The sequence below is a fragment of the Tasmannia lanceolata genome, unplaced genomic scaffold, assembly GCF_043159265.1.
Source record: "Tasmannia lanceolata isolate RefF3 unplaced genomic scaffold, GAP_Taslan_0.1 ptg000012l, whole genome shotgun sequence".
Taxonomy (NCBI): domain Eukaryota; kingdom Viridiplantae; phylum Streptophyta; class Magnoliopsida; order Canellales; family Winteraceae; genus Tasmannia; species Tasmannia lanceolata.
In genome coordinates this window covers 27791407-27863495 of record NW_027518689.1, presented here as the reverse complement: position 1 = coordinate 27863495, position 72089 = coordinate 27791407, and the positions used below count along the sequence as shown (strand labels likewise).

Genomic DNA, 72089 nt, shown 5'->3' with positions numbered 1-72089 from the left:
ATGCCTTTATTATTGTTCTGTGTCGAATAAGGTTGCGATTATTTGCTTGTATGTAGACGATATGTTGATTCTTGGTTCCGATTTCTCTGTAGTGAGTGACGTGAAATTCACTTTGGCTTAAGAATTCGACATGAAAGATCTTGGTGTGGTTGACACCATTCTTGGTATGAAAGTAAGTTTTGAAAGGCAAGGGATTACTCTTAGCCAAGCCCATTATATTGAAAAACTACTTTCTACTTGGGGATAGAGTGAGTGTAAACCGATTGAGACACCATTTGATTATACCAAGAAGCTGATCTCTAATGAAGGAGACAGTATGAATCAGTTAGATTATTCTAAACTGATTGGTAGTCTCATGTATGCTATGAGTTGCACTAGACCAGACATAGTCTTTACAGTTGACATGCTGAGTCGTTATACTAGTAATCCTGGCCATGAGCACTGGGATGCCCTTATGAGGCTGATGAGATACCTTAAGGGTACTCAAGGATATGCTCTATATTATAATGGCCATCCTCCTATCCTGGAAGGGTATTCTGATGCATCATGGGGCTCAGAATTAGGAGACAGTAAATGTAACGCCCCGGTTTTTCTTGAAAATACAAACTCGGTGCGTATAAAAATATGACATCATCTTTCTCAAAAACTTTCATTATTCTCAAACACTTTCATTATTCCCAAGATCTCAAATACATTTAGAGGATTTACAGAAATTAGGTCTAACTTATTACATTGTAATTCAAAACATAGTTGATACACACTTAAAACATAAATGTCCGTTAGAACAGTTCTGCATTCAACTCTAGCATTCCTCATCTTCCATCTATACTTCACCTGGGGTTTGGAATCATAAAACAAGGGAAAGAAGGGGGTGAGCTCAAATAGCCCAGTAGGGTATAAACAACAAGGTAAATCTCACATGGAAAGAAAGAAACATGCTTTTCAAACGTATAGAGAAACTTATAGAACTTGATATTAAGAACTATATATAGACTTCATGATGTTTTCATTCATAGCCATATCTCGGCCCATTCATAGCCATATCTCGGCTCATAATCCTCTAGATTTACACTCTCTAGAGTCGTCATTACCCACGTGCACATGGAGGACTATAACGCGTCCATCCGTCATCATATCATAACTCAGTCCATATTCAGAATTAGGGTATCACAAGATAAACCCTAAACATAAACATATCTCATTGAAACAAGTTTCGGAGAAGAAAAACCTTTATATCAGCAAAAGAGAATCAATAGATAGGCAACCCTTACCTCAAAAACATAAGGCAACCCTTACCTCAAAAACATGAAAGGAACACTCCTTACTTCAAATATAGCAAAAGAGAATCAATGAGAGAATCAATGATAGGGGACCCTTACCTATAGTTTTCTGGTTACAGGTTTGTTTGAGCTTACACCTTGGAGTGAATAACCTGTAAATATTCTAATTTGTATCAAAGTCATGTTTTAAGATCATGTGGACCCCACATGCACTATTCATGTGGACCCCTCATGTTACTATTCATGTGGACCCCACATGTTACTATTTATGTGGACCCCACATTTTACATTCATGTGGACCCCACATGTAAATTCATGTGGACCCCACATGTTACTATTCATGTGGACCCCACATGTTACTATGCTCAGCAGGTTTACCATTCTTTGATTTCGTTTATTTCTTGGCTACTATGCTTAGCAGTTCGCCTATGCTTAGCAGTTTGCCTTTCTGTTCTGAAAGTTTACTTACGGTTACTATGCTTGCATTTCACCGTTCAAATAAGAGGGTAAAACTTGCATAATCTATAGCGAGTTATCGCCTCTTATGCATGTTTTATCCTGATTTACATAGATGGATATTTACATAGGTGGTAGAACCAACCATTTACTTTACGGTTACTATGCTAGCATTTCACCGTTCAAATAAGAGGGTAAAACTTGCATAATCTATAGCGAGTTATCGCCTCTTATGCATGTTTTATCCTGATTTACATAGATGGATATTTACATAGGTGGTAGAACCAACCATTTACTTTATTTTACGGTTACTATGCTTGCATTTCACCGTTCAAATAAGACTTGCATATAAAAGAAATACTTTAACTATTGAAAGATTTACCTTCTCCTCTCTCAGATTTCCTTTTCCTTCTCCTCTCTCAGATTTTCTTTTCCTTCTTCTCTCTGATTTCCTTTTCCTTCTTCTCTCTCAGATTTCCTTTTCCTTCTCCTCTCTCAGATTTCTTTTTTTTTTTTTCCTTCTCCTCGTCTGCGAGCCTCTATTTATAGCCTTAACCTGAATTATTATATTATTATTTTATTTATTATTTTATTTGCATGAACAGTAACTTGAATTATTATATTATTAGTTTATTTGCTTGAATAGTAACTTGAATTATTGTGTGGGACCTACTTGTTGTGGGACCTACTGTTGGTAGGACCCGCTTGTGTGGGGCCCGCTGATGTGGGACCCGCTTGTGTGGGGCCCGCTGATGTGGGACCCGCTTGTGTGGGGCCCGCTGATGTGGGACCCGCTTATGTGGGACCCGCTTGTGAATAGTACTCGGTGGGTCCTACTGTGAATAGTAGTTTTACATAGTACATCTCAATAGTAAACTTGCATAGTATTTCTGCATAGTGACTGTTGTGAATAGTAATTACGCATAGTGACTATTGGTAAGTTTTAATATATGTAAATATCTAAGCCTTTTTAGTTGACATCTGGGGCGGTGGCTTAGTGGTAGGAAGCCGTTCAATCCTAGCTCAGGATTGGGTTCGAATCGCGTATGCCCCATTATGCCAGATGTCCTCATGCCCGATTAACTCGGGGAAAAATGAGTAATGGCCGATGATTACCCACCTATGAGGCCATTTTTTTTATATTTGTATGTAACATATATATATATATATATCTATATATATATTTTACCGGTTCTTACAGTAAATCTACCAGTGGTTATGTTTTTACACTGGGTGGAGCCGCTGTTGCATGGAAGTCAAAGAGACAGACTTGTATTGCTCTGTCATCTATGGAATAAGAACTTTATGCTTTAGCTTCTACAGGAGATGAAGCAGAGCGGATAAGAGATCTGATCCTGGACATTCCATTGACCCATTTAAAGATTAACTCTTTAAGTTTGTTCTGTGATAATCAAGCTACAATTATGATTGTGAAAAACTCACTCTTTAATGGTAAGAGGAGACATGTCAGGCTGAAACATGCCAAGCTGAATTATCTTCTAGAACAAGGTATTATCACTTTGGTTGATGTGAGATCGAAGGATAATATGGCCGATGCTCTTACGAAGGGATTGAACAAAGATCGAATATTCAAAACTGTGGGGGAGATGGGGTTAAAGACTATGTAGACGTGTCTTAACCTACATTCATATTATTTTGATTTTTTTGAATCTCCTCTCCCTATCTTGGCCAAGATAAGCACTTGATATGTTTCAATGTTGTTTACAGTTATCTTTATGTCATTCCACATTTGATGACATGTCATTCTTGGGAAATGTTGTTTCATTCCAAACTTGATGATACAGCTTAACTCAATTTGGATATGATGCCTGTAACATTCCAAATGGAAACATGGAATAGTTCTTTGTAAAAGAAACTATTTCGGTCTTGTTCTTGATTGAAACTTGACATTGATACTTATTGATATTAATATTTATTTCTCAGCCATTATGAAATTGTACTAAGTTCTTCTGGTAGAACTAGATACTTTTAGTAAAATACACAAATGATTGGATTCATTTTTTTTAATGAAATTCATATTTGATAATTTACAGGAATTGGCGAAAATGGAGGAGATTGCCTCAATTTGGATCTTGATGAGGATGACTTACTTGATGAGTGAATCCTTATAGCGCAGTAGGAACTATTATTTTCTTTTCCGTTGATTAAATAGTTCACCTACATATGAAACTACTTATGTTTGAGTTTAGATTATTTCTAAAACTTTTGGTTATTCTTTAAAGTATTTTGTTCTCAGTTGGATTACAAATCTTTATTGATATAGTGATATGGATGCTTCAATAATTTTGTTTGGACATCACATTATCTATCTATTGGATTGTGCTATATGTAGAACATATGAGGAGATTGTTGGGTATATATAATATAACCCATGTATGCTCTAATATAAGCCCAATAGGTAATGGACCAGGTGTAGTGGGCCCATTTGGGCTAGAGCCCGTTAACCTCTTATAACCCTAGTGTATCTCTATATATAGGGGCTGGAGGCAACAAACTTGGTATTCCAAACTAGATACCTTGGGTGTAATGCTTTAAGCATCGTTGCTTAAACCCTAATACAGTAACAGGATCTTGGTGAAGCTTCCTATGTTATAGGAATAGAGATTTACCGAGATAGGGCTCAAGGATTACTGGGATTATCTCAGAATGCCTATAATGAGAAAGTCCTGAAGAGGTTCAACATGGATAAGTGCACAGCTGGTATTGCTCCTGTGATAAAGGGAGATATGTTTAGTGGTTCACAGACTCCCAGGAACGATTTGGAACGGGAAGAAATGAGGAGAATTCCTTATGCATCGGCAGTAGGAAGTCTCATGTATGCTTAAGTTTGTACCCATCCAGATTTAGCCTACGTGGTGGGCATGCTTGGAAGGTATCAAAGTGATCCTGGAATGGATCATTGGAAAGCTGTTAAGAAAGCTATGCGTTATTTGCAAAGAACAAAATATTATATGCTCACATTTAGAAAAACAAATAGCTTTGAGGTGAATGACTATTCTGACTCCAACTTTGCTGGTTGTCGGGACACCATGATATCCACATCAGGTTATATCTTTCTGCTTTCAGCAGGACCAATATCCTGGAGAAGCGTAAAGCAAGGAATGAGAACTTCATCCACAATGGAAGTGGAGTTTATAGCATCATGGGAAGCTTCGGCACAGGCCTTATGGCCGCGGAACTTTATCTCCAGGCTTCAGGTTGTTGATAACATTAGGAAGTCATTGAAGATATATTGTGACAGTTCCGCTGTGGTTTTCTTTTCCAAAAACAACAAGTTACCAGATGGTTCGAAGCATATTAGATTGAAGTATCTTGTTGTTAGAGAAAGGATTCAAGATCAGTTAGTGTCTATTGAGTACATAAGTGCCGCATTTATGTTGGCAGATCCGATGACAAAAGGCTTACCACCTAAGGTAGGTCTTTAATGACCATGTAGCGCGCATGGGATTGGTGAGTAAGTCTGGTTGTGTTGATTAGTGGGAGTCTTCATAAAGTTTATAGACATTGTATTGTGATCACTTTTGAGTTTTTGATCCTGATAAAATAAAGTTTTCTGCTTTTCCAATATTTGTATTGTGCACATTGAATGGATGTTTTTGAAAGCAGAATGTCGATAATGACATAAAGTGGACCTTATTCATGTTGATAAGTTTGCTAATTTTGTAACCATTGGGAGGTTATTGGATAATGAATCCAATGATTACATGATCCGTTGTTAGTATAACTTATTGAACAGAATGTAAAGTTGGTTAATAAGAAAGGTGTAAAGCCCATGCAAGCCAAGTGAGAGACTGTTGGACGTTTCCTCATATTTGGGTTTCCAAATATGAAGTTTCTATTTAAGATTGGAATTCTGGAATATCATTGAAAGTTCTAGAGTTGCCAAACTAAGGTTGTGGCTTTGCATTCAAGCAACCTTTCATCATGTTTTGGCAACCCTTCATGTTTAGCAATGTTTGGAAAGGAAAGTAACTCAAAATACACTTTCTATATTCATGGGAAAGAGCCAAAACAAATTGGGTAAATTTAGGAAGTTCTATGGGAACTTTTTTCCTATATAAGGAGACCCTTGGTCCCTCTTACTACACACCTCGATCTTGAGAACTCATTCAGAGAGAGAGAGAGAGAGAGAGAGAGAGAGAGAGAGAGAGAGAGAGAGAGAGAGAGAGAAGCGTCTTCGGATCGTCATATTACACACGTTCTAGCATAGCCATGGCACAAGGTACTACAAACCCATCTCATTTAACATTGATTTTTCTTTGTTTTCAATGCCAGAGATCCAAAGGGATCACTTAAGCAATGTTTTAAATTAACATGACTACCCAACGCTGCATACCACTATTTTCCAAGGTAAGTTCCAGGTATTTCCCATGCTTGTCCTCCATGTTGATTGCTTATACCACTACTTTCCAAGGTAAATGCCCGCAACCAAACATGTATGGAAATAAAGGTTGAGTATCATCCAGGCATGTGTAGTCTATAAATTTTTGGCCATTAGTATATGAGGAATTTGCTAGGGGCCATCCCAGAAGGTATTTTGAGGACCCGCTGTTGCATGAGAGAGCAGCCACATACACTCCCGCAAATAATGTCGGGTTTCGCTCAGGCTGAGTAAATGGTTCTTGCAAATAACTTATTATTATTATTATATAGAATTTGCTAGGGTCCATCACAGAAGGTATTTTGCGGACCGGCTGCTGCATGAGAGAGAAGCCACATACGCTCACTTTTCAACTCATTTTGTCTTATTCATTGAGGGGGTGCATGGGTTGCTAAGCATTACATCTAGGGGAAACCTCTGAGAGTCCGTTTTACGAGTGCAACTCGGGGCGGGTACAACCTGAAAAATAGTCGGGTCGGGTCGGGTTTTCCTAACCGAAGTTGACTTCAGGTCAGGTTCGAGTTGAGGGCTTAGGCACCCTGACCCAAGTGAAACCCAACAATTTTTTTTTTTTTTTTTATCTTTTTTTTTTAAGTAAGCTTAAAAACTGGGGTGGGGTTGGGTTAGGTCCGAGTTGGAAAAAAGGGTTTCTTGGGTTGGTTCTGGTTGAACCTCATCGGGTTGGAACTCGGGTCGGGTTAGGTTCAGGTTGAGTAAATGGTTCCTCATGTTGGCCTCAACCCGACCCGAGTTGCACCCCTAGTCGGTTTGGCTGCAAAACATAGCGAGTGGAGTAGGTAGGATGAAGCATCCTGAAGAGATTGAGCCTGGACGGCGATTGGTCGTGCGAAGGTGCTCTTGGTGGCAAAACATAGCGAGTGTAGTAAATAGGATGAGGCGGCCTGAAGAGATTGAGCCCGGCCGGAGATTGATCATGCAAAGGTGCTCCAGACGGAAGATCAATTCATGGAGAGACAAAGACCCATTTCCGCCAAAGTTTAGGCCACATAGGCTCACTTTTCAATTGATTTTGTCTTATTCAATTAATGCATTTGAGGTCTGATATTCCAAGGGTGGTCCCTAGTACGGCAACTATGAGGAGTGAGAATTAATTAGGTTTCTAACAAGTTTTAATCTTTTGAAAACTCAAACCTAAATTGGAAATTAAGAGATCAAAATAAAATTCAAGCACACAAGTTAAATCTAGAAGTGCAATGCAAAATAAAGAGCTAGAGTTCAAGAGAGAGTGCACCCGAGATTTAAAGTGGTTCGGTCCTCAAAACGCGAGGCCTACTCCACTCCACCAACAAAGACCCGTTGATGGCTTCACTATGTGATCTTCTTAACTTCGGCGAAGATCGGTGCCGATTACAAATTCTGATTACCTTTAACCTTGGTGGCAATCTTCACCACGGAGAGTGGGCTACGCTTCTCCGAACACTCGCCCGATACAAGTTCTTGACTAAGAAAGAAAGAACAAAAAATCCCTCACAAGGGTTTACAAATTGTAGAAGATGTACAAATATAGCCTATAGATCTGAATCCTAATCTTAGATGATGAGAGGCATAAACAAGTTTGATTCACTCTAAGGATGTTCAAGTATGTTTTTAGAGTGTTAGGATTGATCATTTGGAAGTTTAGAATGCCCATATATATAGGAAAACCAAAATATGACCGTTCAATGGCATTGTGGTAATTCCAGCAAAATTCCCAACGGCTCAAAATATGACCGTTATAGTGTTCTCGGAGTTCCGGGAATACTATCAGAAGATGAAAAAAAGTCTACTGGACCATTTCTCGGAGTTCCGAGAATTTCTCTCGGAGTTCCGAGAAGCCTATGAAGAGCAGATTTTCACTTCATGTTTTTGGGCTTCCAACTTAACACCAAGTTGGGATTGCTATGAGGGTTCCAATGTGTTGGAACACCACAAAGACAATCACATATAAATTTAGGGTGTGTGTTTATTTCCTTAATTATGCCTTTCAAAATCCTAAACTAGGATTGGATCTTAATATAATCTAATATAACTTGATCTTCAATGGATTCTTCAAGTCTTCATTTGTCTTGGACTTCGTTGTCTTTGGCCTTCATGATGTGGTCCAATGAGTGCTTCTTGGCCTCAATCCAAGTAATGTTATCTTAGCACCAATGTGATCTACAACTTAGACAATCAAACACATTAGTGATCATTAATCACTTGTGTATTGGAATCATCAAAATAAGATGGGAATGCCAAGGTGGAAACCATTGGGCTTACAATCTCCCCCTTTTTGATGATGACAAGCACAAGAGATTTTCAAATAAAAGCACATATATTTTTCCTAATACTAAATTCTCTCCCCCTTTGGCATCAATCAAAAAGATTGGGGTAAAAGAGAAACAAATGGATGAATTATTCAACTTAAGGCTCCCCCTTTTTCAAGGAAAAAGACAAATAGAACTCCCCCTATTTAGAATTTTTATTCAACATAAGAGGGGGTATTTTAATTATCAATAGAAAGATATTCAATTTTAGAGCAAGCCCCTAATCTAAGCATATATGATGAAAATCATATGGGGGCTTTGGGAACCCAAGATTTCTTGGTTCCAACATTATCCCTAATCTTAGATGCACATTGGAATTGGTAATGACCATTTATTCCACAATAATGGCATCTAACATGAGGGTTAGATACGCTAGTCCTATCATATGTATGTTTAGGCCTTTGACTAGTCTTCTTTAAGATTATGTCAATAATTTTGTCACCATTTAAGAATCCATGGAGACATAATCTTAACCTTTCATTTTCATTATGAAGATGGGTTATTTGATTTAGAAAATCGTTAAATTCATCTTCATAAGATTTGGAAGAGCTTGCCACATCTTGGAGTTTTACAATTTGGCAAGATTTCTCATCCAAACAACCCTTAAGGGTTTTAATCTCAAGTTTAAAATTTTCAAGTTGTATTTGAGATTTTGAAGAAAATTCATTTTTCAAAAAATTAAGTTCATTTTCTAATTTTGAAATGGATTTCTTTTGAACTTTATTTTTGGAAATTTGAGAGTGCAAGGTTGAGCACAATTCATCATATGATATTTTTTCACTATCACTACTAGATGAATAACATGAAGGGTTAGAGTTTACCTCATCTTCATGGGTGAGTGCCATGAAGCAAAGATCGTCTTTCTTTTCTTCCCCTTCGCTTGAACTCTTTTCCGAGGTGCTAGTAGCATCCCATCCGGCGGCAAGAGCTTTATGTTTCTTCCATTCCTTCTTCCCCTTGTATTTTGAGGAAGATGACTTGAGAAGTGGACAATCCGGTCTTTTGTGTCCGGCCTTCTTGCAATTATAGTACCTTATTCCTCCTTCTACTTCACTTTCTTCTTTGTTTTATCCTTTTTATGTTTCTTTCTCCATAAGCTTTTAAATTTCCTTAAAGCTTCTTCTTCATCGCTATCCGCCTCGCTAGAGGATGATGAGTTTGCTTTGAAGGCTTTTAGAGCTAGAGATCAACTCTCTTTCTCTTTCGGCTTCTTCTCCTCTTGTCGGCTAGTGAGGAGCATCTCATGGGTGATGAGAGATCCTACAAGCTCCTCCATGGTTAGCGTCTTGAGATTCTTTGATTCTTGTATGGCGGTTACCTTTGGATCCTAATATGGAGGAAGAGACCTAAACAACTTACTCACAAGCTCATCAGTAGGATAAGATTTACCAAGATTTGCTAATTCATTAGAAATTTTAGAAAAACGGGTATACATTTCGGAAATGCTTTCGTTTTTATCCATTCTAAACATTTCATATTTGCTCTTTAACAAGTTTATTTTGGAATCCTTAACTTGAGATGTTCCCTCATGGGTAACGGCAAGTGTATCCCAAATAACCTTGGCGGAATAAAAAAGAGCAACTCGATTAAACTCCTCCGTAGATAGGGCGCAAAACAAAGAATTTATGGCTTTGTAATTTAAATTTGCATGCCTTTTTTCTACGACATTCCATTCTTCAAATGGTTTGGAATGCAACATGTATCCATTTTCAACAATGTGCCAAAGTTCCACATCTATCGAAAGAAGATAGATGCGCATCCTTGTCTTCCAATGTCCATAGTTGGACCCATTAAAGAAGGGAGGTCTAGTTGTGGAATGGCCTTCCGGAAGTCCGGTTCCATTTCTATCCGCCATTTCACAATTAGAAAGTTGCCAAAGATCTTATGATCTTTCCCTTGTTGAAATTTTTAAAGAAAAATTTTCCAAAGATTTATAGAAAAGAAAATCTTTTAAGAGCCTTTGCTCTGATACCAAGTGATATTCCAAGGGTGGTCCCTAGTACGACAACTATGAGGAGTGAGAATTAATTAGGTTTCTAACAAGTTTTAATCTTTTGAAAACTCAAACCTAAATTGGAAATTAAGAGATCAAAATGAAATTCAAGCACACAAGTTAAATCTAGAGGTGCAATGCAAAATAAAGAGCTAGAGTTCAAGAGAGAGTGCACCCGAGATTTAAAGTGGTTCGGTCCTCAAAACGCGAGGCCTACTCCACTCCACCAACAAAGACCCGTTGATGGCTTCACTATGTGATCTTCTTAACTTCGGCGAAGATCGGTGCCGATTACAAATTCTGATTACCTTTAACCTTGGTGGCAATCTTCACCACGGAGAGTGGGCTACGCTTCTCCGAACACTCGCCCGATACAATTTCTTGACTAAGAAAGAAAGAACAAAAAATCCCTCATAAGGGTTTACAAATTGTAGAAGATGTACAAATATAGCCTATAGATCCGAATCTTAATCTTAGATGATGAGAGGCATAAACAAGTTTGTCACTCGAAGGATGTTCAAGTAGGTTTTTAGAGTGTTAGGATTGATCATTTGGAAGTTTAGAATGCCCATATATATAGGAAAACCAAAATATGACCGTTCAATGGCATTGTGGTAATTCCAGCAAAATTCCCAACGGCTCAAAATATGACCGTTATAGTGTTCTCGGAGTTCCGAGAAAAAATCTCGGAGTTCTGGGAATACTAACAGAAGATGAAAAAAAGTCTACTGGACCATTTCTCGGAGTTCCGAGAAGCCTATGAAGAGCAGATTTTCACTTCATGTTTTTGGGCTTCCAACATAACACCAAGTTGGGATTGCTATGAGGGTTCCAAGGTGTTGGAACACCACAAAGACAATCACATATAAATTTAGGGTGTGTGTTTATTTCCTTAATTATGCCTTTCAAAATCCTAAACTAGGATTGTATCTTAATACAATCTAATATAACTTGATCTTCAATGGATTCTTCAAGTCTTCATTTGTCTTGGACTTCGTTGTCTTTGGCCTTCATGATGTGGTCCAATGAGTGCTTCTTGGCCTCAATCCAAGTAATGTTGTCTTAGCACCAATGCGATCTACAACTTAGACAATCAAACACATTAGTGATCATTAATCACTTGTGTATTGGAATCATCAAAATAAGATGGGAATGCCAAGGTGGAAACCATTGGGCTTACAAGGTCGCTGCTCTCTCATGCAACAGCCGGTCTGCGAAATACCTTATGCTATGGTCCCTAGCAAATCCCTTATTATAATGTAAGTGGGCCCTGCCTTTTTTCCATGGTTGAACTCTTTATCATAGCCTCACTAGTAGATCACTAATTTGTAATTACTATGCGTTCGGGGTCCATTGTTTGTGGCTATCAGTCCCTTCATGTGGGATCTACTACTACATAACTCATCGCTATAGATGGTCGCCATTGTTTATGGCTGTTGAGCCCTCCAAATCCCACTAGTACATTACATATTAATGTACATAGTTTTTTGCCATTGTGCCCTCTATGTATCACTTGTACATAACTAATTACTTTTTGGCTGTTAGGCCTTCTATTTGGCCATGAGCTCGATATCCATTAGCCCCTCTATGTACTAGTACATAACTGATTACTATACACCTGAACCCCGGTCATTTTTGGACCTTGGGGCCTACATCTTAGTCCAACTAGTATATCACAAATTATTAGTCTAACTATTAGATCACATCCTATCATTTATTAGCATATATGTAGGACATTGTCCTTTTTGCCATTAGACCCTCTACAAAGCACCTACTAATATACAAAGGGAAGTGATGTATATATGCCCACTTTTCTTCCCCAGGACACCCACCCTCTGGTGCATTTGTAAACTTTCTTTTTACACTGATGGGGGTGAGTGACTCACGGAAGAAAAGGGGGCGAATAAATCATTTCCCTATAAAAATTATTATTTTATATGTGGCCTCATTGGCCATTGGCACTGTATATCTTATCCTTACTAATAGTCGTTGAATAGTATAAAGGGATTTGCTAGGGACCATTGGGAAAGGCATTTCGCTGGCTGGGCTGTTGCATGTGAGAGCAGCCACACAGGCTCAGATTTTGTCTTATTCACTTAATTCATTTGAGGTGGCTGCTCTCACATACATCTGCCCAGCCGCAAATGCCTTCTGCGATGGTCCCTAGCAAATCCCCAAATATGGACTCCACTGCTTTTTTACCATTAGATCCCACTAATATATATCTCATTAGTATATATGACTTCTAGTCATAATATATCACTGAGCATAATTCTTTTGAATGGTAATATATCACTGAGTATAATTAAAAATGTTCATTTGCTTTTTTCAAGATAAAAAGCATTTAAACAGCATAAATACTTTGCTTTTTTCGTCTTAGATTTAGGGGCCGTTTGGATACCCGGATTTTACAACTCAGGTTTTTAGTTGTAAAAGAGGGTTCATGATAAAGCAACTGTATGCTGCCCTGACAGTGTTTCTTGGATTTTAAGTGAGAAATTCAGGTTTTAAAAATCTCTCCTGCATCCTGAGATTTCTAAAAACTAGAAATATGGGAGGATCTGCTACTCTCTTGCTATTGAAACAAGGGCAAGAAGTAAAAAACGAGGCAAAAACAACGGCTGGTCCGCTTCTTCTCTTGTCTCTTAGCTACAATTTTGAAGAAATCACAGATTCTAAAATCTGAGTATCCAAACGGCCCCTTAGGGTTTGTTTGGCAGCCATGAACCCAAGGTGAGAGAAAGGGTAGAGGGCTGTTGAGAGAGATTTGGGAGGGTGGTCGCGAGTCAGGAAAGCATGTGATGGGGTTGGTAAACAAAGAAAAAAAAAATCCCTACTTAAAATAGGATTTTTGTTTCCCCTGTTTTCCAACCAACCCATCTCATGCTCTCCTCACTCACCACCTCCTCTAATCTCTCTTCTCTTCCACCTCTTTGCCCTTCTCTTACATGTAAACAAATATTCCATGAAGGTTTTTTCATGGTTGCCAAACATGAACTTATTGAACTAAGCAGTTTAAAAGATTTTCTAATTAATGTAAAGGAAAAGGCTTTCTTGGTAAAGCCCTTTCTATGTGAAAGGCCTTTCTGCCACCCAAAAGGCCCAAAGGACACTATGGATAATAGCCTGTCTGCAAGTTGAGAGATTTGCTCTTAACTAGTATCATTTCTAAGACTATTACAACCATTGAAAATATAGCTTCAAAACCATTTGCAAATAATTTCTTAAAGCTATCCAAAGAGGCCCTCAAACCACATCCTACTAATTACTCATATAAACTAAATATTTCTATTTGCAAACTTAGCAAAACAATGTCACATAATGAATGAACAAACTGAACCCCGCAAATTGAGTTCACTACACATCCTAATAACTTTAAACAGTAACCCAACTGTTAACCTGATAACCCTGATATAATAGCTATTATTGCTAGTAAACAGTACAAACCGAGCATTTTAATTACTCTTCACATATCTCCTGCTGGTAAAAACACACATATATATGAGAGAGAACCGAAAAAAGCAAGCATGAAACAATAAATACCAGCGCATGAAGATTTGGCAAGACGAGAGAGGTGCTGGAATAAGCAATTGATGTCCTGGATTAGATGGTCCAGATAAACCATAAATCACCCTTTGAAGGTATTTAGAGCTTGGATTTTGGTAAAAGGCTATATAGAGATTATTGGAGATGTGATGAGAGAAGAATGAAAGGGTTGTTTTACTGTAATGGATGCTTTCGAGCGTAGGCAAGAACCATCACAAATTCCTTAGCTGAAGTACCTACAGATGTTGCCACCTTGTGCAATGTTGATTGCGTTTGTAGCCACTTATCTACCAAATTATGCATTTGTAAGGTGGGGATCAATGGCTGACCCTGACAGGTGAGCTCCACCTATCAAAACAATTAGCAGATCATTCAGTTCAAATCATTCACAAAGAGACGTTAAATAGTAACCACCCATAATAGCCAAATACATTTATGCAGACTTAAATATTTCCATTATATAGGAAAATGATATCCTCACATATTTGAAGATGGCTCCCCTCTTCAATTTACACTTTTCTAATCAAGATTAAGAAGGCAATGTATAATCATATTTACTCCACATAATTAAAAAACAGAAAAAATCTTGAATGTCTACTGTCCCATGTTAAACTTTAAAAAATCCCAAATAATTCAAGAATCCTCACATTTCAGATAAAAAGCAAATTTCCTGAATTAAGTGTGAATTCGAAGAAAAATTCGTCAATTTCTAATATCTTGTCAGTAAATTTCGTGAGAAATTCAAAATTATTGAAAATAACATTGTGAAAACTGAACTCATATGTTCTTTCATTCCTTCTTGCTGTCTTATTTACAAAAATGAGTGACTGTGTGTGTGTACGCATCTATAAAGAAATGATATTTTCACATCATTTTGTTTCTTTCTGTTATATCTTTATGTTATAAAGTATAAAAGATTAAATAACGCCTTCTCCAACAGCTTAATCTTTTGGAGTAACTGGTTGTTTCACATGGTATCAGAGCCAACGGTCCTGAGTTCAAACCTCCATGATAGTAAAAAAAAACCACTTGCAATGGCCAACCTAAAAAGAAGGGCCACGTGTAGGCCAACCCTAGGGCCACACGTGAGGGGGAGTGTTATAAAGTATAAAAGATTAAATAACGCCTTCCCCAACAGCTTAAGCCTTTGGAATAACGTTGTTTCACACTTTTCATAGTAATGGCTGCATGTCGACTACTTGCCTCTTTCTTCATTTCAGGAAAAGACAAGTAAAAAGGGTGGAAATGCTGAGAAAGTGCGTGGAAAGATCATTCCCCATATTTTTTTGAAATGATAATATCCTTCCCCACATATACACATTTAAAAGAAAAAAAAAGCACATTTTTTCCATTTCCCCCTAACACTTCCTAAGCAATTCCTAAATTTTTTGAATATTTGCCTTCATGATTTATTGGTAAATCCAAACTTTGAAGTACGGTTAAAATTACCAAAAAGCTATCAACATCCAACATAAACTAGTTGACTTAGTAGCATGGCAGACTATGTTTGAGGAGGAAGGCTTGCTAGCCTTATGGGGCTGGATTTGTTCAAGCCACATGAGCACGTCAGTACATGTGGGTACCACACATGATGATCAGGGCAAATGATCACATGGACCACTAAGTGTACATGCTGGACTCATGCGGCAGGAAGGAGTAAGACAATCTTAACTGTCTGGTTGCAACTTGATAATCAACAATGGTCAGCATTCAACACGAAAAACCCCAAAAAGCTCCTAATCAAGCTCTTAGATTATCAAGTTGAAGCCAACCCTGTGAGTCCTGCATGTAAATGCAGTGCCCCCACCAAAGCAACAACATGACCATCAAATTCTTGCCCCACATGTCAAATGGGAAAATGCAAGTTTCAAGCATTTTCTGTGTATATTGTAGGAAGTGTCTGAACATGAGTAAAAGAAACTGCAGGTGCATTTGGAATTTTATTGGAAAATAAAAAATAGGCAGCCATTTCTAATGAGGAGGGTCTAAGCTCCGTGGTGACTTTGTGAATGGCTAATTTTGGTGAAACATAGCTCCTAAGTGATGGAGTTTAGACTACCAGTTTCCAAGAACAGTTGAGTATGACTTCAGTTTAAAATGAGATGAATCCTTGACTTCCCATGACCATTGAGGACACTAAAAAGGAAATAAATAAAAAAGAGGCCAACCTATGTAGGCATCTCTTCTTGATGAAGGACGGTCTATGGGGAGAGGGAAGACGGTGATCTAAGAATTAGGGGGTGTTTTCTCAAAATAAATAAATAAATAAAAAGAATAAGGGGGTGTTCGAATAGGGTGCAGATCTGGATTAGATCTATAAACAGAGGAGTTTAGGATGAACCGACTGTTGGATCAAGTAGATATTTGGATTTAGTTTAGGACATGTATCTAGAATGGACCTACTAAAGTTGGATGACAATTGATCGCAGGATCATTGATCTGGGAAGAAATAACAGGATCTGCAGTTTTTGAGAAATGGATGGTTCAGATCTAATATAGGATTATAACCGTTGGATCGGATTGATTTTCGGGTATGTTATGGAACCCCCAAAATTTGATCCAAATCGGACAGTTGGATTGAAAGCTATTCGGATTCTAAGTAGACTGGTTTTCAAGGACAGTTATTAGGTTGCAGGCTTCAAGAACTAAAGAAAATAAAAATGATGGAGAAGGGGAGAAGAAGAAAAAAGAAAGGAAAAAAGGTTTAGGGACTATGGGTCTCCCAGGCATCACATTATAGGATCTAAGGCATCGCACCCTGAGGCAAGAAGGCATCATACCAACTCATCCCAAAAACCGATAATGCCACAGATACCCCTGACTAGTAAGATAACTAACACTGAATGGTGGGTAGTTGGATTGATATTCTTCATATCCAAAAAATACAATCCATTATCCTCACGATCACTACCAATCATCTTTCTTGTTTCCTAGTCCGGAAAGATGCAATAAGAATGATAAAAACCAAGGTTGCCAAGGCGGGAATCGAAAGCGGGATTCAATTCGAGATTCGAAAGCGGGAATCGAAGGCTCCTGGGATGGTTGGAAGCGGGAATCGTGGGTTTGCCAGAGATTCGTCGGGGATTCGTCAGGGATTCGCTGAGAGTCGTGGGGAGTTGGGATTCACTGGGGATTCGCAGGGAATTGCCTGGGAATCGGGGTTCCTATAAAGTGGGAATCGGGGTTTTCATAAATTGGGAATCGGGGTTCCCCAGAATCGGGGATTCGAATCGAATCACGGTTCGGATTCGCGATTCGGGGATTCACGAATCCCCAACTCCAGGAACGAATCCTGCTTCTCTGATAAAAACCCACTTCAATTTAGTTGTTATTGGAGACTGCAAATTGATATAAAATCAGAAGGAATAATTGGAACATGAATAATAGAGAGAAAGTTTATAGATCCCTTTCACAAAGAAGGATCCAAATGAGAATTTGACCCCACCAGAAAGAGGAGAAAAGGACATCATTGTGCTTACCCATCAGGTAAGGTGCTCAATGAAGCTTTGAGGGTAGCAAGTTGTTGACTAAGATCCTTAATAGCCTGATCATTTGAGTCTCTTGTTGAGCTCTTGTAGCATGTTGATTGGTAACTACCTCCCTGATCCCCCTCAATGGAAACGATGTTTGCACTAGTCGATCTCATCTTAGGGCTAATATGTGGGTGGAGAATTTATATGATGGGTGGCCGTGAAAACACGTAAGTCTAAAAAAGTAGGTACGGCCCACTTTTTTTTATGATCCAAACCGTTCATCTGTTTGGGCACAGCGTAAATAGGTTGTGCCCCAAAAATCAGTTCCATAGGATGATCCTACCCCTCCGATCTGTAGAAGATTCCATAAATGATTTTTGGAAATCTCCATATTCAGATCAGTTCAGATCGGACGGTTAGGATCATCCTATGGAACTGATTTTTGGGGCACAACCTATTTACGTTGTGCCCAAACAGATGAACGGTTTGGATCATCGAAAAAAGTGGGCCATACCTACTTCTTTTAGACTTCACATGTTTTCACGGCCACCCATCATATAAATTCTCTGTGGGTGAATATTCTAGCATGTATATTTGGTGTGCCTTCTTTCTTGCAACGCAGGCCTTTTTTCCCTTTTAGTCCATTGCTATGAATGAATGTTCCACACTAGTTGCTCAACCAGCACCCATTTTTATTTTTTTTTGAATGGTTGCAATTTCATGCAATGAGAAAAGGGAGACCAAGATGATCCCCAATGAGTTACAAGCAGAATAGAAGAAACACAAAAAGCAAAAAAAATGCAAAAGAAGAATAAAGTAAAGGGGGAAGAAAGTCGAACAACTCTAGCTCAAGCCTTCCCACCCCTTCCCTTGCCAACCTATCTGCGCTACACTATTAGCAGATCTACGAATGTGATTGAAAATAATCGACGACCCAAGCAACCTATCTGGAATCTCATCAAAGAAATGTGCAAATCTCCACGGAGGGACAGCCGAGCCACGAAGCCACCGAATAACATTTTTGGAATCTCCCTCCAAAATAACTTTATCCAATAATGCATTGTCCAAGCATTTAATGCCCTAATAGACCGCTCTAACCTCCGCCTCGCTAGCGTCTGCCACACCTAGGGGACCAGAAAGGCCCAAATAACAGAGCCCTCAAAGTCACTAAGGACGCCACCAACTCTTGCAGGGCCTCGGTTGCCAAGACTTGACCAGTCAAAGTTCAATGTGAATAGCCCACACGGAGGAGCCTCCCAATGTTATACAATCAGAGGGCGCCTCTCCGCACTAAAATAAATCTCTTTCCACCCCTCCCATAGGTCATAAGCCGAAACAAAACAGAATGATGGTAATGATCTCACCCATGCTATAGATAAAGCAACCGGCACCCATAGTTGTATCTTTTCTGCTATCCTCACCTCTAATATGTTGTAAATTGATTTAAGAGAGAGAGGGTAACTCATCTTTCACGACGACTTGAACACATTAGAGTTGTATACCTAGATTTAAACCAGCAAATAGCTCAAAAAATCTATGTTCAGTTCTGATTCTTTGTGTCTTTGATAGTGGGGACCATGGCCTGGTAGTAATCAAGTTCCTCCGTCTTCTTTGTATGAAGGCCATTGCACTATTCAATCGATAAAGTATCTCTCTGGATTCGCATGTCAGGATCCGACACGGATTCGAGGTGTCAGATTCGGCAAACCCCCCAAAGTAGGATTCGTGGATTCGTTTATCTTTATCAAATAAAATAAAAATTAAAAAATTATATATATATATATATATAGGGGAAAGTGATTGTGAGCGGCCCCTCATATAAGCTTATATGAGGTGACCGCTAAAAACATGGTGGGCCCATTGTTTTGAAAATCTTACGATTTACGGTTCAATTTACGATTCGATCTACGATTCTTAGGCAAAACGATTTGAATCCCATGATGAATCTTAATTTGTATGAATCTTACAATTTTTTATTGAATCTTACGATTCGATCGTAAATTGTACGATTCATACGATTTATGCGATTTATCCAAATTAAGTTTTGTATAAAAGAAAATCTATCTTTCTTTCAAAAGACCTCATTTCCTTTCTACATTACAAGAAGCCTTTGAAATCCCTCTCATTAGAAGGAAGAAGACAGAGGAGGATTAGGACATCAAACAAATCGAACCAATCGAGAACAGTGCATTTGTTGAGGGCATTACTCACATCGAGGTGGGAGTCGACGTGGGAGACTACCATAATAAGGACAACATCGATTCCCGTCTTTTATGATTGATATTTCTCATTTGATGTTTGAGACTTTGAGAATTGATATGATCATGTGCCTTTTTTAAAAGATTATTAACCAAGATTCATGGTTTTGGATGAGAATTAGATGATTAGTATGTGTCAAGTTTGTCAACAAACAATTTGTATTATGATATTGAATGCTTATCATGGTAGTTTCTGTTTGAATTAATGAATTTGGATGAAAAATGAATAATTGGCTATTTTTATTCTTTAATTTATTTATAATTTTTTATTATACATATTTTTTTATATTTTTGAATGAATCTTATGATTTACATACGATTTACAATCCGATACGATTCGACCCCAATTACGATTTACGATTCGATTCCGATTTTCAAAACATAGGGTGGGCCCACATTTTTGGGGTGATCCGAACCGGTCATTTGATAGGCCCTGACATAGATTGGGGGTGCCCAAAAAATCAGCTCCATAGGATCATCTCAACCCTTCGTACTGTGGAGGTGCAAGAGGGGAAATTGGACGGCTAAGTGGGCAAATTTATACCCGCCCATTTTCCCCTCTTTCACCTCCATAGTTCTAAGGGTTGGGATGATCCTATGGAGCTGATTTTTTGGGCACCCCCTATCTATATCAGGGCCTATCAAATGACCAGTTCGGATCACCCCAAAAATCTGGGCCCACCATGTTTTTAGCGGTCACCTCATATAAGCTTATATGAGGGGCCGCTCACAATCACTTTCCCCAAACAATGTGGGCCCACTGTATTTAAGCCGTCAGTGTAGCTAAGTTAGCTACACGTATGTGTAGCTAAGTTAGCTACACGTATGTGTAGCTTCACTTAACTCATATATATATATATATATATATATATATAGAGAGAGAGAGAGAGAGGTGTTTCTAGTCGGCTGACTAGATAAATTTATCTAGTCCGCTGACCAGAAATAGCGTGGGCCCACGGTGTTTGGGTGATGTAATCCTTTCATTTGATGGGCCCTAAAATAGATAGGGTGTGATAAAAAAATCAGCTCCTTAGGATCATCCTAACCCTTTGATTTGTGGAGGTTAAAAATGGACGGGCATAAACCTCCATGAATCTGTCCATTTTTAACATCCACAAATCGAAGGGTTAGGATGATCCTATGGAGCTGATTTTTTGGGCACAACCTATCTATGTCAAGGCCTATCAGATCATCCAAAAATGTGGGCCCACTATTGTGTTTGGGCGACCGAGCAGATAAGGTTATATGCTCGACCCTCCACAATCACTTTTCCGTATATATAGATACACACACAAACACACATGAGAAAAGAGTTCCTACACCCTAGTGTAGATAAGTTACCTACACCCTAGGCTTAAAATACAGTGGGGGCCACATTGTTTGGGTGATCCAAAGCATTCATTTGATGGGCCCTCACATAGATAGGGTGTGCCCAAAAAGGTTTATAAACGTCCATTTTTACCTCCACAAATCGTAGGGTTGGGATGATCCTATGGAGCTGATTTTTTGGGCACACCCTTTCTATGTGTGGGCCTATCAAATGAATGCTTTGGATCACCCAAACAATGTGGCCCCCATTGTATTTTAAGCCTAGGGTGTAGGTAACTAATCTACACTAGGGTGTAAGAACTCTTTTCTTGTGTGTGTGTGTGTGTGAAAATTTTGAGTGGAGGGTCGAGGTGTTGGAGTTTTTATTTAAGAGAGTTGAAGAAGAAAGAGGAGGAAGGAGGATCGATGTTTGAGGGTGGAGGGTCGAGGCACTAAGGTTTTTATTAAGGGAGGTCGGGTTGTGCTTTTATATAAAAAAAATTAAGAAGAAAATGCGTTTAAAGGAAAATGTGTTTAAAAAAATTAAGAAGTATCGGATTCGGACGAAAAAACAGGATTTGTGCAAGACACGGCCGCGACAAGAATCCAGGTATCCCACGTGAAACCATGTCTGATTCTCTTGTCAAAATGGAATCGGCATAGGGGGCAAAGAATTCATGCAACAAAGCTTGCATCCCTTAATCTTGTCCAAAACCCTTCATCCCTTATCTTGTCCAAATCCCTTGTTTGCAAGCTGCATCTTCTGAGCATACGTCTGCGCTTTCCGCCATACCTCTGCACTTTCCTCTAAACCTACCCTAAACCTAGTAGAAATATATTTCCAATCTAATCACATTTTAGGATCCAAAATCCTAATTTTCACCCATCCTTTTCACCCTTAACATCCCTTGTATAGAATCGTTCTATATCAGTTTGGTATTAGAGTGAAGTATAAGTCCTTCATTCGATTGTTCTGCATCAAATTTGGTATCAGAACTACATCGGTCCTACGTCAAATTTTAGTATCATAGCTAAGGTTGAAAAGGTGTTGTCCAGATGTAGTGTCAATCAAATAGTTGAGTTATGTTAAGATTTAAATGCCAAATTTGAAGGGTTGCTATCCCACTTGGATCACGTGGATCATACTCACCGAGATTTCCATGCATCTTCTTTTCTAGCCTTGGAGACTCCATAGGTTGCAAAGAGTAAAAAGTTTGTGTCGGAATAATCATTGTTGACACTTTCTATGGAATATGAAATTAGAGTAACACACCGGAGCCACTATTGTCATGCTGACTCTGACGATACTTAGCTTATACATGTTACACGAAGATAAAGTCATAAAGATGGTGACAATCTTTGTTCGGCACACATGGAAAAGACTTATTCGACAGTCTGCGATAGCTTCAGTTAGTGTCAACGGATGCGGATGATGTTGACAAAGCAAACACGATGTCATTTATTCCACCAATGGTCACAAAGCTTAAAGAATATATTGAAATTGTGCCCGTCAGAGGATACGACCGTCAAACATACTTACTGTGTTGGAAATAATTGGTCTGTTGGAAGGGCCAACTGTTTGCAGAGACGACAAACTCCCACCCATAATACAAATCATTATATTCGACGGGATCGAACCATTTCAAGTGGGGGAAAATGATGGGTGACCATTCAAGATACCATGAAGAATCAAGGAGTTAAGAAGGTGATGCTCATTGTTTAAGTTAAGAGTTTTATTTAGTTTTTAGAGTGTTATATACGTCTTTTAAGTCATAGGGGGTAGTAGAGTCGTTTTTTCATCAAAATTACTTATGTTTTTTGAGTTGTGAGAGCTTTAAATAGGCCCCCCCACACATGTATTATGAAAATTTTAAGTAGGGAGGGATGCAATGGATGAATGAATGGAAGATCAGTTTTTCTTTTGCTTGCAAATCATGGATGTAAAGTCTGCTTTTCCAAGGTGTGAGGCCTTGACTCCCTTGATGTGATGCCTAGGGTTCCCTTAGTGTGAAGCCTTGGGAATGCTAGTGTGATTCTAGCATAATTTTCTTCTTCTTTGGTGAAATGCCAAAGAAAAGTCTTGGTGGGATGCCTTGAGATAAATATATTGTTTCTTTATTACTTGCCATCTATATTTCTTCTATTTTATTTCTTTTTACGTCCTCTACAAAACAATATGCCGGGAACCGAAAACATTCTTTCTCTTTAGGCATTACCTAAAACCTCAAAACTCCATTTTTTCTTCTTTTTCTCATCTCATCTCACCCTAAACCATGCATCCCTTAATCATGTCCAAACCCTTGCCCGCACCTTCCCGGCATACGTCTGTAGGTTCCGTTGATACCTCTACACTCCTCCGAACCTACCGTAAACCTAGTATAAATATTTTTCCAATCTAATCACATATTTTAAGATCCAAAATCCTAATTTTCACCCTAATGTCCCTTGTATAGATCCATTCTACGTCAGCTTGGTATCAAAGTGAAGTATTAGTCCTTCCTTTGATTGTCCCACATTACCTATCCCAAGTGAATAGTGTAAGTCACTATGTTTATATGGGAGAGTGGGCCCTATCTAATTCCACAGCATTATGGGAAAGAATCATATAAAACCATTTAAATTAAAAAAGTCAATCATAACCATTCAAAGAACAGAATGATGAAAGGTATTATCCAACAAACCATTCAAATACCATAATCATTTAAATAAGTAAAACCTATAGTACTAAGCATTGTTCTAGTACGCGTTTTGGCAGGTAAGCCATAAAACTATGTACATTTGTCTTTTAAGTATCGAAATTGTAAGGTCAACTAAACATAGCATCCATCCTATTCAACATTTGAGTTAGCTTTTTGGTATGTAAATAAAATATCATATTTAATTATCATATTAAAATTCTCAATATATTACTTACCATATTATATAAAAGAATTGATTAAAATATATTGTTGAATCCTCGAAATCTTTTTTACGGTTTGCCGAATTCTCACTCGATACACGATTGGGATTCCGGCTCGTACCCACACCAATGCAATATAGCCACATCACAGTATATATATACCATGTTAGAAGGAAAGCACATGGGAGATCATTTCCGAGGCAGTAGGCACTTGCCTTCTCAATTCTGCCTACCAAAATGATGCCCCTCTCTCTCTCTCTCACTCTCTCTCTCTCTCTCTCTCCTACTCAACGAAGGCTTGGGATACGTTTGATGACACTACAGTTTAAAAGACCATTCTAAAGGAAGACTTTTAACTCCCTGGAGTATTATATATATATAAAATATATGAGAAAAGTGTTTCTGCACACGTGCGCAGGGAGCTCCCTGCGCACAAGTGGCTTAAAAAGCCACCGATTGGTCGTTTTTTGTGGACCCCGCAGAGGTGGACCTGCCATACGAACCAATTGGTGGCTTTTTAAGCCACTTGTGCGCAGGAGCTACTTGTGCACAGGGAGCTCCTGCGCACGTGCGCAGAAACACACACTCTCTCTCTCTCTATATATTATTATTATTATTATTATTATTTTTTTTTTTTTGAAACATATGAAACCCAAGATCATGAGCCATTATATACGCATCTTAATAAGCAGAGAAAACATCACTTTTATATAATTGATCATTAAATCCAAATGGGCAACATATATTAAGAAGTGTTTCCTTGTCATTTCCACTCACCAAAAAGGATCCTTAGGGAAGCCCCCTACCCCTACCCCCTAAACAGCTTAGGTAATCAATCGGGGCATAAGACATATTTGACGACACTAAAGCTTACCACATCATTATGAGGGAAGACTTTTAATTAGCTAAACTATTATTTGTATAAAAAAAATGTTGGAAATTCAAATAGGCAACATATATTAATGTGTGTCATTGATTTATTTTTCAGGAACGAGATTGAGAACTCACCTCATCCTCACTCGCAAGATCTAGTTTCCTTACAAGGTACTTTTGGATAAAAGAAACAGGCAAATTACCATCTCTATAACAAGAAAAGGAAAAAAAAAACATCAGTATGAAATAAGACATTTTTCTGATAGACAAATGAATGAAAGATTGAATGAAGAAAGTGTATAAAATATCTTAAGCAAGTAATTTCCTATCTTCAAATACTTGTACAGACAAAGATTAAAGAAAAATCAACAGAAACACCTTGTAACATTGATATAAACAAGTAATTTCACATGATGATCGCATTAGTATGCATTGTTAACATCATCCAAGGCAAGATTCTAAGCTTTAAAAAATAACGAGACAATAAGATAAGCGATGGTGAAAACCAAATCTAAAAAAGATTAATAAAATGAATGAATAACCAAAATACACCACACCAAAAACTACTTAACCTGAAGAAGCTTGATCTATTTTTTGTTTTTGTTTTTTTGGTAGGTAAGCTGGGATTGAACCTCTGACCACAAGGTTGGAGAACAAAGCCTCAACCAATTGAGCTAGAGGCTCAACCCCGGCTTGATTTAATTGTGTGTAGGAATTTCTAGGACTGTCCTACATAGGTTAGAAGGACTATTACTCCTAATTTCACATAAAAGGAACCATTTGCATATGCTTAACATGCCAGGACTGTACACTGCCTAGGAGGCATAGGGAGAGCTTGCCTCTAACTAGTAATTGGTGGGAAACTATCCCTGGGTGCAAAGAAGCTTCGATGACCATTCAAAATTCACACACATAATAACAATCTAACCTAAGAAAATAAAATAAAAAGGTACTCTTTTAACTAGTTCATGGATATATATATATATATATATATATATATATATATATATATATATAAGAATAACAAAACAATTATGTTATATGAAATACATGTTGAGAAAAATCTGCAGGGCAGATCTGAACCGATCGTGCACAAATTAACGGAAAAGTAAATAAACAAACACAAGCCAGAAGATGAACACCGAGAGTTTACATGGTTCAGCGTTCAGCCAAGCCTACATCCACGGGTGAGAAACACGATCTTCACTGTGAGAAAACAATATACGAGGACTACAATGGATTAACCCAAAACTCACAAACCCGCAACCCTTGCTTCTCTCACCCAAGACCATACACCGAGAGACAACAAACCCAAGAGAATGCCCAAGAGAAAAAACCCAAGAGAAAACCCCAGAAAGAAACCCTCTTCTTTCTCCCTTTTCTCTTTCCCTCTTTCTCTCTCTTCTTTATCTTCTCTCTTATCTCTTCTCTCTAGCCCTTGAGGCAGCCAAAACACCCCAAAGAGCCTCCTGCCTCTCTCTTGCTGCAATGCTGCCTCCCACACACACTCGTATGAAGAGGGTATTAAATACATTAGGTTTTTCCCAAATCCTAAAAAAACAGTGCTTTTAATTTTGCTTACTTGCCTTCCCACCCAAGCAACCCATGTGGGTGGGAAATAAGGCAACTTTCCCAACAATACAAAACAACTGGCAACACCTACTAACAAAATCCAGTCACTGAATGGTGCATCAATATGGAGATTTGTACCCTCAGATCAAGGTACACCCAAATTTCTGAAATCTGAGATTTGCAAGGGAGCATCTAGAATCTCGATGCAGAAAAACACAAAGAAACTCACAGACTTACAGTCCTACAGCTATGAAATATTAAAGAATCAGGAATCCTTGGTTGCGGCTGAGACTATGTGTGCCTAATACATTCACAAGAAGCATCACAAAATAGTCACTCACCCACCAAGTCACAACTGTAATGAGAGTGAGCAATACACATCGTACAAGGATTCACCCATGAATCACAAACAAAAGAAACAATCAATTACATAAAGACAAAATCATATGAAGCTATCAAATAGATTCCCGGGACGACCTTACACGTGCACCAAAGTATCACATTGATAATAAACCAAGGATAAAAGGGTGGCCCAGTGCACGAGGCTCCCGCCATTGCGGGGTCTGGGGAGGGCTAGATGTACGCAGCCTTACCCCTGCTTTGCAGAGAGGCTGTTTCCGTGACTCAAACCAAGGATGTCACCAAAGTATCACACTAGTAATAAACCAAGGATGTCACCAAAAAAAATGGCCCATATGACCTATATGGACAGAGCAAACAGAAACACCAGAAAAATGCCTATAGACCATAATTTCCCACAGAAAAGGTTACCGACTACCATATGAAATTGGAATACCATTAGAGAATAAGTTTAGCATAAGAAAACCCTCAAAGAAAATATCAAACAATTAAAGAGTGGCACATGAATAAATACCCGACAGTGAAATTGTACATGAAACATCATTCTTGTTTTTTTTTTTTTTTTTTTGAAAACATTCGGAGAAGTTAAAATAAAATCCATGGAACTTACCTTAACAAAGGAACGATAAATTAATTTCAACAATCCATGCAGACAATAAAAGGAGGACAGCTAACACTTAGGGGAATCCATAAAACACAATCCTGACACAAAACAGGGGCGTTCAGCACTGCCATAACAAATCTTATATGCATTACAAAACCAATTTACCAAAGGGGTTCTATGGCAGTCTAGAAGGTAAACCACTATACTTTTTCTACTAGCACTATGATGTGTAGGGCCACTAGTCAAAAAATGCAAGCCCTACCAAAGTTGATGCAAGTAATTAGAAAAGAAAATGAAGAAGATCATGTGTTATTTGATTTTAGCGCTGAATTCAGAAAACTCTACCACATGAGTTACCCAGCCTTTAAGGATCATGTAAGCTCGTCCATATTCTCATGATGTATATTAATATTAGGTTCAGTCACTAACCAATTTTTTGATTGTCATTCGAACACAATGCTTGTTCATTTTTTTCTGTCCTCTTTGATACTACATCTTACCATTATTTTCTTTTTATTTTATCTCAATTTATTTGAATTCTGTCCTTTCTCATAAAATGAGTGACCTTGTGACCTACAGGTGTTTTTTACATTCTCCCTCTTTGGTAAAAGTTTTAGCTAAAAAACTTCTTTCAAAGGCAAGTTTGATGTGTTCCAAGAATGCCTAATTTGGAAATACTGGTGGACTGTGTTTGAAGGCTTCTGGAAGTTTTCCTTTAATGATGTTTCTAATAATGGATCTAATGAAACTTTGATGTGATAAGGCTATTTGGAGTTTGAGGTGGGTTCAAGTGTATCTCTAAGTTTAGTGGTTCCTACTTGAGATAAGATAGACCGAGAGGTTTTAGTTTTTTTCATAGAAAGTCTTTCAAGTTAATCTTTTGTGACCTGGTAGGACAGAATCTCGAATCTTTTCAAATTTTTAATGTTTTCAAATTGAAATATTCTTATTTTTTGGCTGGTTTTAGCATGGAGTCTAATTTGGAAGTTATATGGTTTTAGAAGTTTGTTTTATGGATTTTGCTGGGCATCAACATATAGCTGTTTCTTATTTGGCCTATCTAAAGTTGGGGGCTGTGTTTAGAACAGTGTGTCAAAACTCGGATGAGATCTCGGCCAAGGTAAAAGATAGTTGATTCAGGTGAATCGGCTATCTTTTAGGGGAGTATTTAAACAGTGGATTAAAAATCTGGTGTGCGCGCGCACACACACAGATATATATATATATATATATATATATATATATAAGAGGTATATGATTGTACGCTCGACCGTACCTAAAGTTAGGTACGGTAGAGTGCCAAATCACATGGGTCCCACATTTTTGGTGGGCATCTAAACCATTCATTTGCAAGGCCCCATCATAGATAGGGTGCATACCAAAAATCAGCTCCATAGGATCATCCTAACCCATCCATTTGTGGAGGCCAAAATGGACAGACAGTGTTTGTCCACAAATCTGCCCATTTTGGCCTCCAGTTTTGGAGGGGTTAGGATGATTCAATGGTGCTGATTTTTGGTATGCACCCTATCTATGATGGGGCCTTGCAAATGAATGGTTTAGATGCCCACCAAAAATGGGGGACCCATGTGATTTGGCACTCTACCGTACCTAACTTTAGGTACGGTCGAGCGTACAATCCTTTTCCTCATATATATATATATATATATATATATATATATATATATATATATATATATATATATATATATGAGGAAACTGTTGGTGAGCTTAAGCTCACCAAACTTATGGTGAGCTAGCTTGCCCAATCACATGGGGGCCCACTTTGTTAGGATGATCCAAACCATTCATTTGAAAGTCCCTTACATAGATGGGGGGTGTACCAAAAATCAGCTCCATAGGATCATCCTAACCCCTCCATTTGTGGAGGACAAAAATGGACAGACACAAATTTGCCCCATTTTTGTCCTCCACAAATGGAGGGGTTAGGATGATCCTATGGAGCTGATTTTTGGTACACCCCCTATCTATGATAAGGCCTTGCAAATGAATGGTTTGGATCACTCCCCAAAATGTGGGACCCATGTGATTGGGCAAGCTAGCTCACCATAAGTTTGGTGAGCTTAAGCTCACCAACAGTTTCCTCTATATATATATATATATATATATATATATATATATATATATATATATATATAAGCGCTGAAATCAATGAGAACAGTTCACAGTTCATTTTTGGTTTCTTAATAACTGCACTGGCACTAAACACACTTTTTTTAATCTTTAGGATGTAATTTGTTTTTTTTTTTTAAAGCTATCTTTGGGATGTAATAGTTTTCAAGCTATGTTTTCTCCCTAGTTCTATTTGCAATTTGTGCAGTGTGGAGTAGTCCCTTTGACTCAATTACAAGGCAGAATTCAACAACTAGTTGTTATCCAGCAAATTAGTTCCCATTGGAAGATTAAGCACAGAAAGTATTCTTACCAAAGAGGCTTGATGTAATTTGACATCATTAGAATGGACTTTGCATTCCTGACACCTCTTTATATAGAGGATCTACGGGCTGAGGTCTATATGTATTTATAATCACTCATACATTGGCTTAAAGCTCTCTGCTGAAAGCAACCTAGTACTTTGTGAATTATCCAAAGTGGGTGTATTAATGATGGATTTCAGTCTAACAGAGATCTCTAGCATCTTTATACAAACAAAGAGGCAGGGGTCAAAAAGCATTCCTTATTTATGGAGCCCAATAAGCAGAACATTAAAATATAGACACAAAAACAAAAATGGTCAAATATCAATATACAAGTATGCATGCATTTCAACAACCATCCATTTCCATGATATTACTCTCAGTTATATGTATAGAATAATAATTTAAGATGTCAAAAACAAAATAAAAAAAACACAGAGAGCATAAAGAATAGTAAAAGAAAGTCAACTGTGATTATTGCATACTCAAGACCAGCTAGGTGGACAAAAGAAGCTTACTTTATCCGTAAGTAACACGCAGAAATCGGTGGTAAGGGTGCATCTCCTTCCCTGAAATAAAAGAAAAACCATTTACCATCACATCATATAAAAGAAAAGCAGTGGCAAAATTTTCAATTTATCCAGTCTCTGCATAAAACCATTGCCTAAATTCAAGAGTGGCTCCTTACTGGTCATGAGAAGCAACCAAGGAAAACCAAATCGGACTAAATCTTCGTTCACGGTTAGCACCACAAGCATCAAGCAGGGCTTGGGCTGAAGTGCCCACTTCCCTAGCTGCTCTTTTACGGCCATTTCCATGTAATTTTCTAGCTTTTACCAACCCAGAAGGGGCAGGAATGTTGCCATTTTTGTCATCCTTGACTTTTGATTTATGCCCATGTTGCTTAACTTTGGTTTTATGAGGCTTAACTTCACCGTCAGGACCACTTGGCTGCTCTGACTTCACAACAGAACCCATTAAATTGTACTTAAGAGTCTTTGTTCTATTTGCAGCTTCAACCAAACAATTTAAAGGTTTCCAAAGGTCGACCTTCCCCTGCCAGGGTTCTTCACCATTCTCTGATTCTTTATTAGTTGTATGGTTTGATAGGTCTGCATTGGATGAATTCTGCACCAATTAAAGTAGGCAATCCAACAAAAAGCCAGTTAAAGCAACGAAAATGGTATCCAGTGGCCAAACCTATGTCACAAATATCCTTCTCGGGGATTTATCAGCAAGGAAAAATCTCGGGATATATTAAATTTTTTATTTATTTTTCAGGTTTATTTTGGGGAAAACAGTAAAAATAAAATTATTTAAGAAATATATAAAAAATTTAAAAATATATAAATAAACATATCGGGATAATTTCTTGATATTATCGCGATATTTCAATGATAAAAATGAAAATATCACCATATTTTTAAAATCTCGGGATTATTTCGGGATTTTGTCGTTTTATTAAAATATCGTGATTAAAGCGCGATATTTTGAAAATATCTGAGATATTTGTGACATAGGGCCCAACATGCGGCAAAGAAAAAATTTGAGCTTAAAACTTGAATGTCACGGAACTAACAAATCAAAGACTACCGTTTCCTTACCTGCCTTTTATTTTGTGCGATCTTGCTCAGGAACTCAGGAGAACTTGCGCTCTCTGGGTGATCTCCAACAGCATTTTCCTCTCTTTTAATGGATTCATCAACAGAAAAAAGTGATCCACGCAAGGCGGCAGCCTTTCTTGCAACGGCTTTTGTTCTCCGTCCAGTCAAGCCAGTCTGTGTTGATACTCGGGGAGTACTAACCACCAATGAAGACAGTGATCTTTCCTTCCTTCTAACAGGCAATGAAACGGAAGGCATGGCTTCAGGTGCCTTAACCTTTCTCCTTTTAAAAGGAAAAATTTTCGCCCTTACATCTTGTAAATTATGATCTGGCCTGGAAGTGATCAACATCAAATTATGTGATTTAACAAAAAGACATGCCAACATAAACCTCGGTTTCAGAGAAAAAAGAGACGTACATTAGAACTAAATAATACAACAGTTTTAAAAGTATTCTACTTCCAGCAGAGAAATAAGAATGCAGATTGCTAATTTGAATTTCGCAGGTGAAGGGATATTAGAATTTCCTTAAATGGCTAAACTATACCACAAGTGTTTTCGGCGCACACAATACAATTAGGCCAATATGGACCTGTCCAAGTAAAACCCGCAAGAACTTTTAATGGCAGATAACTATCTGCCCTTTGCAGTCTTACAATTTTACCAACCTGATATTTATTACAAACTTAGTGGAGAGATTAACCACCATAGGTAAGTTGTGTAGAACCCTATGTCTCAACAATTGGATATTGAACTAAAAACCAAGATTTCCATACCAGGCCAGTCCAATTCTATGGTACTCGCTATATGTAAAGCTTTTTTACAATCAAAGAAAGGCTGGTTTTTCTTTGAAAAAAAAAGGCTGGTTTCAAACTTGTGATTTTTTAATTTTTCCCTAAACAGGTGAAACATTTTTATGAAAATTTAAAACAACAATTAAAAGAGGGATTACAAGCCCAAGGAAACAGACCCAAAAAACAAAAAACCTAAAGATTAGGCACATATGCGAAGCAAGAAATTATGCACAAGGTACACCAAAATTTTCCAGTTGATCGGCCAGCAGATTTCCTTCACGATAAATACAGTGTATGAGAAATGGAAGTGCTCAAAAGCCCTTTCCAAAACATTTAGAGAATAACTGGATAAGGGCAAAGGAGAGAAGAAACTTTATTTAGCTAGTTGATGACTAACGAAGAATCCCCTTCAGTCCAAACTTCACTAGTTCTGAATTCCTACAGGAATTTCATACCATGTCAAACTGCTCCAACCTCTGCATTGATCATCAAACCACTCTAACCTCTGCATTGATAGCTGGGGAGCCAATAGCACAACACGCGATGACAGAACCAAAAGAATCAAATATCACTCCACCAAAAAATAACACACCCAGGCTCGTCATCGGGATAAAGAACAACTATGCTGCTGCCATTGATGTTAAACTCTAAAGTCTAAACAACATGACGAGGGGGCACCAGTTTTCCAGCTTTCTTGAAATTTCCAAATCATCCCTATAAACTCCAATACAATCGTACACTAGAAGGTTGAAAGTAATTCCTAAGGCTCCGTTTGGTTGCTGGAATTTTTTTGATTCTTGGGACTTTTGTGGGATTTCCTCAGGAAACCCTTGGTGGGTCCAAAATAATCCCAGGAACCAAAATAACCCCGCACGAAACGACAGGAAGGAAAAAAAAAATACTCACAGGAACCAAAATAATCCCAGGAAGCAAAAATAAGCTTGAGAAGAATTTTTTTCTTCCCAACAGTTCAAGCAACCAAACAAAGCATTTTTTTTCCCCACTATAGTCCGGTCAACCAAACATGGGATTTTTATTTTACCGGGATACTTCTAGGACTTTTTTTTTCCCACCAATCTCCTTGGATTTTTTTTCTCCCACATAAATCCCAGGAAAAAAAAAACCCGGCAACCAAACAGAGCATTAGGGTCTGTTTCAGTGGGGTTAAGAAAGAGGGGGTAAGCCATGCGAACATTTTTCCAGCTTTCTTGAAATTTTGAAATCATTCCCTACAAACTCCAATACAATCATACATTAGAAGGTTGAAAGGAATTCCTTAGGGCCCGTTTGGATGCAGAGAAGATTTTGATTTGGATTTCTCACATTTGCAGCCCCTTTTGCATTGTAATTTGGATCGGATCAAATTCTTGGATTTCTAATTCAACAGCTGACAGTGGAAAAAATCAGATTTCTAATTTTGCTGTGGAAATAAGAAATTGGAAATCCACAGATCTGGCAGTTTCCTTCACCCTCTTTGCTCCTCAACCTCTCCCCTCCACTAGGAAGTACCCCCTTCCCTCTCTCTCTCCCTCTACATGAGCTGCGGGATCTATTCATTTTGTATTCAAAACTCAATTCCAAATCCAAATACAAAATGGGAGGTATCCAAACGGGCCCTTAGGGTCTGTTCCAGTGTGGGGGTAAGCCATTTTGGGGTGAACTACTTTGGTGGGGGTACTTCCCTTCAAAATGGTTTACCCCAAGTGATTTCCTTTGTTCCAATGTATAGAGAAAATTAAAGCTCGTATCCCGTTTCCAGTATTTCAGTGACCACATATTGTAGAGCGTAAACGTATAACTTTTTTTAAACGTCGATATCTCACCAAATATATTAGAGGGCTAGGATCATCATCCCGATGAGATTTTTTATTTCATGGCCTATCTAGTGTTAGGAACGCTAAATGAAAGGTTTGGATCATACAAATAAGTTGGTCCCCCTGCGTGATCCATTTTATAGTAGTATTTATAACAACAATAAATGGTTTTTTTATCAAAATAAAAAATGATAAAATCCTAAAAATAGAGAAATCCTAGAAAAATGGTTTGTCAATGGAAAATGACAAAAATGACCTTATCTCATAAAAAAATACCAAAATATTTATATTTCATAAACCAAAAGGTTAGAAACGGGGACACGGCTAAAATAGAAAGTACATATAATCATGATTTGTGGACATGGATTTATGTGCTGAGTTTTGACACGGATATGAGGTATCTGACATGGCAACCCCTAAAAATCTAGAAATAGTGTAAAACTCATACACATACATACATATAAAGTTACAGACACTTCTAGCAATACATTTAAAAGTGTCTAAAGGAGTGTCAACACGTGTAGACACAGGTGTCGTGTCGGACAAGGCATGACACGTGTGTCAGCAATAAACTCGAAGTACCGGCCAAATCATAGGTTCTAGATCATAGATTTAGCTTTCTGACATTCTTTGATTTAGACCTATCCTAAAAATGTTATTGCTCTATTTTTTAGGCTACTAATATTTGCATTACCATGTTTTGATATAGACACAAACTCACCTTGTCTTTTCCTATTTAATTGGCTGCTGAGAGCATTATGAGAATTGTAATAGCTTTTGACATCTAGTTAAATAATAAAAGACAAGGTAGTTAGAAAGCCTAATCCCATATTTTCATGAAGCCCTAAATCTGTCCAATATCCTAGCCACCTTCAATCCTTCTCAATCCATCAATACCTAACCCTAATTTCTGGATTTATCCCATCCAACCCTCAATTCCTCAATACCAAACCTTACCTACCTTTTTGAAACAGATTTTTGCTAGGATTCCTTTTAAGATCGTGTTTTTGGTTGGCCATCCTACATCAAAGAGAAGCTAAAGGAAGAAAAGAAAGAAAGTTCAGAATGATTCTATGGGAGTTGTGGAGTTTCACAATCCCAATCCCTCGACGACATGTATACTTAGAATAAAATTCCTGTAATTACATAAGCTGTCGCTAAGGGCCATTGATGATGGGCCCCATCCTAATGATTTGAATAAAGATAAATGACAGAATTACACCAATTATAGATATAAATTAACCTAAACTAATTAAACTCTTAACAGTTATAAACATTCCTTGATTCAGAGATATCTTAAAAATGGTATTGTTCTTTTTTTTTTATTGAATCAATAATACTTCCTGCATATTTCAAATTGTTAGAAACCCTAATCCCATATTTTCGTGAAGCCCTAAATCTGTCCAATTTTCCAACCACCTTAAATCTTTTTTAATCCATCAATACCTAACCCTAATTTCCAGATTTATCGCATGCGACCCTCAATTCCTCAATACCAAACCCTACCTACTTTCTTGAGACATCAATACCCAACCCTAATTTCCAGATTTATCTCATCCAACCCTCAATTCCTCAATACCAAACCCTAACTAGCTTCTTGAGTCATATTTTTGCTAGGACTCCTTTTAAGATCGTGTTTTGGTTGGCCATCCTACATCAAAGAGAAGATGTATGAAGAAAATAAAGAAAGATAAGAATGCTTCCGTGGGAGTTGTGGAGATTTGTAAATCCAATCCTGTAACGACTTGTATAGTTAGATAAAAAATTCTTGTAATTACATAAGCTGTCACCAAGGGCCATTGACGACGGGCCCCATCCTAATAATTTAAATAATGACAGAATTACACCAATATATAGATATAAATCAACATAATCTAACCAGACTCTTAAGGGTTAGAACATCAATTTGCGCATAGAAGTACATAAGAGAGATAAACTTTTCCTAATTATAATCAATCAGAAACAAAAGAAAAAATAGAAGGGAAAAGAAGAAAAAAAAATAGAAGTGGTGTAGAATAACAAGTATGAAAGATAAGATGACCTGAGCTTCTCCACTGGGGCACAACCAAGGTCAATATTGCATATTGGACAGCAATCTACCTCCTCATCAGAGAGTTTCTCATATATGCATTTCCTGCAAACTGGTTCAAAATTTTAGAGATAAATTATCAGATATTGCATCTTAACAGCTAAGAATTTACATCTGAATCATAGACAAAAACACATCATGCTAACTCGCCAAAAAGAGAAAGCAAACCCAAAATAATTGATGCATAGGACAAATTGATCGGCAACAATTCTAAAAAATTTCATACAAAGAAATATCAAATGTTGCAGATTTGGATTGTTAATAATCATTTGATATTCCACTGTGTGTATATATGTATATTAGGTGATCCTTTCAACAGTTATGATAGAAAGATTCCTCTACCAATGCAGTCAACATTATTTGTTAGAAGAGCGTCTAATGAGTCTCAGCGCCTATCATTTTCCTTATTCTTGTTTTCTAAACCCTTGATTTTTTAAAAGAGGATTTGGTTCAGGATCATACTTTTAATTCCATAGTTTCTCTGAATTTGGAAGTTATAATTTAGTAGATTTCCCAAATCGAAAACTGATTAGAGACTTACTTTGAACCGGACTGAAAAACACAGGTAAAGTACATTCCAGCATGGCATTGCCCAAATAAAGCATTGAACAAAATCTAATAGTAAATAATCCAAGTTAACAATAACGTTTGGGAGACTTGTAATGGAATTTTTGCTTCAATTTGTTTAAACTCAGGCTCCAAAAATGAGAAGAAAAATCCATCAAAAAGCCAAAGACCCTCAGTCCTTAGATTATTGGCAACTAACAAATTCAAGACAAAAACTTCATAATTAGCCAATAAATCCACCAGCGAGACTAGTAGCCTTCCATGACCATCCAAAAGCCTAAAAAGGCAGCAGTGACTAAAAAAGTCCAAAACCCTCAGCAAAGATGTCACAAACCCTCTACACTCTACAGAGAGACTCCCCCCATCCCCCACAACAAACACACATACACACGCACATTAAAAGATATAAATGTATATAATCACACACACACGTGCGCGCGCACATTCAACTCAACAACTCAACTAAGCCTTTGTCTCAAACTAGTTGGGGTCGGCTAATGAATCCTTTAGAAAATTTTATACACACGCACGCTAAAAGAAATAAATGTATATAATATACATGAGGAAGCTATCCTCTGTAAGTAAACAATGGCGATGAGGGAAATCTATATGTGGCATCCATAAACTAAGTTCATTCAAGACCCTCCTAAGGAGCCAACTTAATATAGAATTACCACATCTACATGCAAGCAAAGCCCCCTGAAACTACTAGTAAATTTCAATTTTCCAATGTATAGAGGAAGATATCCGACTAGGGATTGCTGTATTGATATGTAATTCCTATCACCGTGTTGGGCCATTGCATCCAAAAAACTACGTTAGTAGGTATCTATTGTTGACACAGATTGATATAGAGATCATGACATTTTGGTTTTTTGGCAGAAGCAGATCATAAGGAATAGAGGATTAAAATTTGTAAACATGGATGTGACAAGGGCATGCATCCTTTGATAGGTAAAGAATAGCTTCAAGGGATCTTTATTAGCAGATAAACACAAGTAGTCGTTAGCGTCAATAGACCAAACTCCCTACATTATCCCTATTAATCATGGAACATCAGTAACAGGCTTTAAGAATGAAAATTATGATGATACTAACATTCCACTCTGAGGTGACAATATCTAGATGGTTCAAACGACGATGGGAAAAATCATGTTGCATAATAGAATATGCTGCTCTGAGTTGATGACATCTAGACCGTTCAAATGACAAAGGGGAACCCATGTTGCGTAATGGAATATGATAATTGACCTTTATTATTCTCAATACTAAGGATGCAACACATCATTCCTCTCACTGGTCTATTGATCTCTCCACCAAAAGGGAACAGGCCGTAAAAAAAACTAAGGACAAACCAAGGAAGCAGGATTCTTCCCTGGGAGCCTTCGGTTCCGCTTCGATTCCCGTTTCGATTCCTGCTTTCGATTCCCGCTTTCGATGCCCGCTCTGGTAACCTTGGGACAAACCCATACTCAATGCCTAGGCCAGACTAACAATTTCATCCATTCATTCAACTAACATATTGCTCCCAGGGGCCAGGGTCCATTCAAAAACCCAAATACTAGCCTACTCTATGTAGAGGGAACTCCATAAACCAGTCACTATCTTTTTTCCGTAGACCTGCCCTTTAGCCCATATCACAAATATACTCTCTTTCACAGCATTATAAAACTCAATACAAATACAACACCCACTATTCAATCATCAAGCTCCAATTTTTGGACCAATTACATATGTACGCAAAACAAGCGAGAAACCTCAAATCTGAAAAAGAAGAAAACAAAAATAGAAGCAACGAAAGATGGCATTTTTACCCTTTCCTTCTTAGCCAAGCCTAGAATTGATTATATAAGAAAGACCCAGATCACAAAACCAAAAGATTATAATAACCCAGATCATAAAACTGAAAAAAAAAAAAAAAAAAAATTCAGAAAGTCACCATGAGAACCAAAACTCACACGTGTGAAGGCATTCAGATATGGTGGTAGCTTCCCTTAACAACTTGTTACAGAGGGGACATGTCATGCACGCTGCAAGAGTCTCTCTCCTGACTTTCACCACCTGGGTAGTCATCTCACACGTGTGAATGCATTCAGATACGTGCCTAATGCCTACCCTATGCATGTTAGAGAAACCCAACAAAAATAGCGAATTTTCTTCATGATTTCCGAGATGTTTCTCTCCAAAACTGCATTCACCAACGAGAAAACGTAAGCATCAAAAGCAAACAAAACAGAGGCTAATTAGAGAGAGAGAAAAATAAGGAAACAAAACCTGTTCTTTCTTTTTTTTTTCCTCTTACATGGGTGGTTTGATCTGATGAAATACGCCAAAAGAAGGGATTTTGGGGTGGATCCGCAAATGGGTTTTGATTATCTGAGACGTAGCTACGTGGGTTTTGCTTGATTTGGACAAAGGATTTGTGGATTGATCTGAGAGAGGCGAGTTTCGACGAAATAGTATGGACCGAGAAGGTTTTTTATGTAAAACGATGGGCACGAGTCTTATGTCTTAACGTGCGCCGTAAGCTAACGTGCGCCGTGGGTTACTCCGCCTGCAATCTGAACACGCCACGTGTTATGGGGTTGGGGTATTGCAATTGGGAATAAAATGTGACCCTGGCGCATGTTAGTGGTACGAAGGTTGTATGAAGTATGAATAGGGTGAGAAAGAACAAATTTCCGTTAATAAAGATCATGTTAGAAGTCAAAAGAAGTGAAAAGAATGTATCCAAATGAGGGTGAAGAGGAGAGAAAACAGAATAAGAGAGAACGGATGGTGTTGATATCAAAAGGCAAGGATGATTGATTGGACATTGTATTGAAAATATGTGAATGCCCCTGTGAGATTTGGACATGTGTTAATGTAAGTGTCCATATTATTTTGAGGATACTGGTGAGACACACGATAAATGCATGGGACCAGCAAATTTGACCCAATTTTACACCACACATGTCCTCGATCAGATGAGGATTTCACAGTAAGTGAAGGGGATTTGTAAATTCACTTCTCATTTCCATAGTTATAAAAACATACATTGAATGTGTGTCCACATGGATTATGTGCAGTGTTTTTTTTTTTTTTTTTTGAAGTGCTGAACTTGAATCCCTTTGGGCCGGCATGTTGAGGATTAAGAAGTTTGGTAAGATATATGAAAGAAATGATGCTTTAAGGTCTATTACTAATTTTAGGGCGTGCTATTAATGTTGCTTTCCTTGAGATAATATTCTACAGCACCACTTGAATAATTAATGTGCGTCCGGATCAACACCTTAGGATTTTGGCAAATCATAGGGATATTGGTTTTTTCCGTGAAAAATAGATAACCAGACGGAGGAACGAAATGGGTCAAAAAAATAGAGTTTATAAATCTATAGAGAGGGAGAAGAAGGCTTTGTAAATTACCAAACTATGCTTCACATAATGGAATCTCATATTCATTCACAAATGTTATATTTTTTTTTTTTATCTATTTATAGACCTTCTAGTGTCTTTTTCTAGTTGAAAAGTATCATTTCGATGCCCCTGATCAACATACTACTTATTTGACTGTTAGATCACATTAGATCGTAATTCTACGATCCAGATCGGCTCTTTAGTAAACTGTTGGCTTGTGTACAACCCCGATCTGTCATGTAAATGTTATTTGACCATTAGATCATAATTGATCACCAACATGTGGCCTAAATCGCACCCAATAGACATTTTATCGTTGGTACGTGACTAGTCGTGAACTGGCGATCCCAGACCTCACCTGATCGAGCATCGATTGTTACCACATGATCCTACACTGTATAATGCACCCAATCAGGCACTAGCAATTGCCAATTGGAGAACACCCAAGTGCGATCATGCGGTCTAGATCGCACCTGCTCGGGTTCAATTGTCATCCGTTCTCACCAATCAAACAAGATCATGATCAACACTTCATGTTCAATCTATAGAATTCAAGCGCTCCAATAGCTCCTTGTGAGGATGTGAAGTGCAATGTAGAGTATTGGCTGATAAGCAAAGGAAGGGTGGTGGGTTTTGACTTTTGACTTTTGAGTTAATCAAGTGTAATCCTAGTAGTTTTTTTTTTTTTTCCTCATAGTGGAAGATTGTGTAATCGTTCGTGGACATAGACATCTCGGCCAAGCCATGTAAATCTCAGTGTTTATCTTGTGGTTTGCTTCTTGTTTTTTTTTTTTTTTGTTTATTTGCGCATGAACGGATCAGATTTGGCTTGTGAATTTTCTCAACGCTAACAAATATAAAGTTTACTTTAGCTATTAAATATCATATAAATGAATTCTTTATAGATATTAAGTAACTTATACATGTTTCTATGAAAATAATAAGGGCTTTGCTAGGGAGTTTCGCAGAAAGACATTTCGCAGTTGGTTGTTGCATGAGAGCAGCTACACAGGCTCACTTTTCAGCAGATTTTGTCTTATTCATTTGCTTCATATGAGGTGGCTGATCTCTCATTCAACAGCTAACCCCGAAATGCCTTTCTGCCCGTCCCCATCAAATCCCAAATAATAAATACTTTATTGATGTAAAATTCTTTGTAGCTGTTAGAGACATATTTTAAGTGAATATATTCATAAAAGTGAATATTTTTTGTACAAATAATGTTCGCACATTTTGAGTATGTATTGTGAACGCATTATCAACACCGCAAAGGCATTTTCAGGCCATCTGGATATGCGGATTTTGTAGTCCAGGATTGTAAAATCATAGAATTTACAAGCACCTGTATTTCGTAAGCTAAAACCTGGATTTTACAATCCCAAAAATGTACAATCCAAGTGTTAGCTTATAAAATCCAAGTTTTATCCTCTAGAATCCAGACTTTACAATCGTAGATTATAAAATCCTGGTATCCAAATGGACTGTTTGAGTATTTGTCAACGTTGTTGTTGAGTATCTATGTAAGTGCTAATTAAAATGAGGATTAGGAGTTAAAAACAACGGAGTTTAAGTGATACTGGGGCTGTTCGCCAAGAGATAGAAATACTTGGATAAGCTATTCTTGGTACTGACTATCCTAATCCATTTTGAGTATTTCATATATAAGTGGAAGCCACTGTACTTTTTGGAAAATTCTAGACTTCACACACACACCATATAAAAGGCACCATCGCCATTGTAAAGGCATTTTGGGTATTTTGTGGGGGTTGGTGTTATACTGTTATGTAGATAAATGCTAATTAAAATAATGATAACAATGATTAGGATTTAGAAACAAAGGATTTTAAGTAGTACTGGGACTTTTACACATACAAATCCTTGGGTGAGCTATTCCTGATAGTGATTATGCTACTTAAATAAGTAATCTGATTCTTCACTGTTAAACAAGTTTGTTCTGACAATATTTTATAAGAGAACTAAGTTCAATGCGGACAAAGGATAAATAAAAATAAACCACTGCTTACTATTCCCACCAAGACGAATAAACTTTGGACCATTTGATGCTGCACTGTCCCTTTTCTTATCAATTATGGCTGAGGGCAATTGGCGCCTTTGGAATGAACTGGGTCTGTCCGAGTTTAATTACCTCACTGTCGATTCACTGGCGAGGCGGGCCATTTGGTAAAATAGGTAAATTATTATGGTCCACCTTCCCCTATGCTATTCTCTGGAACATAGGGAATGGAAGGAATGAAACAGGCCCATCTTTGAAGATCAAAGTAGGACTTTGGGGCGATTGGCGACAGATATCGAGGTAGAACTAATTGCATGTGCCAAGAATAAAAAGAAATTACCCATTGGGGTGGGAGACCTAATAAGAAATTGTGGGCTATCATTTGGGATAGAGCGATCAGAACTAAACCCAGACCAAAATGGATGGCTCCACCAAGTGGGTGGTTCAAACTCAATTTCGATGGGAGCTCGATAGGGAACTCGGGCAAGACAGGAATTGGGGGCTTAATCAGGGATGATAAACAAATTACTATTATGTCTTTCTCGGGCCCAGTCGGGATATGTGATGCGAATGAAGTGGAAATCAAGGTTCTTCTTTTTTTATTGCGATGGGGATACGAGAATAATCTGGGACCTTTAATAATAGAAGGTAACTCGACAAATATGGTAGGCTGGGCTTCGGGTACTTCAAAAGGGCCCTAGCGCCTTCAAAATGTGATAGCGGAAACTCTTGACCTTTTAAGGTTGTTGAGTCCTAGAATTGATTATCGGAGGATATCGGCAAATGAGGAGGCGGATGGACTAGCTAAAGTGGGAGTTTTAAGGGAGGAAATGTTAGTTGTTAGGCCTTTGTAACTCCTTAAAGGAATCCCTTTTTGTAATATGGAGGGGGCAACTTGTCTCATCCAATATTTAATAAAATTGTCAATTTTCAAAAAAAAAAAGTATATTAATAATAGATAAATGGAGATAATCTATTCACCCTTTTTTTTATTAGGGACAGCCATGAGCTCCCTCTAGGGTAAAAGAGTAGTCATAAATACATTAGAGAGGGCTGTCCCAAGTAAAAAAAAGGGGCGAATATATCACTTCCCTAGATTAAATCCCTCCATACATTTGAATTTAACCAGTAACAGTGCTCTACGGGCTGTTTTGACAATACTGTCACAGGATATACCGAGTAGCTGAATTACAAATGTTACAGATGTAGGAGAATCAGGAATTCAATCTGATCTGACTTTTGAGTATTGACATTGAACAGGACAGAAAGAATCACGATTCGGCATCGAAAAAATAAGAATGAAAGTATAGCAACATGGAAACATTCCACTGCATAGAAATGTTGGAATTGGGCACCTGAAATCGAATAAATTTTGGTTGCCGGCCATCGAACAACGGTGTGCTCAATGGCTTGAAGCAATGAGTGCCTATTCTGTTCTCCAATCTGAAATATTTAAAAAGCAAAAGAGAAAAGAGATTAAACCTCTCATAGGAGAGTCAGGAAAAAGCCAGAAAATATCCAAAGAAATGATGGGATTACCATGGTGAGCAGCTACTTTTGGGCCAACTCCAAATGATGGCAAGGAAATAAGAAAAAAGGCGTTATGGGCATGAACAGCTTCTCTAACCTTGATATGGATTTTCAGCATCCTCATTTATCTCGTGTATGTGGAGTTGATTTTCTAACTCAAAGTATGTAACTGTATTAGATATCAAGAGCCGACAAGACCCTTGTAGCGGGCATAAGAAATGATTAACACATAAATGGAAGCGCAAATTAATCCTGTGACGATAACCACCTGCTCAACAATAAACCAGAAAAATTCTATGATAATATTAAAAAAAAAATGTGCTTGGTCGAATGCATATGGACCTACTAAATAAAGATGATGTGTACATGTACATACCCATTTGAACATGTATCCATGGTTATGATTCCAATTATATGGGAGATTCACGCCCATTAATGAAGCAACCAAACCATAAATAGAGAGGCAAACAGTAACAGTATTCAGGAAGAGGTCTAACTGCCACAAATAGAAGAAACAGAATCATGAACAGATATAAGAAGAATCTGAGTTTCATCTTTAATCAATTTGCCATTAAGAAAAAAAATGTGGGATCTAGTACAAAATTCCAAAGTCTGCCCTTGGCTGAGAAGTGAAATAAATTCGGTATAATACGTGACACAACAAAAAAAATAAAGATTTTTCAACTGTGAATTCCAATTAGCAAATTACAACAAACAGTAAAATTAATGATAAAATTGCTGCATATCATCGAATGCATAGGTCCATTAATTATCAGGTCCTTAAACATCACCTGAAGCAGTTGATTTCGATGATTGTGAAGCTGCAATGAAAAGCAAAGGAGCCAATATTAGAGAAAAATGGTTATGCTTAATCTAAATGATTATCTCCGCTTAATTAAAGTGAGAAGGGATATAAACCTAGTTCTTCATGCAGAAACATTCACCTGGATATTAATGTAATCTTCCGTGTCATCAATATACTCGCGCAACTGGAAACAATTTTTAAGTTACGGGTCAAAAATTGAGGGCAACTAGTAACATAAATATTAAAAATGATAAAATTTGAAGAGTTCCATAGCTCTATAGAAATATGGAGTACATACAGCTCAAAGCCCGTCTGAAATGAAATAGCAAGTCTACCATTAGGGCAACCATTTTGATGGGCCCCTTCCTACTTTCTAATAAATAATCATAAAGAGGCATCATCCAATCTGTGCAGTTTTTAAATCTTCCCCACAGGACAATCCTAACCCTCTAATTGGTAATGTTTTCTATTGAATGAGGACCATACCTTTTTATTTCTTTGAAAGTTCACTTACAGATCAAAATTTGAAGGGTTCGAATCATTTATTGGGGAGATTTTGAGACACGATGCATTCATAGTGGGCCCAGCAGATAAAGGGTTGGATCATCAAACAAGTGGGCCCCAACTGTACTTCTGCATGCTCATATTTTCCCTTAGAGAAAATAATAGCTCTTATGTCATATCTATTATATGACGTAGACAGAATTACGACAGTAGAAAGAACCAAAAGGATTGGTAAGCAATACATCTCTAGATTTTTTTTTTCTACAAAAATAAAAGGCAGCTATATACATGGAAGAAAACACAATTTTTAAATGATTTTCTCATAGAACAATAGTAGACGATCACTACCAATGGGGAACATAACTTCAACAATGCATACCGTGGTCAACTTGTTCAGTGTGCCATCAATTTGTATAAAGTATTCCTGCAAAGTTAGACAACATTTCAGCTTATATTTTGATATTCGTAGAATAAGATTTATGAAAAGTGGGTTTACTAATAGAAACCTCGAGTAACATTTCAAGCTCCTCAACATTGTGCTCATGTCCGTGAACTGTTGCCAGTGCCACACTAGCCTTGCTTGCTTTAGAAATCCTCGAGCCTATAGTTGGAGAGTCGGGAAACGAATTGAGCAGACCTGAGCCACTAATGCGTGAAGATACGCCAACCAATTTTCTTGACAAGTAAAGGTCCGCCATATCATCATCGTCGTCAAGAAGTTGCTCCAGCTCATCCCTTACCTGCAAAGCACTACACATTTGTTCATAAAAAAAACTCTTAAAACATACAAGGAAACATCAATATGAACAACCATTCATATTATAGATATTGAAAGGTAAAACAGAAACAAGGGTGGATCATGGATGGAAGAAATACTTGGCTTGAAAATATAATAGTTTATTTTGAATGGCAATGATTTATTAGAAAAGGGGCAAAGCCCAGTGACCGAGATGGTAAGAGAACAAGCCAAATAAAAGGAGAAACAAAAAAGCAAAAAAAAAAGAAAACACAGACACACACAGACACACATCAAGGTGAAAGAAAATCAAAACTTTCTAACACAAATCTAGCAACCCCGAATGGGGCCAGCTGATTGGCCACACAATTAGCTGAAAACAAAACACGTGCTGCAAGATGGAATCAAGGCAATCAAGCAAAAGACAAGAGATGGAAGAGAATAAATAGTTTATGGTGAAACTGCAAGGAAATGAGCTTGGTTGCTATATATAATGACTAAAATACTTATAATGACTAAAATACTATTTATGAAGGTAAATAAAGAGAAAAGAAAAGAAGCTATCCAGATACAACTAAATATACATTGACATAATATAATACATTACAACACTCCCCATCAAGCTGGGCCATATATATTAGGCATGCCCAGCTTGGCATAGTATCTTGAAGAAAGGCAGGTCCTACAGCCATCGTGAAGATCCGCCAATTGATGCGACGAAGGAATATATGGAAGAGATAAACACTTATCAATGATCTTCTCTTAAATAAAGTGAACATTAACATCAATATGCTTTGTCAACTCATGAAGAAACGCATCAGAAGCAATGTGAATAGCCGCTTGGTTATCACAATCAAGGGCGTTGGACCCTTGGCGGACTTTCGGTGCCAAAACCAAGCTCAGATATTAAGGACCAAGACAGAGAATCTCACATGCGCAATGAGATGGTCCCTTGTAGTCTGCCTCTGCATTAGGAGGAGAAAAAGTTGATTGTTTCTTGCTCTTCCAAGTAATGAGATTTTTTTTTAACCCGAAATTTATCTAGGAACCCGGGGGCACCTCAAAGTTTATTAATAGGAAATAAAATTACAAGAGGACATAGAGCCTTGCCTCTAACACATCCAGTTACGATATAAGTATAACAATAAAACCACTTTCCCCAAAATAAACATAAAAAACATTATTTATTACGAATATAAGGAATACATAATTGATCACATCTAGCAACTCCTCTAGAATTCCTTGGAAGGCAAACCAGTTCCAAAAAAACTGAACTAGTGCTGGTGTCGCAAGCACAGTTTGTCAAGCTATCTACAACCAGGTTACCTTGTCTGCAGATGTGAGTGATAACAAATTCCATTGAGGATAATATTTTCCTTATTTCTTTTAAAATATAATGAATGTGCCATGGAGATCTGTCTTTGCCTTTATTAATATTTACAAGGACAAGGCTGTCAGATTCAACCCACATTCTTTTAATACCGAGTATCATGCGATAGCGAAGACCATCTCTCATAGCTCTAGCTTCATCCAACATCAATATTCTCATCGTAGAACTGGGAAAAAGCAAAACTCACCTTGCTTTTATCAGCTCTTGTTACACCTCCTCCTCCAGCTATATCAGGGTTACCTCTAGCCACAGAATCGACATTCAGCTTCAAGATGTCGGTTGGTTTTCTCCAGTAAACCAAAGAAGATTTTCCCTGTATATGTTGATTTGCTTGAAAGATAATATTTCCATGAAATTGAAACTAGATGTAGTTTTAGCATTATCACTTAGTTCCCTAATCCACAATATGATTCTATATTTTATCTGATTAGTTTGGGTTTGTTAGAAGTGTGTGTATATGTGCCTAAGGGCAGTTAAGTCTTTGTACTCTTTTCTATCTTTATATAAAGACATAAGTGGGGGGAGCTCTACCCAACTCACTCTTTTCTATAGGGTTGCAACTTGGGTCAGGTCGGGTTGAGCTTTTGCTAAAAAATGAACTAGAATCAACCCAAACCCGAACCCGACCCGCTTTTAAGGTAAAAGCTCAACCCAAATTCCCAAAAATCGACCTGAGTTGCACCCCAACTTTTCTTTCTCTCATTCTCCTCTCTTATCTTCTCTCTCAACATGGTATCAGAACCCTAGGGTTTTGACCCCCTTTAGGGACCACCATTGCAACCCCCTTCTCTTCTTCTTCTTCCTCAGCCCATCCAAACCCTAACCCCTAAAACCCCAGCACCCTCCCTGTCGTAAACCTTCTCCCCGCCACACCCCTACAACCCTCGCCTCTTACGACAACCACCCTCCCCTACGACAACCTCCCTTCCTCTTTCACTCTCTCCGGAACCCTAAACCACCTCCCAATCTCCTCGATCTCTCCTTCCCCTATACTATCAGCCTAAACCCTAACCAATGAAGCACAGATACGGGTACGGGGTGCGGGTACGACACGATACGGGTACGTGGATGCGTGATTTAAAAAAAAAAAAGGATACGGGTACGTTGGGGGTACGTTGAATATAATATATTTTATATTTTATTATATATTTATAAAAATTAAAAAATTAAATATTTTGTTAAAGAATTCAAACAATTTAATTGGAGAACAATCAAATAACAATAACATCACCAAAATGTAGTATTATTTCACCAAAATCTAATATTACTTCTAAGTTAGGTATTTAATTAAGGGATATATATTATAGATATTTTGATATATTCACGCCCTTTTTGTTAATTGGGATAGCCCCTCTATTTTAAATCGGTAATTTTGGATTTAATTCGAACTGGGTGCGCACCCGATACGTACCCAAACCCCCAAACTGGATTTTAGATTTGTTTGATGTTTGGGTGCGTATCCGGTACTCACCCAAAGAGTACCCAAGAGCACCCGCACCCGATACGCACCCGACACGGGTGCGTGGGTTTCCGGAGAGTACCCGTGCTTCTTAGACCCTAACCCTAAGAACTCTAACCCCTAACCCTAACCCCATACCCTAAACCCCACCTTGCTGAAAATCATCCAGGACCCCAAAACCTACCCAACCGACGCCGGAAATCCCTAACCCTAAACCTACTGATGTCGTAACCCCTCCCTCTTCTACCCTTCCACCGTCGTAACCCCTCCCTACTCAAAACCCGACAAGCCCCCCCCCCCCCCCACCCCAAACACTCGTACACCCCTTTTCATCTCCACATCCGTCCCTAACTCCCTTCGTTCTGCCTAATTTCTATCTCGAGTTCTCGACACCTTACTTCCACATTCCATTGCGCCTTACCCCTTTGAATCTCTTCTCTAAGGGGTTTCTACTTCTTCTCTTACCCTCTTTCTCTCTCTTTCATGGCTTAAGCCCACTTTGATGTAATTTTCCTTCGTTTCCGCAGCTCTGATTTTGTCTCCTAGCCTCCCTTCTCCTTTTGGCTAGTACTTCTATGTCTCTTTTTGCTATATGTCTCCATCGGAGCCACGATATCATGGTCGGGCCCGTCGTGCGACCTTTTTTTCTTGTTTCGTCCCTCTCTTGTTTATCACCCGCCGTTGTGGTTGAGAGTCTTCTTCTCTATCTTGGTCTCTATGGATCCACCTGTCAGGTTGGCTCCTGCTGTCAGCACGACTCCTCCACCTACGGCTACATCTTCTATTTACTCTCCTTCCGTTGAGCATTCTTACCCATAGATAACTTCGGAGAAGCTCGAAGAGTCCAATTACCTTAGTTGGCGTATGGTAGTTGAGACCTACCTCTTTGCTCGAGGTAAGTTCACCCTCATTGAGTGTGATCCCCCCCCACCTCCACGGATCCATCCAATGACCGGTCGCGGTAGGATGATGCCTACATCCGCACCCTCCTGTGGCAGAGCATGGTTCTTCATGCGGCTCACAAGATGATGTGCCTGCAGACCTCCAAGGCCATCTGAGACCACACAAGTGTTCTCTATTCTGGGGTTGATAACGTCACTCGTATTTGCAACACTTACTCAGAGTGGATGTGCCTTCAACACGAAGATACCCCTCACTTTGCACACTACAGTCGCTTCGTTTCTCGATGTCTTCATGCCCCTCACTGTTGATCTGACTGTTCTTGCCCGGCAACGGGGCCAACTCTGTGTTATTCATTTCCTTGATACCTTGGGCCCAGACTTTCTGCACCTTCGACAGCAGATTACTGGCTCGGGTTCTATCCCATCTCTCACGGAGGCTTGCCCAACCGTGTCTTCTGGGTGACTCCTCTCATACCATTTATGTTGATGGTTCTGCATTCGCTGCCTATGATAGTGATGACCGCTCTAGCCGTGGCGGTGGTTCCTTTGGCCATGGCAGGGGTCGTAGAGGTTGTGGAGGTGGCCGTGACGTCAGTGGTGGCTAGGGTACTGGTGGACGTGGTCGCACGTATTGCACTCACTGTCGGAGGGAGGGACATCATGTTGATACTTGCTATGCCTTACATCCCGAGCTCCATCCACCCCGCTCTGCTCATCTCACTATTGCTAGCCTTCCTGATGCATCTACATCCTCCTCTACCAGTCAAGCAGCAGCAACACCTAGTCCAGCAGCAGCACCTAGTAATACCTTTCTTCTCTCCAGAGCTGACTATGAGGAGTTTTAGCGCCTACGTTTGAGCAGTCGACCGCCTACTGCGGATTTTGCACAGCCAGGTAGTTCACCTGCCTCTACTTACTAGCTCCACTCTTGGATTATTGATTCCAAGGCCTCGAACCACGTGGCTGGCAATTCTATTTCACTTCGCTCATTTCGCTCATTTCATGCTCTCTCATTATGTTACTCTTGCCGATGGGAGTATTGCTCCCATTTCTGGGGTTGGGACTCTTTCCCCTCATTCCGGACTTCCCTTATTTTCAGTGCTTTGTGTACCTAAATCTCCCTTTAATTTACTTTCTGTTAGCCAACTTACCAAAAATCTTAAATCTTAATTGCTCTGTCTCATTTTTCCCTTCTTATTGTGTCTTTCAAGATCTCTTTGTTATGAGAGAAAGAGATGAGAGAATGGAATGAGTTAGAGTCTCTCCCCTTCACCCAAGTATTTATATTAAAGAGAGAAAGATGTACAATGACTACTATGCCCTTATGGTACTACACACAAACATATATATCCAAGACTCCCCCTCAAGCTGGAATGTATATTACACATTCCTAGCTTGTTACAAATATCAATACACTTAGCTTTGGTCAATGGTTTGGTGATTGTATTAGCTAGCTAATCAACAGATTGAGTGAAGGTAGTGCGCAATTCACCCTGCTGGATCCTGTGTCTAATGAAGTGGCAGTCCACCTCGATGTGTTTGGTTACTTTGGTACGCTCATGAAACACTGGATTGTTTGCAATGTAGATAGCCGCTTTGTTGTCACAATGTAAGTCTGCAGAAGATGGGAAGAATCCAATTTCAAATAGAAGAGAGTACAACTAGATAAGCTCACCACAGGTGTGAGACATAGCTTTGTATTCTGCTTCAGCACTTGACTTGGACACGGCATTTTGTTTCTTATTTTGCCAAGGCACTAGGTTTCCCCCAACAAATGTGCAAGATCCAGCAGTAGATTGTCTGTCAGCTGGAGAGCCAGCCCAATTAGCATCACAAAAGGCCTCTAACTTCATGTGACCATGTTTCTTGAAAAGTTGCTCTTTTCCTGGAGCACTTTTCAAATATCGAAGAATATGCATCATAGCCGCCCAGTGAGAGGTACGAGGGTCACTCGTGAATTGGATAACTACTCCCACAACATATGAAATGTCAGGACGAGTGATGTTGAGATATATGAGCTTCCTAACAAGTCTCCTATATCGAGAAGGGTCCTCTAATAAGTCCCCCTCTTCTGGGAGAAGTTTTGTATTTGGGTCCATGGGAGTAGTGGCAGGTTTGATCCCAAGGATCTAGTCTCATCCAGAAGGTCCAACACATATTTCCACTCAGGTAGAGAGATATTTGTCCCTGAGTAAAATGCCTCAATCCCTAAGAAGTATCGAAGGCGACCAAGATCCTTTGTAGAGATATGTTTCTGAAGATTTCTTCAATCGTTGAATGCCTCAAGAGTCACTCCCTGTAATGATAATATCATCCACAGACTATGAGAATGACATGACCAACATCTGACTTGAGGCTAAACATAGAGTGGTCCACCTCACATCGCTTCATACCATATCCCATGAGAGAATTACTGACCTTGCCAAACCAAGCACGAGGGGATTGTTTGAGGCCATACAATGACTTGTGAAGGTGGCAAACTGAGGTGGTCAACTCCCCATGAGCAACATACCCTGGAGGTTGCTCCATATACACCTCCTCAACCAAATCACCATAGGGGAATGTATTTTTGACATCAAGCTGATGAAGGGGCCATCCATGGTTGATTGCCAACGAGATAAGAACACGCACAGATGGGATTTTGGCAACAGGAGAAAGAGTCATAGTATAATCAATCCCATAAGTCTGAGTGTATCCTTTTGCAACCAACCACGCTTTAAGGTGCTCAATTGTCCCATCGGGAAGGTATTTGATGGCATAGATCCACCTGTAGCTAACGGGATGGACTCCAAGAAGAGGAACTAGATCCCAAGTATGATTCGCCTGAAGGGCGCTCATCTCATCATCCATAACAGCACGCCACCCGGCATGGGCAAGAGCCTCCTACAAAGACTTAGGCAAAGAGACACAAGACAAAGAAGATATAAAGCTGCGAAATGTAGGTGAAAGATGGTTGTAAGATACATATGAAGATATAGGATGAGTCGTAGTACGTGAGCGCGTACGAGATGCAATGGGAGAGTCTAAATGACCCTCAGACGAAGGAGACAATACCTGAGAAGTGGACGCCAGGATCTCAGTCTGGGACGATATGGACTCAGGTAGAGCTGGAGTAGGCCGAGGGCGGGGTCTGCGCTGATAGACCTAAAAGGGGGTGGAGACCGGAGGTGGAGCAGGCGAGGAAGCAGACAGGGCCGGCAATGGTGCAGGAAGAGGAGGAACGCTATCAGGGAGAACCAGAACAGGAGACTTTTGTGTAGGAGGAGTAGGACTAGTAAAATAAGGAACATACTCGAAGAAGGTAACATCGGCGGAGACAAAACACCGATGGAGACGATGATTGTAACACTTGTAGCCTTTCTGGGTATGAGAGTAACCCAGAAAAACACATCGCTCGGCCCGGGGTCCAATTTGTCCACATCTGGACCCAGCTTATGGACAAAGCAAACACATCTAAATATGCGTGTGTAGACACCCAATTTTGTCAAGGTGGCACTAATGATAGGTGTCGCGAGGAAGAACCTTATAACGAGTCCCAGAGCACCGATTCCGTTTCTCTCGATCTCTCTTTAGGTTATTTGCATAAGGATAATTTGGAATCCAATCGGAGAAGTTACGGACCACCCGAAATTCCCCGATAAGAGACGAAAAATCACATTTTTTCGATAAAGCACAAAGGACGGGGACTCGTGCCTCCCAAAATATGATGTCATCTAGATGACATCATCTGGATGACACCCAATTTCGCAGGGGGAGAAATTGGATTTCGACCCCTGCGAAATTGGGTCGAAATTACTAAGTTTTACCCCCCCCCCCCAAATATATATATATATATATATATATATATATATAGAGAGAGAGAGAGAGAGAGAGAGAGAGAACATTTCCTACAGTAAGTTACCTACACACTACCTTAAAATACAGTGGGGGCCCACATTGTTTGGGTGATCCAAACAATTCATTTGAATGGTCCTCACATAGATAGGGTGTCCACAAAAAATCAGATCCATAGGATCATCCCAACCCTACGATTTGTGGAGGTAAAATGGACGTGTATAAACCTTCACAAATTAGTCCATTTTTTGCCTCCATAGTTTGAATGGTTAGGATGATCCTATGGATCTGATTTTTTGTGGACACCCTATCTATGTGAGGACCATTCAAATGAATTGTTTGGATCACCCAAACAATGTGGGCCCCCACTGTATTTTAAGGTAGTGTGTAGGTAACTTACCTACACAAGTGTGTAGGAAATGCTTAGACACTTAGCTAGGGGTAAGAAATGTACTCTTACCCCCCCCCCCCCCCCTTATATATATATAGGGGGGGGGGTAAGAGTAGGGATAGGTTAAAAACCCTCTCTCTCTTCGCTTTTGGTTTTTGGTTCGCCTATCACGGCAAAAGGGAGCCAAGGCACACAGTTGCCCAAGCTTTTCCCTAGGTAAGTGTCTAAGCATCTGCTCCTCGATAAGTCCATCTTCGATGGGACCTTTAAGGCAATCAAGAGACCCTCCAAGCTACTTTAGCTTCTGCGGTATTCCCCGTCAGAGTCAAAACGACGTAGAAAATCTCCAGCAGATACTGCTGTTACGAATACTTGTTATTCGTGTCGTCCCCACCAAAGAGTCACCTACGTTTAAACTCTCAACAGAGAACATATACTCTTGGTTTTCCTAGCAAATCAATCAATCCCTAGCGGCAATACCTAGCAGAGTCAGGGTGTACGAAGGCCTTTCAATCACCTTTCAACAAAGATCCCTGCTCGTACAATCTGGTTGTCAACAGATTTGTCAAAACTCGGTCCAACTCGACCAATTCCGGCACTGGTAGCAGATGTTTACCATCCCCTTCAGAGTCAATTCTTCACTTTGTCGGTATAACATCGACTTCCCCGACATAGTCGGATCTCTTCCATCAGAATCAATTCCGATTGACTCTCAGCCGATTTAAGGCGCTCAAGGAACCTTTACTAGCTTCGTTAGCTCTTACGGTCTATCCCACTAGGGTCGAGACGACATGTTGTCACAGATCCCATCATCACAAACACTTCATATCCTCAGAGAATCGTTCGTACCCAGTCCTCAATAAAGGACATACGTTCCCAGATTCTCCAACATAGAGTAACCAATCCCCAACGGAGCCATTCAAAAAATATTTGGATCATTTAAACCAATGTGAGTCCCCTGAGGCATCCAACCAGTGTGAGTCCCCTGAGGCATCCAACCAGTGTGAGTCCTCTGGAGCATCCAATTAGGGTAAGTCCGTTTCTACACGGTAACCCTCCAAATCAAAGCAAACTCGTTATCACAAGGTAGCTCTTCAAGGTAAGTCCATTTCTACGCGGTAACCCTCCAAATCAAAGTAAACCCGTTATCACACGGTATCAAATCAGAGCAAACTCGTTATCACACGATAGCTCTTCAAGGTAAGTCTGTTTCTACGTGGTAACCCTCCAAATCAGAGCAAACCCGTTATCACACGATAGCTCTTCAGGGTAAGTCCGTTTCTACACGGTAACCCTCCAAATCAAAGTAAACCCGTTATCACACGGTATCAAGTCAGAGCAAACCCATTATCACACGGCAACTCTTCAGGGTAGGTCCGTTTCTACGCGGTAACCCTCCAAATCAAAGTAAACCCGTTATCACACGGTATCAAATCAGAGCAAACCCGTTATCACACGGTAGCTCTTCAAGGTAAGTTTGTTTCTACGCGGTGTCCCTCCAAATCAAAGTAAACCCGTTACCATACGGTATCAAACCAGAGCGAATCCGTCATCACACGATAGCTCTTCAGGGTAAGTCCGTTTCTACGCGGTAACCCTCCAAATCAGGGTAAGTCCGTTTCTACGTGGTGACCCTCCAAACCCGAGTAAGTCCGTTATATGCGGTAACTCATCAAAATCAATAACCTTTGTAAGTGTTTGTATCCGTACAAACGCTAGTCTTTTAGCCAACCCTTAAGACCAATCAACTCTAGATGTTACGGAAACATCTTTTCAAAATCAATACTGTTAAAAGGAAAGAGAGAGACAGGGAAAGAAGGGAAGACGGCTGGGATCTTTTGTTCTGATACTAAATTGATGTGATCCCAGGAGGAGAGAAATAGAAGAAAGAAGGGAGAAGAGAAAAGGAAAAGGAAGAGAAGGGAATGAAAAAGACATATCTGGTAGAATCGTAACCATAGAATACGACCCTAATCAAAATGCATACATTTGTCTCATACACCATGGGGACTAGCGAAAAGGTTTGGTAGATGATGCTGAACCTCTTGTGAGCGAGTGGATGGGCAATTGCCCTGCCAATTCAAGTCTCGTAGGTAGAGATGAGATGTGATGGATGCTTTCAGAGCCAACAGCCAAAGGGTGCCCTTGATCCTAGCCGAATCGATCTGAGTTGTTTTCAATGTTTTGTGATTTTTGTGCTGAGATTAAATTTAAAACCCAATTTGGTGTTCCTGTTCGTACTCTTAGGAGTGATAATATGCACGTGAATATTTTTCTGCTTGGAAGAAGAGAAGGAGAAGAGTAGAGAAGAAAGAGGGGAAGAAAGGAGAAAGAGGGGAGAAAAGGAGAAAGAAAGGGAAGAAGATGAAAGATGGGGGGAGAAATCTGCATTCTCAATTCATTAATTCATTTAAAGTTAAAATCTACATGTGGCCTATATAAGGGCAATGGAAATAAAATTCCATGAAAACAAAATCGCTAACTCCAAATAACAAGGAAATAAATGTCGTAGAAACTAAATAACATGACAGATCACAAAAAAAAAAAGAAATTAAATAGCATGACAATAAATACGTAAAAGTCCTAATGGGCACATATGCCGCTTATGGGGCCTACAATCTGCATCAAGTTTCATCTTTAAAGTATATCATTTGCATATGTTTCCATAATTGTATAGGATTTCTACCGAAAATTTCAACCCAAACCGAGATGTTTCCGTTTCTATGGCGACCAAAACCGAAAAAAGAAAACGGAATTTAAAACCTTGTCAGTATACATACCCTTGATTTCAAGAAATCAGGTTTTGTCTCTATTTCTCTACCTGTGTCTGTATGTGGGTACCATAGCTTCTAATTTATCAAATAATAAAACAAGTACATACAAAAATAAATAAAAGACACATCTACGTAGAATATGGATACCCACACATACACAAATTAATGAGATATTGCCATGGTTTTAAATTTCGGTTTCGGTACTGGTTTCAGACCCCAGCGAAATCGAAATTTCACTCGAAATCCGACGGACTAATAAAAAGATATTTATTCGTTATCGAATCCCTGAAATTTCGGGATAATTATAAAATAATTAAAAAATCGAAAAAAATGGTCGAAATCCCTAAAATGTCGCACGAAATTTCAGAAATAACAAAATTTCGTACGAAATAATGACACGTTTCGGGTATGTGCCATTTCGGTTTCGGTCTCCACCGAAACCCGAAATTTCAGATTTCGATCGAAATTTAAAAGCATGGATATTGCTAAGACGATTGTTGAATATACAACACCAAGAATAGAGATTTTGATGTTTTCATTGACTTCTAAATAAGTCAGGAATTTTCCAATGTTATTTTATTGGCATACCACGAAAAAACTATAAAGAATAGCTTTTTGAAGACACCAGAGATCAAGCCCGAAAAATCCACAGTTTCAATATGTTAGCACAAAATGAATATGAAACTACAAATCAAAACAAAATGGACCAGATCTTAGTTTTTAAAAGGCAAAGCTATACCTTTTGAACTCTAGCAGTCAACTTTGTCATTGCAGTCTTTAACTTACACACCTGATCCAAGTTAGGCCTATTGATCTGCACATTATAATAGTTGTTGGAAAATGGGCTGTGTGATACCACACGAAAAAAGGAATTTTAGCACAGAAATAAAACAAAAACAATAGGAAACAGGTGTGTACAGATTGCCACTAATAGAAAAGCATAAAAATATCCCGTTCAAATAGCATAGACTAATCAATAATATGTAATGCATATATATAACATACCAAATTAGTCTCCAATAGATATGCATATGAAAAAAATATAATCTCCCATATTCATGTGATGGAAAAGAATACAATTGAATTTCTATCATCATTATGTGAATCATGAATAGAGAAACAACTAATAAACCAGAACAGATGAGGACAACATTACATGAGCTAAGAAGATTTTATGGAAGTGCATAATGTATAATGCCCACAACCAGGGAATCAAGTAGCTGTTAGTATTTTGGAGTCCAATTTATCTAAGGTACGCTCCGTGCCTCTCCCACTGGTTTGTAAATCCACTTTGAAAGAAAAGGTATAAAGATCCACTCAAAGTGGAGATGAAATGATCAAGAAAGGCTAGTGCAATAAAAATAAGAGTCTGTTAGTGTTTTGAGATCATCAAACTGGAATTCAGCATGTGTAGCTATTACAACATGCTCATTCCATTACTCATCTGTGGCTTTCATTGTAAACTCAAGCACAACCTCACGAGTTTCTGGTAATTTTGTTAGTGTACAAGCTACTGCAGACATGGAGTTGGGAAAAAAGAAATTATCCAATCCATGCTTGAAAAAAATGCACTCAATAGGAGTGGAGATGGGAAGGGCATCAATGTTGGAGATGGGTCATGTACATAGAGCATTTTGCACTTTATTGGCTATAAATAAAAATTTAACAGATGCATATTATCTCCCAGCCCGGGTAAAATAGAGATACTTATCTAAGACACATGTATAAAACAAGAAAAATAATTCTCCAATAAGTTTATCACTAGTCAACTTCCTTATTCAACAATATCAACAAAATAGATTGAAATGAAGGAAACAAAAAAGAAAAAAAATCAACTTACCTTGGAGGTCAGCTCATCCAAAGCTGGGTAAGTAGCGGTTTCCAGTTCCGTGGTACGCGCATCAAGAAAATTGCAAATGGCTTCCAAAGCCACCTCCAGTGCACGAAATTCAAATGGAGACTCTACATTGCATGACTCAGCACTGTCAGGGTGTCAAACAATAGCACATCTACTTGAAGTTACACACAATTGGTTCTAACATCTAACTTTAATAAAAATAGATAATCACCGTAAGAAACAAGGGTATGCTTTCCAAAAAATTATAAAACTAATTTGAATATAAAAAAAGAACTGACAAAAAAGAGAGATGCCCAAAGGCATCTTTACCATCTTCGCTTGCTTCGATATCAGGTTCCCCACTCGAGTGCTCCCTCCCATTTCTTAGTGGTTGGGGAATAGTATATGCAGGCGGCAAACGCCTCCGGAGTTCCTCAATGATGGGAATTACATTATCCTCTAGGGGATCTCGAAGGAATACCTAATCCAAAAAAAAAAGTAAATCAATAAAATTGGAAACAGTAGCTAGAAGAATCTTAATTTTAGATTAACAATAGCAGAAGAATCTTAATTATAGATTAATTTTACATGATCCTTTAGCTGCATTCAATCTTAATTTATTTTTTTGTTTTCTTTTTTATATTATTTTTTCCAATTTTGACAATCAGAAATAACAACACCAGAAGAATCAGTAATATCTCCCCAAAACAGCTTTCCTTCGCTCATCTAAGCAACTTTAAACAATTTACTACTGCAATCGAAGTTTAGTTCTAAAAGAACAAAGGGAGGCTTGCTCCAGACAACATTTTCTCCTTGCAGCACTGAACATTTCTAACTAACTCCAATCTAATCATGAATATATCATTAATGAGGATTCCATGTAAACAGTACAATATATACATTCTTTCTGATACTTCAACAATGATGGATGCGATCAGCCCCATCAGGCTGTTATGGGTACCAAAGAAGACTCTAAAAGTCCGTTCCTCAGATTGTAGAAGGAAAGATGATTTTTTCAAAGACATCATTTTCCTATTGACCGTACACCTGCACTAATTCACTAAGTCACCAGGATAGGAAAAAATTGATCAGACCCATATAAACATTGAATAGGATAAAATAGAGAGCCAAACCTGACGGGACTACAAACAATGAATAAATAAAGGTGAAGGCTTCCCAACCATGGATTCATATAGAATTTACAAGAAGTCATCTGGCTTATCCCGGTAACTCAAGTCAGTTCCGAGTTAGGAGTTTGCCATTAATAACTAGTAATAAAAACACTATCATCACAGGTGAATCCCAAGAAGACCAATCGGGAGAGGACTGAAACGAAAGTCTTAAAAATTCAGAATAAAACGATTTCACACAGAAACGACCACTTAGTATCAATTCCCAAATCACGTAATCTTCACTACTGCTGAGAAATGGATTGTAAGAGAAGGAGAAGAAGGAGAGTCAGGGAGAAGATGGTGAGATTCTCCACTAATATGATGTATATATAGAGCCGAAAGTATGGTTACATGTGTAAAGAGAAGAATAACCTCAACACTATACGTAATGACCAAAATACTCTTCAACAACTACAATTAAGGGAAACTAAAACTCCCTCAGCATTATTAATAGTGATTCCAATTCCGTTGAAGCTCCTAAAGAAATATCTTCTCTTAGAATAAGAATCACACAACACTAGAATTAAAAACTTTATAATGATCGGAGATAAGGGCTTTAAAGTTCAATCAATGCCTTCCTAAGCAAATTAGAGAAACACATATCTTTCATAATTTTCAATCTTATTTTCCATCAAAACTAGAATTTTATATTGAGATAGACTGTAAATACAAATATTATCTCATGTAGCTTGATCGAAACAATTCAACCAGGGAAGGGAATATGATTTCCAAAATACCAACCTACAATCCATCATTTCCACTACCGGATCCCTATCATGATCAAAGGGCAACCACCTTTAAAAGAAGACCAAGGTCTCAAAAATAAGAAGTCTCTTCTGTCTGGGGTTTTATTTGTAAGTTTTGGGCAATTATTGCCTTCTTTGTTTGTTGGTCATTGGATATACCATCGATCCTTGCTGTATTTTTTTCTCTGTTCTTCTTTCTTTCTTGCTTCCTCCTGTTTTAGCTTCTGTTTTTGAATTTTCGGCCTTTCAATTTGGAAAAAAAAAAAAAAAAAGCAGCCAACGAACCACCAACACTACCAACAAACCACGAACAACGAGTCAACCAACAACACAACCAACAATCCACCAACAGTACGTGCCACCACCAATTCCAACTACAAACCAACTATAAACACCACCAACAACCAATCACCACCAATAACAACCACATACGCCAACACCAAATCACAAACAACAACAAACCACTATCAACGCACAAATAAGTCACCAACGATGTCGCTAACATACACACTCGAACACATCAGTACGTGGTTCCGGAATAAAAAGTATCGATAACACCACACAAAGGTATCACCAAAAAAGAGAGAACCATTAACCATCGCCCCAGAACAAATAACGGGATGAATAAGGGAAAGAATGAGTGTTTAGATCATGAATACGAAGGAGATTAGAGACTGATGTGAAAAGTTTTCAAGATTTAGGATTAGGGTTTTAGCTCAAAAATCAAAGTAAGAGTGGTGAAAACACCAAAAGAGAGAGGGGTGGTTAGGTCTAGGGTTAGGGTTAGGGTTTGAGAAATCCAAAGGAGGGAGGGGCAGTTAGGTCTAGGGTTAGGGTTTGACAAATTCAAAAAAAGGATGATTGAGGAGGGGTGGCTAGGCAGGGTGGGAGAAAACACAAATCAACGAGGGTTTTAGGGGTGAGTGAGGAGGGTTGGTGATGCAGGACAATACCTAATTTAGAGAAAATCCTACACTCCTAGTGGGATTAAGACTTTAGGACACTTTAGGGCTTACGCGGAAAAACTAAAAGAACACTTAACAACTTACCTAGGGCCGAATTAACGCCTAATTAATCTATGGGCAGCAGCAATAATGAGACTTAAATAGCATAAATAATTGTAAAGATTGTAATTAAGCATGAACTAAACCTTATACATATCAATCAAAGCGATAAAGATTCGTAAGATGAATTTATAATAGAAAGATTAGTCCAAAACTAGGCCTACGCATGCAACCAATTAAAAGAACTAAAAGCTAATGTAAGTACCAATGAAATAGATGTCACACAAGCATGAAAATAATAATATCCAATGAAGAAAAACAAAAAAAAATGTCCAGCAGTAGTAAAAGGCTCAAAATAATCTAGTTTTGGGTTGTAGTATTTTGGTAATTTGGCAGATCTGAGATTTTGGTTTAATACTGCTGTCCAAATCTTAGGTTAAGGATTAGAAGGTAAAAGAATGGTTAATCTAGGGTTTAGGCTCTGATTTGGTGGTAGGTTTAGGCTATGGATTTTTAAAAGGGTTTTCGGGCTTGAAAAGGGGTGAAAATTGCAATAAGGCTAAAAATGGGTTTAAAGTCAGGGTTCTTGGGTGTTTAGGCTGAGGTTTAATCATAAAAATAATCCCTCAAAATCTCATGACAAGATCTTGGAGAACAAGGGAGATCTATGGATTTTGGGTTTTCTAGTTTTAGGGTTCAAGAACAAAGAAAATAGAAAATCTGATTTATTAACCTTATTTGTGTTGATTTGATTGAAGAAATAGAAGATAATAGATGAGCGGAGATGAGAGAAGAATGGCTCCAAGCCACCAAGAGGAGAAGAGAAGAAGTCCAAGCCACAATAGCTCTTACAAAAATTCTCAATGCTATTCAATATTCCAAAAAGTCTCTTACATTGCTTTCACAAGATGTATTTATAAGAAAAGAAACCCCAGAAGATAACCTAAAGTTAAAAACTAATCTCAACCATTCATCTAATCTAAAGTAAACTAAGTAAAGATAAAAACTTACCTAAAATCGTAATCCCGTAATAGACCTATATCACTTCCTGAAAACACTCATAACTTGCTCAAAACACATCCAAATCATGTGATCTTGGGCCCGTTAGATAGGTAATTGAAAAACTTTTCTAATAATACCAAAAACACGCCAAACGGATGAGATTTGATGCCTAAAAAGTATGCTACAAATAAAATGACGAAAATATAAAGTAAATAATAAAAAAAACAACAATGTCTGTGACCCATGCTAGAGTCCCCGCCTCAGTCTCGTCCACGTCTACGCTAGTAAACCTTGAATCCACGCCCATTGTTGATGTCCCCATCAGTTGGGGTGGATAACCCAAAGGGGATAAGGAAGAGAGAGGAGCGTCTAGGGTTGGAGGGGTTAAAAAACCCAAAAGGGAGGGGCGGCAAGGGTTAGGGTTGAGTGAGAAGGGTTGGGGTGGAAAACCCAAAGAAAGGGAGGTTGGGGATGGTGGCTATTGAAAAACCCAAAAAGAGGGTGGCCGGCTAGAGTTAGAGAAGAAAAAAAAGAAGCGGAGAAGATGGGAGGATCTAGGGTTAGGGTTGTAGGGTATGGTACCTTCAAGGAGGGAGGGAGACAACAATTTCCACTTTGAGCTCTGATACCATGTTGTCTTCCACATTAGATGAAGTGGAGAGAGGAGAAGAGAAGAGAAGAAAATACATCTAAAACTCCCCGCAGTGGAGCAAAATACATATAATAGTATCAAATTCCCAAATCACGTAATCTTCACTACAATTAGGGGAAACTAAAACTCCTTGCAGCATTGTTAATAATGATTCCAATTCCACGGAAGCTCCTAAAGAAATATCTTCTCTTAGAATAAGAATCAAACAAGACTAGAATTAAAAAATTTATAACGATCAAAGATAAGGACTTTAAGGTTCAGTCAATGCCATTCTAAACAAATTAGAGAAAAACATATCTTTCATAATTTTCAATCTTATTTTTCATGAAAACTAGAATTTTATATAGAGATAGACCGTAAATATACAAATACAGATATTGGCTTAAGTAGCTTGATCACAACAATTCGACCAGGAAAGGGAATATGATTTCCAACATACCAACCTAGATTCCATCCTTTCCACTATATCATGAAGAAGACCAGGATATCCAAAAATAAGAAGTCTCTTTTGTCTAAGGTTTTATTTGTAAGTTTTGGGCAATTATTGCCTTCTTTGTCTGTTGGTCATTGGATACACCATTGATCCTTGTTGTATTTTTTTTTTCTATTTTTTTTTTCTTTCTTGCTTCCTCCGGTTTTAGCTTTTGTTTTTGAATTTTTGGGCTTTCAATTTGGAACAAAAAAAAAAAAAAATGAGAATTCTAGCACCCTATAACAGCAGCTAACCTATCCTGTATATCTTTATCAAAATTAGTTCCAGTAACTGAGGATCTTCTTCCATTGATTCATGAACTCATAGTCTCTTCAACAAAGGCAATTAAGAGACGAATATTTCTCACCTGATCATGCCAAGGCTAGCACAATGGCATCCTCCATGTAATATAGTTATGGTACAACAAATCCACACCAAGAGGAATAACATGTTCTGGCCCATACAAAAAATGTACCCTATCATTTTCAACAGCAAGAGTAACGTGAAAGTGCCAAAGGCAAACAGTTGAGACATACCAATATTTCCATTTTCTTCAGTTCATTAAAAAACACATCTTCTTTGTCATTTCTTGTAGGGAAAAATCAATGAGTGTGGCTCTGTGGCTGCGCATCCGTAAACTTATAGCAAATGAGATTCTAGATACGACACAAAGGAATGGGTATAGTGGTTTGCTTTCGAAAATAGTTGTGGACAAAATATAGGAAACTATCTTATAAGCCCCACTAACCAACCTAATCAGTCTAAATCCCTTAATATCCTAAGCATCCATTTTGGAATAAGAGCAATAAAAGACGTGTTAAATGCTTCATGAGGTGATGACAAAAATAGAATTCCTCCACGGTCAACATCACACCCAACTCAAGGATCTCCCATAATTCTTGGATCTCTCCCATAATTCTTGAATCCAACAAGCTCATTGGCTTTTTTTAAATGGTAGCTGAGGGGTCTTATTAAGGCTAACAACAACTTTTCTAACTTCCTCATGAAAGAAAAAAGATCAACAAATCATTATCTTCAAATGTTGGATATGAAAAATCCATGTAGATCCACAGACAAAAAATCTTTCTCAGATTAATTTTGATTCCATCTTAGAAAGTTTCCCAAACTCAAAAGAGAGAAATTTTCCTCTTTTCTATTCAAAAGCATCTCTGTCACAATTAATCTTGCATTTATTGGGACAATAAATTGCCAATTTTTCTTATCTCAATAACGAAACTCCATTTTCAAGGCTCTCAGTTTTTTAAATAAGCTAATCCCAACGCTATCCTCAAAAGGTTCGAATTTCCACCAACTAAACAGAATACTATGAAGTTAGCATTGGTCAGTCATAGCTGCTCAAATCTAAATAGAGTTGGACTTTTCAAATCTATAATAATATCAAGCAAAATAGCTGACTGATCCAAAATAGGGAAAGGAGATTCTGGAAAGAGTTCAGGATTGCTCTTCCAATCAGAATATAAATAAATGATATAACTACATAGACAGAGATTGATTTAGCACCAGACCCTGTGAATATCCCTCCCTGTAAAGGAAGGTCAACAAAAATGCTCACTAGAAATAAATTCAGAAAATTCTCAACAAGCTAATGAATAAAATGGAAGAGAATTACTTCTCCTTAAGCCATCTAACAATTTTAATGACTAGCAACATGGCAAGGACCAGAAAAGGAGGATCTAAGAACCAATAATTAAAACTAGAGAACACACTTTTGGCCTCGGCACCTGGGGAAGCTAAATGACGTCAGCCATGAAAACATATAATATCAAAGTTTAAACAGAAATGGCATACCAATGCAAAAACACAATCGGTTCAGGATCCTACATGGTTCAAAGTTCAAACACACCAGAGAAACCTCTCAATGGGAGGTTGTTGGGTGTTGCTTTATCCCAAACATACTTAATTACATCACTCCAAGTCCTAATCACTTCAATTTTGATATCTTGAATAAGCATTACATCTAGTTTGACATATCTTATCAAATCTCTAATACCCTTTTGCAGACAAGGCCATTTAAACATCTAACATTCCAAAACAGACTTTGGGGTCTTTCTTCTTACCAGGAAAAACACTATAGTCCATCCACACTAAAATAGGGTTTCTCTAGTGGCTAGCCAAGAAGACAAATTGGCAAATTCTATACTATAATTGAGGTTTTTTAATATAGTAGAATGTAACCTGATGGGTGTGGCCTTCCAAAGTGTGTATTGAAGAAGATGGTTTGTTGGTTATTAATCGGCTAAATAAAAACCGTGTCCTACTTGCTGGTTTTTGTTCCTATATTCACATTGATTTTGGCTTGAGTGGCTAGGTTTGTTTTTTTTTTTTTTTTGAGATACTTGAGTGCGTAGGTATTGTAATGTTCCCCTGTGTTTTTGTCTCTCGTTTAACAAAGGCAAAGGGAAATGATAACACCCCCCCCCCCCCCCGGTTACCGTTTTCGTTAAGTCAGAGAAAAACGTGACAGTGAAGGGGGGTAACATTTTCCTTAACAAACATCTGCTACGGTAGGTTGCTGGAATTTATTTTATTCTTGGGACTTTTGTGGAATTTCCGCAGGAAACCCACGTTTGGTTGGTGGGCCCAAAATAATCTCAGGAACCAAAATAACCTCACATGAAACCCCAAGAAGGAAAAAAAAAAAAAAAAACCCCAGAACCAAAAATAAGCTTGCAGAAGAATTTTTTTCTTCCCAACAGTTCAAGCAACCAAACTTTCCCACCATAGTCCGGTCAATCAAACATGGGATTTTTATTTTACCAGGATACTTCCAGGGAGTAATATATCATTTCCCGTATTTTATTATGGGAAATGATATATCATTTCCCGTGTTTTATTATGGGGAAATGATACCAGTAGAACCATATTTTGATATTTTCACCAACCCATCTTGTCTTCTAGTGTTAAAAGAGCTGTCAAAAGGTTATTTCATTTCCCAAAAAGCTCTAACAAGCCAATTTAAGAAGAAAGACAACTGGGTTTGTGCAAATATCAAAATAAGGTTGTGCTGATAACACTTTTCTTTATTATGGGTTCAAAAATTAATTAATAAGTACCGGTTTCCACAGAAAAGAAATTTCAATAAAGTAAGTTGGAGATTGTAATTATGATAACAAATTTTGGGAGGCAAGTCCCCATGCATGAATTTTCTCATTCAAGACTGAATTTCCTAAGGGGCGGTTTGGATGCATCGAAATTACTTATTGGAAAACTTTTCCATAGAAAATGAATTCTTCAGCCCATGGAAAACTCATTTTTCACGGAAAGAAATTCCAAAATAAAAAATTACCCTGTTTTCAAGAAAAATGGACAAACCTCCCAGACATTCCAATTTTTCCCATGGAAAATAACATTTTTTCCATGAAAAATAACCTACTAGACATTCATAAATTACTCTTCTCGAGTTAATTTAGCCCAGAAAAGAAAATGGGGATTGCTCTTTTTCTCCATACAAAGCTGCTAATGTTGGCACTACTATGTTTTGATAATTACACTAAGTCATCTTGTCTTTTATTATTTAAATATCTGTCAAACAGTATTGCGATTCCCAAAAAGATCTCATAAGCAAATTAAAAAGAAAAGACAAGCTGAGTTTGTGTAATTATTAAAACATGGTAGTGCAAATATCAGTAGCCCGAAATAATACCATTAAGAAAAAAAAAAGTAATAAACTCAACCAATATAACAATAATAAAATCTTGTCTTATGCGTACCTCCTCTGCAGTGATTATGGCCTTGATATGCTGCTCGCAAAAGACAAACACAAAACCCGCCAAATATCAAAACCGAATTTGAAAACAAGAAATCAATAAAAACAAGATACAGAAAACGAAAATTCACCTCTAAATTGAGAACAATTGCTCTCTCTCGGCCAAGAATCGCTGAAGGATATGATAACAAAGGATCAATAATTCGTAGATCTCTCGCATGAATCTCAACTCTATTCATAATCGCGTACTTATCAATGTCCAAGATCGTGCCCTCGCCAGTACAATCTAGTAAAATCCAACCTGTTTTTTTCTTCATAGATGGTTGAAGATCCGTGATGAATCCGTTTCGAGCCATTTTAAAACTAGGTCTGTTTTGATTTGATTACATGATGGATTGAGAGAAACCCTAGGGTAGAAGAAATAGACTATTTTATGAAGAGATTTCAGAAATTTGAGTCGGAGTAATTTAGAGGGTGGATCGAGAGAGTGAAACCCTAGCCCTAGCGGGAAAAGGGGAATTTGTGAAGAGGTTTGAGAAGAGAAGAAGGAGATTACCATTGATGGATTTTTGGGAGGTTTGAGATGTATGATAATAGGGCTAGGGAGAGGGGGAGAGAGAGGGACTGAGGGAGGGAGTACTTAATTAAATTAATCAGAGAAATGGGAGAGAAGAAGAGTAGTGAATCTAGTGAAAATAAAGCAGAAAAGAAGGCTTGGGGTTTGAAATTTTGAAACTTAAAATATTATTTCTCTATAAAAAAAAGTAATATATTTTGGGGGATTTGCTAGGGATCATAGGAGAAGTCAGGTGCACAGGCTTTTAAATTACCAACTTCTTAGGCTCTATTCACTTGCGTTCTCGGGAAATCAAACTCCGGTAAAACACCGATTTTTTTTCCCGAGAAAGCTAAAATAGTGGTGTTCACTTGTTTTCCCGAGAAACTAATAGGGTGGAAAATGTAAAAAATGACATGGAAAATCCCACAAATGACATGGAAAAAGGTCTTTTCTCACAAGTGTGAGAAACCACTTCCCACCATTTTGATGAGATTTGCTTTCCCGGGGAAACAAGTGAAAAAAGATGGGCGAGCAATTTCTCAGGAAACCTTTTCCTGCACAGTTCCTACGCTCGTGAACAGGCACGAGAAACCTTTTCCTTCACAGTTCCTGTTGGAGAAAGGCGTTATTTATCTTTTATACTTTAACAGAAATGTTACAAATTTTCGATCGATTCGGTTGAAATTTTGTTTTCCCTGAAATTTCGTCCGAAATTTAAGAAATTTCACCAAAAAATCTCGATTTTGTTCATTTATTTAATATTTTTTCTGAAATTTCGATTTTGTATGGGATAAAATATTATTCTAATTGATTTCATCATATTTCAGCCGAAATTTCGGTTTCGGTGAGGGATGGTCCCTTGCAATTTAGATGTGTTAAAATACGCCTTTTGATTTGGCAGTCCTGATGCGGGTGCATCGTGTGCACTCAAGAAGATCAACGGTCAAGATCATTAGAAACTTGATCGGACCGTCAGAATCCCTCTGATCTTCAGATATTATGTGGCGCTCAAATCAATGGTCCATGTTGATTACTACTCTTCAAGAGAGTTCTATTTTAGTTTGATATTATTTAAGATTTGCTTTAATTAATTTTAGCAATTTTCTTTAGATGTGACGTCCAAGAAAAGGAATTAGTTAATAGTTTCACTTTTATATAGATTTAGTGAGAGGATTTTTAGGAATTTGATTGAGGTTAGGAGTTTTATTGTTTTGGGAAGTTTCTTTAGAGTAGAAAATTAATTAACGTATGACTAGGATTATGATTAGTCTTTTCAAAAGCCTATAAATAGGCATCATTGTAAAACGTTTTGATTGATTTATTGGAATAAAATTTGGTTGCCTATTGTTGCTTTTTTAGAAAACGTCCACTAGAGCCACCTATTGCTCTTTTGACCCTCTATGAGAGAGTCACCTGCTGCTATCTCTACAACAAGCCATCTGTTGCTTGTTTTTGCCGCCTCAATTCAATCCGCCACTACGCCCATGCGTTAAGTCCCTAGCGAAATGCCTTTAAATTGCAACGATAGACCCTAGCAAATCCCATTTTTTGGATATAAATAGTAATATTAATATATGGATTTGTTAGGGACCATCCCACCATCCCAAAAGGCATTTCACGGACCTGCTGTTGCATGAAAGAGCAGCCACATAGGCTCACATTTCAACAGATTTTGTCTTACCCATTTAATTCGCAGTTCTCTCGTGCACCAGCTGGCCTTCGAAATCCCTTCTGTGATGGTCCCAAGCAAATCCCGTACAGCTAAGAAGAGGAATAATCGTTTTTGTTAAGAGAGGGCAGCATCAGCCTAATCACGGGCCCACCTAAAACATGACGAGTGGGACCCACCCTGATTGATCATGTGGCCCGCACGCTCCCATTTAAAAATCAACGATTATAAACCCTCCATGGTGACCCTACTTCTTTTCAATTCAATATAAAGTGCATGAATTTTTATTTTGTTGGATCGAAAAGTACATGGTGGGTCACGTAATTGGATGATCTAAACTATTAATTTAAGGATAAAGTCAGCTACGAGGTGCCCCTTCTCTCTTGAAAAGGATGGGCTGGGAAATTGCTTTTGAAAAAATGCATGCCCTCATATAGGCTCTGTTCACTTGTTTTCCCGGGAAAGGAAAGGAAAAGAAAGGAAAGGAATCTGACGTGGCAAAATGGAAAGGAAAGGAAAAGAAACTGTGATTTTCTCTTGCTTTCTCGCTGTTCACTTGCCCAGAAAGCGAGGGAAAATATGCAGGAAAGTTATTTTCTCGCTGTTCACTTGCGCAGAAAGCAAGGGAAAATATGCAGAAATATAAAGTTAAAACATAAAGCCCCTATCACAACATCTGACGGAAAAAATAAAGCTCCTATCACAACACTTGACGGTAAATCATGATTTATAACAGCAAAAAATAAAAAATAAATAAAACTCTCTTCGTACAGGAGACAAGGAAAACACCCAAAATATCATGAAGATAATGGAAAAGAAAATAACTATATCTTGATTTTGACAAAGAGACAAGGAAGACCCCCAAAATACCGTACATCAATCTCTCCAGAAGTTCGAAAGAAACAAGATATAATTCAGTAGCTTCTGTAAAACCCCCAAACGAATAATAGTCAAATGAAGTCGAATACAACTACCCCTTTTACTTTAATCATAATAGTTCAGCAACTCACAGCATATACTTGGTTTCATTCAAGTACACTCTCTAATGACACTACCGAGGCTCTAATTCAGTGATCGACATTTCATTTGTAGACAAAGGTGTTTGTCTACCTAGAGATTGCTCAGAATTGTTTCCTTCGTCATTACCTGATACCACATAAACAACACATAATAGTTGCAATAACAAATGATAGATAAACAACATTTTCATTTAGAAGCTTTATAAGATAACATACAAAAACTATTGATGCAATCAAACCCATACATAATTTAGTCCATCAAACTCATACTAATTTAGTCCATCAAACCCATACCAACAAACCCATCAAACCCATACATAAGTTAGTCCATCAAACCCATCACATGGTTAGTTCAAATATAAACGGTTCAACAAAAAGACCCAACCACCAAAAAACATCGACCGAAAAAAGGAACTTATAACTGCGTAGGCAAGCGCCGCATAATGCGCCCCAACATCGAAACGCGGTCCATATTGTCCAAAGAAAGGAATGCCTCAGCTTCCTTGTGACGCCCGTGTAGGTACACATAAGCATCAAGGAGGTCATCTATGGGGAAACCACCAATGTTCAACACCACATCTTTATGGTCAGGGAGGCTGTGCACCTCACCAGTAGAAATTATGGCATCAGCAACCCTATTAATGCTGGAAGACACAACTTGCAACTCCGATAGAAGTGCAGCATTAGGATGCTTCTTTGACTTCTTCCCACCAGTAGCAGACGTTGGGCCCCTGATAGGAGAGGAGTCACTATAGCCCATGGATGCATCTACGGCAGGTGTAGATGAAGAAGGTCTAGCACGTGGCGGAGTACGGAGGAAGCTGTCGTCCATATCATCGACCCCAACCGGTTGGGTCGATGAAGAAGCACCCGGTGTTTCAGGCGTCGCATGAGTGGGGACCGCTCTCCTATCTCTCACCTCCTCTCCACGTGCGTAATCATCATCGCATACAGCTTTCAGCTCTTCGTAGAGTGGATATCGTTTCGAAAAGAACCTCTGGTTTTCTGGATGCATCTGCAAACAATAATTATCATTGTCATGAAGAGATGATTTAAACACGTAACTTATAAATGAGTCGCAGTGATATACGATACAAATTTATTACCTTCAAGTAATCATTCTTGACTTCTTCGTCAACCGATATCTTGCACAAGGTTTCATCCCAGCCAAAGCCACTGAGATTAATAATGGAGTTCAGAGTCCTGTAGGTTGTCTTGAGTGTCTTTAACCGATTCTTGACATTATCTTTAGTCAAGGTCTTCTTCAAGACATTAGACACTTCATGCGCAACAGCATTGTAAGCGCACTCCTTGAACCCGGTACCAGTCTTTTGCCCTTCAGCTATCTGATTCTTAAGGGCTGCTAAAAGAACCCCATCCATAGCTCCATTCCACGCGACATTCGTCTTCTTTTCCGTCGTACCTGCATTTGTTGCCATCTCGCCTACAAATTTCCAAAAGCATTCATATAAAAAATATTCAATCAAAGAAGTATAGATAACCAACAACCACCGTAACACCAAACAACATCATCCACAAAGCACCCACAACCACTCACAACCACTAAACCACCAAATCACCAAACCACGAAATACCTATCAACCACCAAAGCACCAACAACCACCCACAACCTCCAAACCACCATTAACCACCAAACAACCAAAACCCACAACCACCAATGTAAGAATATGCGAAGCAAAATTAAACTGTGCATGAATGTGAACCACCCACAACCAATATCCACCAAACCGTACATGGACTACACAGAAAAATTGCACCCAAAAAAATTGCAAAATTATAAAACAGAGATGGACTACATAGAAAAGAAGCAACAAGAACAAAAGAATCTGTAAAAAAAT

At 38.4% G+C, this 72089-nt stretch overlaps 4 protein-coding genes across 8 annotated transcripts; 1 reads left to right on the top strand and 3 right to left on the bottom strand.

The window, feature by feature from the left end:
* Window positions 1–4648: 4648 nt before the first annotated feature.
* LOC143888691 (secreted RxLR effector protein 161-like) lies at window positions 4649–5182 on the top strand. The gene has a single exon (XM_077393121.1). It carries the CDS (start codon window positions 4649–4651, stop codon window positions 5180–5182), a length of 534 nt encoding a protein of 177 aa, XP_077249236.1.
* An 8520-nt stretch (window positions 5183–13702) lies between these two features.
* On the bottom strand, window positions 13703–39115 carry DRIP2 (DREB2A-interacting protein 2). 3 transcript variants are annotated; one of them, XM_077391955.1, is made up of 8 exons: window positions 38911–39114; window positions 38595–38824; window positions 36022–36121; window positions 31373–31706; window positions 30457–30896; window positions 30287–30337; window positions 24930–25002; window positions 13703–14331 (listed from the first exon to the last, which is right to left on the bottom strand). In XM_077391955.1, exons 2-8 carry the CDS (start codon window positions 38758–38760, stop codon window positions 14158–14160), a joined length of 1338 nt encoding a protein of 445 aa, XP_077248070.1. In that variant the 5' UTR covers window positions 38761–38824; window positions 38911–39114; the 3' UTR covers window positions 13703–14157. The 3 variants fall into 3 exon arrangements, with proteins under 3 accessions (XP_077248070.1, XP_077248069.1, XP_077248071.1); XM_077391954.1 differs by having other exon boundaries at window positions 38939–39114; XM_077391956.1 differs by lacking the exon at window positions 24930–25002 and having other exon boundaries at window positions 14158–14331; window positions 38939–39115.
* A 4045-nt stretch (window positions 39116–43160) lies between these two features.
* Window positions 43161–67762, bottom strand: LOC143887154 (magnesium transporter MRS2-I-like). 3 transcript variants are annotated; one of them, XM_077391257.1, is made up of 12 exons: window positions 67115–67762; window positions 66988–67017; window positions 58539–58689; window positions 58212–58333; window positions 57111–57185; window positions 45392–45625; window positions 45265–45309; window positions 44521–44565; window positions 44368–44397; window positions 43953–44072; window positions 43586–43844; window positions 43161–43489 (listed from the first exon to the last, which is right to left on the bottom strand). In XM_077391257.1, exons 1-11 carry the CDS (start codon window positions 67337–67339, stop codon window positions 43758–43760), a joined length of 1164 nt encoding a protein of 387 aa, XP_077247372.1. In that variant the 5' UTR covers window positions 67340–67762; the 3' UTR covers window positions 43161–43489; window positions 43586–43757. The 3 variants fall into 3 exon arrangements, with proteins under 3 accessions (XP_077247372.1, XP_077247373.1, XP_077247374.1); XM_077391258.1 differs by having other exon boundaries at window positions 43674–43844; XM_077391259.1 differs by having other exon boundaries at window positions 43953–44068.
* A 2883-nt stretch (window positions 67763–70645) lies between these two features.
* On the bottom strand, window positions 70646–71669 carry LOC143888690 (uncharacterized). The gene is made up of 2 exons (XM_077393120.1): window positions 71337–71669; window positions 70646–71245 (listed from the first exon to the last, which is right to left on the bottom strand). Exons 1-2 carry the CDS (start codon window positions 71667–71669, stop codon window positions 70646–70648), a joined length of 933 nt encoding a protein of 310 aa, XP_077249235.1.
* Window positions 71670–72089: the final 420 nt, after the last annotated feature.

Coding starts and splice junctions, on each gene's coding strand:
- LOC143888691 (XM_077393121.1), top strand. CDS start 4,649: ATGGATCATTGGAAAGCTGTTAAGAAAGCTATGCGTTATTTGCAAAGA.
- DRIP2 (XM_077391955.1), bottom strand. CDS start 38,760: ATGCATAGGGTAGGCATTAGGCACGTATCTGAATGCATTCACACGTGT. Junction 31,707..36,021: donor GCCCCAGTGGAGAAGCTCAG/GTCATCTTATCT, acceptor GATCACTTCCAG/GCCAGATCATAATTTACAAG. Junction 25,003..30,286: donor GCGTGTTACTTACGGATAAA/GTAAGCTTCTTT, acceptor TTCTTGTTATAG/AGATGGTAATTTGCCTGTTT.
- LOC143887154 (XM_077391257.1), bottom strand. CDS start 67,339: ATGGCTCGAAACGGATTCATCACGGATCTTCAACCATCTATGAAGAAA. Junction 58,690..66,987: donor CCATAATCACTGCAGAGGAG/GTACGCATAAGA, acceptor TTTTTGGATTAG/GTATTCCTTCGAGATCCCCT. Junction 57,186..58,211: donor TGGATGAGCTGACCTCCAAG/GTAAGTTGATTT, acceptor TATAATGTGCAG/ATCAATAGGCCTAACTTGGA.
- LOC143888690 (XM_077393120.1), bottom strand. CDS start 71,669: ATGGCAACAAATGCAGGTACGACGGAAAAGAAGACGAATGTCGCGTGG. Junction 71,246..71,336: donor TCAAGAATGATTACTTGAAG/GTAATAAATTTG, acceptor TATTGTTTGCAG/ATGCATCCAGAAAACCAGAG.